The sequence below is a fragment of the Hydra vulgaris genome, chromosome 08 (genome assembly GCF_038396675.1).
Source record: "Hydra vulgaris chromosome 08, alternate assembly HydraT2T_AEP".
Classification (NCBI taxonomy): domain Eukaryota; kingdom Metazoa; phylum Cnidaria; class Hydrozoa; order Anthoathecata; family Hydridae; genus Hydra; species Hydra vulgaris.
The window spans coordinates 9,292,516-9,356,196 of NC_088927.1; the positions used below are offsets into that span (position 1 = coordinate 9,292,516).

Genomic DNA, 63,681 nt, shown 5'->3' on the forward strand with positions numbered 1-63,681 from the left:
ATATATATATAATATATATATATATATATATATATATATATATGTGTGTGTGTGTGTGTGTGTATATATATATAGATATTGATTAGAAAAATTAAAAATTCTTATGCTAAAATAAAAAAAAATTAAAACATCAAATAAAAAAGTTCTAAGATTTATTTGCTCACAAAATGCGAATATATTTTTGCAGCTAAAAAAGTAATCACATTAAAAAAATTCAATAATGCTTATAGTCATATGTTTGTAACATTAATGTAAATGTGCTTGTAATATCAATTAATCAAATTTTGTATTTAATATGCAGTTTTTCATGAATACTTAGATAGCTTACACAAAAACTGAAAGCTCTTGTAAAAAGCTGTTTTGAAGTGCATCTTGCATGGTTCGCGATGTTTGTTTTAGGAGAGTTTTTTCTGCTCTCGCACTCATTTACTCCTGTCGAGACCTGTATATATACAGAAGTCATTGTTTGCACGCAGAAAATGTTTGGATTTAAATTCAATTTTTAAGTTGATTTTTTTTTAATTTAATGTTTTATTTCTAAGTAGTTTTACATTTTTTTAACTATAATTTTTGTTTATTTATAGTTGTTTATTTTTTATTTTTGGAAGTTTTATAGAATAAGTGCATCGATCTGTACATAAATCAACTGATTTAGATGTAGTTGCAGTGGAGTATACATATACCCACTGACTTAAATAGGGATAGGTGCATTAAAGAAAAATATTTTATTTAAAAAGAAATATTTTTGGTGATATATGGCACCCACATGTCGTTGGGTGTTTTGGTATAGGAACTTTTTTTTGAAATGAATGAAATAATTGTGATTTTCTTAATCAGTTTAGTGATTCCTACTACAGTCCTAAAAATTTTTTTGTCATAACTCTAGTGTACAACCCTAAGACTGACTTAAATAGAAATAGAGGCAGTGACATATATCGAATGAGGCTTTAGGTTTGGGGCAGGCATTCTTTAGTATTCTGGCTAATATACTAAAGAATTAACAACTTAACCAAAATAAATAGGAAACTTAATGTGGTTAGTTTTTTAAACACAGTTCTATGATTGAAATTGTCAAAAGCTTTGCTCAAGGCCAAGCTCAAAGTCAAGAAAACAAGCAAAAACATAGCTTCCATTTGATCTGTAGTAGTCAACAACTTGCTCATGACTCGAGAACAAGACCTTCTATAGAACCACATACTAACTCAAAATCCTCGTCAGTATGTCCTGCATGGACATCAACCGACATAAAAATGGATGCTATTATAAATGCATGTTGCACCCATAGTTAAAGAGCGCTTAATAGTAAGTGACCGGGGCCCCAGCTCCTGTCCCATCTAAAAATGAGACTTTTTGCAAACCCGGCCCCAGCCAAATTATAAGATTTAGTAGAAGTTGATAGCTAAGGCTAGAAAAAAATCTATAGCACTTAACGTATTATAATTTTATGCTTACATCTACTATTTATTAAATACTGGCATACATCTATATTTTTTTAAATTTTAATTTATTTCCAACAAGATTGCAAGCAACCACTATTAAGTTATGAATTACTTTAAAATAGAGAATAAGTTAAAATACTAGGAAACCTATAACTGAAGAATTAAAAAGTTGTAAGTTTTATAAAAAAGGAAAACATGAAGATGAAGAGTTATAAAGCTTTTTTGATGTTTAAGGAAAAAAACTGGATTAATAAAAGTTTTTTTAGCCACTGCAAGCCTTGGGCTGTTACAGAAGAGAGCTCTGATTTAAAATCAGCTGCCTGTTCTAAGTAACCAAAAAGTGAAGATTATTTGTCAAGACAAAAGTATAAAGTTGAGTCGTCAGCAAATAGAGCCACTTTAGATTTCATGAAGGTCGTTATTGTAGATAAGAAACAATACAGGAGCAAAGATAGAACCTTATGGTACCCTTAAAGTTACTTGAAATAAGAAAAAAGGATTTGAGGTTATTGAAAGAAATAATTCAATAATGTCAAATCCTTTATATAAAGAAACAGAGTGAAGACTAATTATAGGATAGTTGGAGAGTATTGAAAAATTGGAACCACTTATTTAGCACTTTTTAAAAGTATAGCAAAAATTGAAGAGAGTTCTGGAGAACAATTTTGAAGACTATGATAGAAATCTTGTCTGGAGCACAAACTGTAGAAGTGTTTAATTGAGAATGAACTTAAGCATTGAAAGCCAGAGTGGTTTTGACGTTTAACAATGGGTTAATCTATTTAACTGTCTGGAAGAGTATGGCCATTATATTCAAGTGTCAAATTAAAGTAAGATTTCTTTGCAAATAACTCTGCCTTATTTTGGAGAAAAGTAAAAAGATCAGAGCCATGAATTAGAAATTAAATGTTAGACTTACTTTAGTTAAAAGCCAAAGTCTCTAGAACCTAATAACTGAGATAAAATACAAGATTTAGTAAAATGAGAATAACAGAGCTTAAGATCAGACACAACTTTTTTACATTGGCTTCTTGCAATAATAAAAGGACATTTTTTCTTAAGAGAGATTTCTTGTAAAAAAGAAGAAGAAAATGATTAATGTTTAATAAAGCAACTGCTTAAGATGAAAAATGTGGAGTAGAATGGGAACTATAATAGAATGTGGAGAATATATATAGAAATATATAGAAATATGGAGTAGAATGACTTGACTTGATGTTGAATGAATGAGGCTTGACTTAAAATTGAAGAGAAATAATAAAAGCTTTCAAAATTTTATTCTTAGAGTGCACTTTATGCACACTAAGATGCACTTTATGCATACATATTATGGATATGAGCCTAAAATGTTGCATCGAAAAACGTTTGTTAGAAAAGAATTAAGTAATTTTGGTGTCAGCATATAGAGAGGTAGCAGCGTATAACACTCTGTTGCTTGTCAGGCTATAAGATAGTTGATGTAGCAACACTCCCTTGTAGCAGAAGGCAATAAGATAGGCAATGTAGCAACATTCCGCGCATATTTAAAAAAAATGTTTTTAAAAAACAAAAACACTATTAATTAAAAAACGCTTTCTAGTCATTATTATTGTGGTTTTTTAAAAAACAATAAAACTTAATGTACTTCCCCTTTAATTTAATTGTTTTAACTTTACAACGACAATCAAATGTAGCTAATTGTCAAAATTGTTGTTAAATGAGACTTTTTTTACATTAAAAGTCTCTTTCGACTACGAGATAAGGATATATATATATTTATATATACACGTATATTGTATATATATGTATATAATATAATATATATTAATATATGCATATATATTAATATATGCATATATATATACACACACGTATAATCTGCTAGAATACTTTGACATTATAGATCAAATATTTGCTGTTTGCTGAGACACTATGGCATCCAATACTGGAATGCACACTGGAGCTGTTTTTATCCTTAGTTCCATTCTTAATATTCCATTTATATGGTTTCTCTGTAAAAGAAATATGCTTGAAATACAAATCTCAGACTTTATGAAGGCTTTGATTGGAGAGAAGACAAAGGGCCCAGGGAAGGGCTGTTTTTCAAACTCCAGAAAAATTGATGTTTAGTCAAGAAAGAGGTGGACAAGATGATAGACCTAGTTAGGTTTGATTGGAGTCAACTTCAGGCTAGGGTTCCTATTCTCCGCTTTTTTCCGTAGGAGAATGCTGTAAAAACTTCAATTTCAATTCGTTTAGCTCCGCGCTCTCCTATGCAAAAAAGAGGAGAATGGGAACCCTACTTCAGGCTAAGTCGCCTCTTTATGAAATTGTTAAGAAATTTGGAGTTTTGAAAAGAGGCCTTTGCCTCAACAACTTTTGTGAGGAGTAATTGCAGAAAACTATGTGAGCTTTTTATTTTCTATTTCGAAGGAGAAGTACCAGGATTTTGTTTTCATCAACCTGGACCCTGCCATGAAGCTAGGTACAGTATATTGAAAAAATAAATGCGTAAGTATAATAAAAAACATTTAGATAATAAAATATAACAAATAAATATTAATGTCTAAGATATAAAGTCTAACACTTTAGGTTTATGGCTGATGCTTAATACATTCTTACCCTAAGAATAATTGATAAGATCACCAGGATTATGACATAATTATGATAGAGATAGCAACTTTCTTCACATCTGTCTGGTATGCAACTTGGTTTCTAAAGTCGTATTTGGTTGCAAATTTACTCTCAAATGATCTTGCTGCTTTCAAGAATGCTTTTTGCATTAAAGTTAAATATCCCAATCTTAGTTTGGCATTGGTTGCTAGAATGCAAAGACGTAACTAGTACTTCACTATCTAATATATATGGTTATGACTGAGTGAGCAGTTGGTGCTGCTATCTCTGGCTGGTGAAGATGTAAAGCAGGAAGAACCTGAGCTACCAAACTTATCTGAGTCCACTAAGTTTTGGAAACTGGTAGTTGTCCAGAAAATTGTTTCCTGTTGAAAACTGCAGAAGTCCCTGATAGTGAAGTAGAGCTGTGGAGGAAAGAAAAGGCCTTGAAGTCATTAGATTTATTCAAAAAATTTGTTAAAAATTTAACTTGCCTCAATGATTGTGCAGAGAAAAACATACGCCTTATTCAGGACTTTGTAGGTGGATACAAATCTGACAATATTCAAATTTAATGCCAGGGACAATAGAAAAAAGCTTAAAAAAGATCTTTCCGAGTCCGAGTTAAAATATATATAATTTATTACTCCTGTGTTACATATTTTAAAAAAATAAATAAAATATATTACATATATTTTATATTTACATATATATATATATATATATATATATATATATATATATATATATATATATATATATATATATATATATATATATTTAAACAACTTTAAAAAGTACACAATAGAGTGCTCAATGTTCTTAAAAGAACAGAGCAATTATATTAGTAGTAGAAAATCACTTAACAAAAAATTATATATATATATATATATATATATATATATATATATATATATATATATATATATATATATATATATATGTATATATATATATATATATATATATATATATATATATATATATATATAAATATGTATATATATATATATATATATATATTATATATATATATATATATATATATATGTATATATATATATATATATATATATATATATATATATATATATATATATATACATATATCATAGAGAGATAGTTGTAGATATATATCTTTTAATTTACTTTTATGGGTTTACAACTATTTTATAACCATTAATAATGGTTATAAAATAGTTGTAAAATTAAAAAACTAAATTAAAACTGCCGTAACAAAAATAAAAACAATTTTGAAAATCAAATTAATGTTTTTAATTCAGTTTGAAAAACTTTGCCGAAACCAGTGCTTTTGAGTTTTTAATTTAAAGTCTATATCGATTAATATAAAAGTCTATATCGATTTATAATAATTATATACATAACTTATAGCAAATAATTAACCATTTGCAAGCAGGACAACAAACGAAGCCCTGCTATGATAAATGTCAATTCGTTTTGTTTTTAATTAAAAGTTTTGGAAAAAATTTAAAAGTCAAGTTGACTTTTAAAGTCAAGTTGACTTTTAAAAGCGTTTACTGACGCGGCCGATACGATGGAATTTGGAAGGATGTTCCAGTCAGGTACGACGCGATTACAGAGGAAGAATTCTCTTTGCTACTGCTTGACGTTGAAGACGATGACGTTGGCCACGGAGGCCGTTGGCTGGTTCTCGCACATTTAGTGCTGGAGCTAGTGAGTTTTGTTTACAAAGTTTAACTCTGTTAATGCTGTGGTATAGTTTAAAAAACTGTATTAGGTTACCCTTATGTCTTCTATCCTTAAGATAGAAGACATAGGGGTAACCTAGTACAGATTGAATGTTTATTGAGGCTAGTCTTAAAGACTTGAGATAAGGTACAAGCTTAGTGGCTCTTTCTTGCACTGATTCGAGAACATTTATGTCTCCACAATAATAGGGTTTTCAGGCGGCAGAGCAAAACTCGAGATGTGGTTGTACATCAGTTGTACAAAGTACACGAAAGATGTTAATGTCCCATTAGTGGAATGTTCTTTTAACATGCCTATTGCCATGTTGACTTTGGCTACAGCGTGTGCAACTTGGTCTTGCCACTTAAGTTGGTCGTTGACAATGATAACAAGGTTACGCTCGGAGGTGGTCTCACCGATGTGAGACCACCTCCTGTGGTATTTACCGATGTGGCAATTACCGATGCGGTTAGTTATAGTAAACATTACGTGCGAGCCAGACAACTTGTCAATAAATGCAGTATTGAGGTGGTTATTAACTCTCTAGTCAAAGAACACGGCTTCACACTTGTCGTCTTTAAAACTCGTGCTCCATGTGTAGGCTCATTTAACTAGGCAATTGATATCCTCTTGGCGAAGTTAGTAAAATGTTAATTTAATTTAAAAAACTAATAAAATCAAGTATTTTATTTCAAGGAGCATTTCTTTAGAACAGAGTAGCTTTGAAAACTTTAATTTTTCCGTTGAATGGAATTACCTTTTATTCAAAAAAAACTAAAAGAAATAATTTTATCTATCGAAGACACATTTTCATATTTTTAACATCTTTATGTCAAATGAATTCTTTGCGTATATGTTATATAACATGTATTAGTATAGGGTAACATTTCTCATATTAGCTCCTTATATAATAATTTGGCAAAAAAATGTTTTTCTTCTACATGTTTCTGCTCATCTTAACAATCTTCTTCAACCTTTAGATCAGTTTTTTGACATGTAAAAAGTAAATGGCAAAGTTTGCTTTGAAAGTATGCAAAAACACATAATGAACCAGTCTCAAACAAATATTGTACAGGACTACTACGCACTTTTTTTTAAAGTTTATTTAAGGTGGAACAAGTCAAAAGTGGTTTTAAAGGATCTGGCATTTTTCCGCTAAACAAGAATGCGATTAACACACGCTTGTTTAATTAGCATTTTCAGTTACCGGTAAAGAAATCTATATTCACCACTTATCAACTCTCGAGATCATCTTCAATGCCTAACCTTCAAAGTATTTCTGTTAATGATAGTTCCCTTTTAACATCAATATCATCTGTTTCATTGTAACCCATTTATATATCGTCTTTGAATGGCTCCTCTACAAAGATTTTTTTTTAAACAATTGCAGTCCAAACGAGTATGTCCAGTTTACATCTACTTTTGGCCGATTTTATATAAATATACATATATACATATATATATATATACAAATATATATATATATATATATATATATATATATATATATATATATATATATATATATATATATATATATATATATACACAGTGGCGACAACATAAATAGCACACTTTCATGACCAGTTGGTTTTACTTTTTGATGCCAACTTTTTTGTATTTATAGCAATTGCTGTTTTTTTTATAGCATCAACAATGTTCACCTTTTGGAACGGAAATACTCATTTGACATTTATAGCTGTCAAAATTGCTTGTTTTGAGCATTTAAGCGGTTGTGTTTACCTTTTGACGGTCATTTTAAATAGCACACATTTACTTTTTATTTAAAAAAAACTTAAATTCTTTTATCATATCAAAAGATAATCATTCTACTCAGTATTTAAAGAATATTCTTGTAATTCATTTGGCAAAAAAAAAATTCATTATTTATCAGCTATGGGGCGAGATAAACATGGAACAGATGTCTTTCGAGGACAAGTACAGGCATTTCGAGATCTAGGATTGAACAATTCTGAAATAGCTCGAAGATTGGGTTGTTCTCGTAAGTAAATTATCAATGCTATTAATTTATTTAACCATACTGGTTCATTAAGCAACAAAAAACGCAAGCCTCGCGAACGAAAGACAACCCCCAGAGAAGACGCAGCCATTGCCCGTATTGCTAAGCTGAATCTTTTGGTGCGCCAACAAAAGTTGGCGCACCAAAAATTAAAGAACAATTGCTTAAAATTTAAAACTTGATCTGTCTGTCAGCACTGTTAAAAGTTGCGTACGTGAAAATAAGCTATTTGGAAGGGTTGCCCGAAAAAAACCATTGGTCTCAAAAACGTAATCTCGTCAGCCGTTTGAAGTTTGCAAAACAGCACGTACACAAAGATTTTTGGCAAAATGTGCTTTGGACTGACGAGTCTAAGTTTAATCGCTTTGGATCCGACGGAAAACAATATGTTTGTCGTCCCCAAAACCATGAACTCAGCCCTCGCTATACTCTTAAGACCGTAAAACATGGTGGTGGCAATGCGATAGTTTTTCATGGTGTGGTATGGGCCCGTTGCATAGAATTCAAGGGACAATTGATTAACACATGTACAAAGAAATACTTGAAAACGTCATGTTGCATTATGCCGAGGAAAATCTCCCTTTGGTTTGGAAATTCCAGCAAGACATTGACCCAAAGCACACCGCCAAAAGTGTTAAAATGTAGTTTAACGCTAAGAAGATTAATGTATTAGAGTGGTCCGCACAGTCACCACACCTAAATCCGATAGAAAATTTGTGGGAGGAAGTTGACAGAAACATAAACCGGTCAACTGCAACAAATTTAGACCGACTTTGGATCGAAATAAAGGCTACTTGGGACACCATTACGCCTGAACGATGCCAAAAATTGATCTCGTCAATGGGCAGTCGTTGTCAAGCAGTTATTGACTCAAAAGGATACCACACTAAATATTAATTTACCTCTAATAAAGTTTTCTAAACTATTTATACAAAGAACCTCCATAATTTTGGTAGCAAAAGGACGAAATGATAGTTTTGTACAGGGTGTGCTATTTAAATTGCCCCCTTATTCTGTACTTCTAAATCATTTATACGATTGTACTTTTTTTTTTAACGAAGTTACTCTCTTTTCTTACTCAGTAGTGTTATCTTCTAAAAATAATATTTTATTTGGCTGAAAAAGTTTAGATCTCAAAAACTCAGATCTCTTGAAAATATATCATTACATGATGAACATCAATCTGTGCTATATATATATATATATATATATATATATATATATATATATATATATATATATATATATATATATATATATATATATATATATATATATATATATATATATATATTCAAACTACACTTTAGGGGTCGTCCATAAAGTGCGTTCGCCTAAAATTTGGCCCCACCCCTACCACCTGTTGCCATGCGTACTTTTAAGTCCCCGCCACCTTTAAAAAGTACGTACGTTTTTGATATGCCCTTACCCTAACTATTTGTTTTAAAATAAAAAAGTTTGTTGAAAAAAAAAGTGTGTGTGGGGGGGGGGGGATTTTACCTTAGATACTTTATTTGACCCTAAAACTCTTGGTTTCGGCACAGGATCCCAATTTAAATGAAAATTTTTTCTTCATCTATTAAAAAATATAGTACTCGCTACTCCCACTACATTGATGATAGTGATATTGAATCTTTTTAAAAAAGTAAAAGAATCAAAAACATATGGTGAAGATATAGAACCATATAAGCCTCTTGTAGGAATTATATGATTTATATAGCATTACACTGTAGCAGTTTTACTCTTCCGATTTAAATCCAATAGGAAGTAAAGAATTGTAATTGTATTCCTATAGGTATCATATTGGTTTTATAGGAATCCTATTGCAACATGGTAAATATATTAATATATATATATATATATATATATATATATATATATATATATATATATATATATATATATATATATATATATATATATATATATATATATATATATATATATATATATATATATATATATATATATATATACAGTATCGGACAAAACGAGTGCAACCAAATAATGCTAATTTAGTTTCTTTATATAAAAGTGCTGCATCTTTTCAATTTAGAGAAATAACTATGTAACTGTTTAGAGACTAAGTTCTTCAAGTTTTATTCATCACAAAGTTCATTATTTGTACACGAAAATTAATAAATTAATCAAAAGTATTAAAAAAAGCTGATTTCCTTCTGGACAAAACAAGTGCAACTCGACAAAATGTTGACCAAGCTGTATTTCGCTATCAATATTTCGTGGCGAATCCTTTAATGTCGATCACAGCCTTGCATCTTCAAGACATAGATTCGATCAGGTGATCAATGAAACTTTGTGGAATCGCTGCCCAGGCCTTTTGGATTTTTTCAAACAGTTGATCCTTATTATGAATACCTTCACGATTAATTCTGCGGTTGACGATCTCCCACAGGTTCTCTATAGGGTTGAGATCCGGAGATTAAGGCGGCCAATACATCATCGTAGGTGGTTGTCTTGAAATCACTGCTTGACTACTTTTGCAGTGTGTTTCGGACCGTTGTCTTGCTGAAAAACCCATTTTATTGGCATATTCCATTCAGCATAAGATAACATAACATCTTTCAGGGTATTTTTATACATGAAACGGTCCATTATTCCACCGTTTCGATGTATTGGACCTAGACCGTTAGCAGAAAAACACCCCCAGACCATTACATTGTCTCCACCATGCTTCACGGTCTTATGGCAGTAACGTAAATCGAGGCGTTTTCCGGCCGGTCGACGTACACGGCAAATGCCATCGCTCCCAATGATGTTGAACTTCGATTCATCATTTTCGCCATTTCTGCACATTCCAGTCAACATGAGATGTAGCAAACAGGAGTCTTTTCTTCTGATTTTTTAGTGAAATCAGCGGTTTCTTTGCAGGGCGTCGAGAAAACAATCCAGCTTCAACAGCACGTTGTCTGATTGTTCGGTCCGATAACGGCAGCTCTAATTGCTTTTGTATCTCGATTGATGATATCCAGGGATCCTTCTTGACGGATCTGACGATCATAGAATCCTCTCTAGAAGTGGTGGAACGCGGTCTTCCACCTTTGTTATCTGCTGTCAACTTCCCCGTAGAACGATATTTGGAATATAGTCTTGATACGGTCCATTTTTTCACGCGATATTTATCATAAATACTTTTTTGTGACATTCCACTTACGTAATCGCCAATAATTTTCTTTCTTAGTTCCAATCCAAGACTATCGGGAGCCCTTTTTGCACTTGAAGTCATAAAAATAATAAAAATAAATAGTTACAGTCAAAATAAATCAGTTGTATTTCACTTCTTGTATTGATGTTCTTCGATAAAACACTTTGATAAAACTCACTTTGATAAACTGTCTTGATATACTGACTGATTGACTTCCATATACTGACTGAATTACATGTCGATTTACATGTCTCTTATATAGTAAAATGAACCTGTGTGAACCTGTTCTGGAAGATTCTAGATGCTTCTTTTTGATGCTTCTGTAAGCTTCTGGATGCGTCTGGATGCTTCTGAATGTTCCTGGATATTTCTGGATGCTACTGGATGCTTCCAGATGCTTCTTCTGGAAGCTTCTGCATGCTTCTGGAAACTTCTGGAAACTTCTGGATACTTCCTTTAATTAGTAAAAAACTTCCGTGACGTTGACACGGACCAGACTTAAGAAAATGAAACAAACCAAAAAAGTTCCACTTGTTTTGTCCGCTGCAAAATGGCACGTGTTAACGAAATTCTGCCTGTGTGCTGTCACCTGTTAGCTGATTGCTCATGTCATGGCATGCTATGACTCCAGACTCCTGAACTGTTTGCTGTGGTAGTATAGTTCGTTTCGTTTTTAAGACATGTAAAACACTTTTAAGCATTGTTCGATGTTGGTTGCAAATGTTTTGTTCAATACTGTATATATATACATATATATATATATATATATATATATATATATATATATATATATATATATATATATATATATATATATATATATATATATATATATATACATAGAAATGCATTAGGAATCAAAAAAGTACGTCTTAAGTCCAATATAGATTAATAGAACCTATTAGACACATATATATGAATCCTATAGGACCTATGGGATTGCAATAGCATTCTTATATAACCTATATGAATAATATTAATCCTACAGCAATCCTATTGGACCTATAAGATTACAATAGGATTCCTATTGCAGGCCCATAAGTTCTATAGGTTTCCTATAAAACCTATATGATGCCTATTGATCCAATCGAAATCCTACTGGATCTATAGAACTGCTAAAGGATCATATAAGACTTTTTGACTAGGGTATTTGCCAAAATTCTGTTGCTTGTTAGAATGGTAAGGAAAATACTGCTTTGTACAATATGAAAAAAAAGTACTGACAGTGTTGTGGCACTGTACAGGTATTGAAGATCCTAAAATGCGTCACCAGTTTTGTCCCCGCACTGATAATATTTTGTGTAGTTATTGGAAAAATATCATGCAGTACAAGCCGTAAGTTAGTTTACCAATTGCAGTAAAAACTGCAATCTATCCTATTTTTTTTTTTTTTTTTTTTTTTTTTGTTCTTTTATCTTTACAATATTGTGATTCTATCTATATAACTGATACAAATTTATAATTTTTATAAAATATATGATGGTAGGAGAAAAAATAAAATCTCACAACTTTATAGAATACAAAGAATATAACTGCAGGGTATCATTATTATTAAAAGAACGCGGGAAACTTGCAGAAGACCAGATGGTCTTGTCATCAAGAAACCGCTTGTACTAGTAATATTTTTTGTATTTTTGTTTTTACATGTTTCTAGTTTCACAAAATATAATGGTAGTTCATTTTATATTGGATTCACATATAATAAAATGTAAGATAAAAAATAATTGATAAATGCTAGATTTTGCACACATAAATATATGATTAGGCATAAATAAAATTATTTTTGATTTATATATTTTTTATATTAATATTTGTTATTGAAGTTTTTTGGGATTTTCGCTTCAACGTTAATTTTGGCTCTAGTTTCAGTATTAGTTTAGTGTAAGTTCATATAATTGTTTATATTTAAAACGAATTTTTTTAGTAAGATTTTCAAACTATTTTGGTTATCTAATTTTGTAATTATGGCATTTCTGGATATCAGTTTATTATAGAGATAGGGACCGCGATATGAAATTGTGAAACGCGATAGTTTTGTTTTTCTAAACGGTATATTAAAGTTTCCTACTTCTCGAGTGTCATATCTATTTCTATTGCTTTTAAAGAAATCATTTGAGAAATGTGATGGGACAAGCCCGAGTTTATATTTCAGCATAAACAATAAGTTTTGATAAATGTTTATTCTATAGACGTTTAGTGCATTAAGGAGTTTTAACAAAGGTTCAGCATGAGTGAATTTGTCTTTTTTATAGACAATTCTAACGGCATGTTTTCGACGTCGATAAAGTGATTTCAAATTGGATTTATTGGTACTTGCCCATGCTATATTACCATATGTATAATAGGTCTGTATAAATGAGAAATAAAGACGTTTTAGATTTTCTTGGGATAACATTGGTCTAGCTTTGTATAGCACGCCAATGTTTTTGGTTATTTTTGTATTTAAATAGTCAATGTGTGCTTTCCATGAAATATTTTCGTCAATTAGTAAACCTAGAAATTTTGTTATTGAGGTTCTTTCAATATTTTTGTTTTCTATTTTTAGCAATGGTAATATATTAGGTATTTTTTTTCTTTTTTGGTTGGGATGGAATAAAATGTAATTGGTTTTTTCTGTGTTTAAAGATAATTTATTAGATTTTAGCCAGATATTAAGTTTTTCAAGTTCGATATTCGTTGTTTCAAAGAGTTCTTCAATAGACTGAGATGAATAAAATAAATTAGTATCATCTGCAAACATTATTACATCAAGTTTGTTTAAGACTTTCGGAAGATCGTTAATGTATATTAAGAACAATAAGGGAGCTAGAATGGGACCTTGGGGAACGCCACATTTAATCTTAAGCAATTTTGAACAGATATTTTCATCAGTATTAACACATTGCTGTCTGTTTAGCAAAAAAATTTTAAACCAGAGTAATGCAACATTTTTTACGCCATATTTTTTCCAATTTTTTTAGCAGGATAGCATGATCAACTGTATCGAATGCTTTCGTTAAATCTATAAAGATTCCTAAAACAAATTCTTTATTAACAAATGAGTAGTTGATGCTATTTACAAGATCTACGATTGCATGTTCGGTTGCATGTTGCTTTTGAAAGCCGAATTGTTTTGTATTTAAGATATTGTTGTTTGTTATATATTGGTATAATTTATTATAAATTATTCGTTCGAGGAGTTTTGAGAATACAGAAAGAATTGAGATTGGTCTATAATTGTTTAGTAAGTATGGTTCTCCAGTTTTATATATTGGTACAATTTTTGCAATTTTCAATTTTTCTGGAACGGTTCCTGTTGTAATTGAAGATTTAAATATTTCGAAGAGGGGTTTCTTTATTATCGGAAAGATACTCATTACAATATTGCTACAAATTTCATCAATTCCTGGTGCTTTGTTGATTTTTAAAGAGTTTTTTGCATTTTCGAGTTCTTCATAGCTTAATCCGTTGAAAGTTAGTTCGCTATTTAGATCAGTAAAATAATTTTCAAAGGAGTTATTTGCGGTTTGAATTTTAGACGCCATGTTAGGGCCAATATTTGCGAAGAAATTGTTGAATTGTTCGGCAATAGAGTTCTTATCGTTGTGTTCTATTTCATATATAATAATTCTATCTGGTAAGCTGTTTGTTTTTATATACTTTTTTCCGATTATTTCTTTCATGATGTTCCATGTTTTTTTGGAATCTCTATTTGTTTTTTGAAGTAATTTAGAATAATAAACTTTTTTAGAATGTTTTCTAATTTTTTCGAAAAGATTTTTATATTGTTTATAAGTAGATAGGTTTTCTTCATTTCTGTTTTTCAAAAAGTCTTTGTTTAGTTTTTGAAGATTTTTTGATTCCGTTGGTGATCCATGGACAGCTCAAATGTTTTACTTTTATTTCTTTTTCTTTGATTGGAAAATTATTATTATAGTGTTTTAGAAAAATATCTGTGAAAGTATTATATGCAGAGTTTGTGTTCCCAAGGTTACATTCTTGATACACTTTAACCCAATTTAATGCCGATAGTGCGTCTTTAAAACATTTAATAGAATTTTTATTTATTTTTCTTTTATAAATTTTTTTTTTCGAGTTATTATTTATTTTTGTATCATGTTTTATTGTAAAGTAAACTGGAAAATGATCTGTTAATATCAATTTTTATTATTCCTGCTTTTAAGGAGGTATCTAGAAATGAGTTTGTTAGTATGTTATCTATAGCAGAAATAGTATTCGAGGTTACCCGTGTGGGTTTATTAATAATTGGTAAAATACAATGTTGAAACATGTTATCAAAAAATAATTTAGTGATCGGACACTCTTTGTATTTTAAACAATCTATGTTTAAGTCCCCAATACAGAACAACTTTTTTTGCTCTTTATTGATTTTAAGAAAAATTTCTTCTAGATAGTTAGAACATTTTTTAATATTACCTTCAGGTGGCCTATAACAGATAGAGACTATAATATTTTTAAATTTGGAGTTGATGATCTCTATTGTAAAGACCTCACTATCGGGGTTAGAAATGGAGTGATCTTTTCTCACTTTTATCACTTGATCATTCCGAACATAAGTTGCAATCCCTCCTCCTTTTTTGTATGCTTTCCTTTCAAAAGATAATAATTTATAATTTGGAATTTGAAAGTTAGAGTTATTTTGGATTGATTCATCAGAACACCAAGTTTCTGTTAGGCAAATCATACTGAATGAATAATTGCAATCAATTAGGAAATGTTTAAGTTTGTCAAAATTTTTATTTATGCTTCTTATATTTATGTGAATTATCGTAAAATTATTTTTATAAGCTTCAAGTTCAGTTTTGAAAGTTTCTGTTTCAAAATATCGAGAGTTAAAATTATACGTTTGAAAAATTTGCGTATCAGCGTCATTGAGAATATTATTCGCGGTTTCAAAGACATTAAAGCGCATCGTTTCAAAATCTATTGTTTTATTTTTTATTGCCATTATTTTAGAATGTAAAATTTAGAAGGCGTTTACTCAGTAAAACAAAAGTGTGTTGCGCTATTTTTTAAAATCTCGTGTAAATATTTTATCGTATTTTAAAATGGCGTATTTACCTTCGCTTCTTAGTTTTTTAACTTCTTCCCAGAGCTTTCTTCGATGATATATTGTTTCTTGAGCGAAGTCTTCATTTATGTATAGGCCAGTTCCTTTAAGATACTTTACAGCATTGAGAATTTTGTTTTTGTCTTGGAATTTTGTTTTTGTCTTTGGCTTTGGAGAATTTTGTTTTTGTCTTTGGCTTTGGTCTTTGGAGAATTTTGTTTTTGTCTTTGGCTTTGGTCTTTGGAGAATTTTGTTTTTGTCTTTGGCTTTTTAAGGATTTATGTAATGATGATTTTTTAAGTCACTGTTCAGATAGATCCACTCAAAACCCAAATGAAGCTCTGAATCAAATTGTGTGGAAAAGATGTCGAAAATACATCTTTTCCACCTAATTATGAAATTGGAGTTGCATCTACAATAATAAATTTTAATGGTATATCTTGACGAGTGCAACTTTTTGTTGCATTGGTCAAATCTTGATAAGATTAGAATGTCTTTTAGAGCAAAAGCAATATTTGATTCAATCTAAAAAGGCTTTAGAATCTAAGGATTCAAAAAATGAACTAAAAATCAACAAAAGCGGGTATGGATAGAAAAAAGTTGACTTGAGCCTGTCTGAAAAGGTTATTTGGACAAAGAAAAAGAACTAGACGCAGAGGAGTCATACCAGATTGGAAATATTGAGATTTTTTTTCTTGGTTTCGTTCAACGAAAATATAAATTTCTAAAGATCTAGTTGAGCTTTCATCTTGAAATTTTCAACACTTGTTACAGTTTCCAAACTTATACAGTACTAGTGCCTAAAAAAGAATAAAGCTATATACTCCAAGCCTTAATGAGAGATAAATCGCTAAGCACTCAACTATTTATGAAAAATATAAAAATTAAAAGACCATTTTGAAATAGTTGATCAGTTTTGAAAACATTTGCTTTAGGCACTAGTTAAGCATATATTACTGTAGAAAAATTTATACTGATATCAGTTTTAGATCATCAACTAATCATATTCTGTTTTTTGTTTGATTGTTTGCTGACTCATCGAAAAATAATTATTTTGTTTGTTTGAAAGATTTTTTTTAGATGATGGCTGTTTATTTCGGTATGAAATAAATATTAGAGAAAATAGTTTTTTTTTATTAGGCTTTCCACCGTAAAAAAGAAATAATAAAAATTTTAAAAACTTTAAAGTTGGATAAATTTTGAAATGTAAGTAAAATACTTTTTCCATTTGGTGACGCATGAAACAGCACGCTGTCCCTCCGGGATATGTTCACTCCTTCATGTTTACAATAGGTGTAATTTACCTACTGTGACGTTGGGGTTCATCGCGTTTTCTGACTCGGATTTATAAGGGTTGAGTAAATTGAGATATATCTTCCATGCATATTTTCAATATAGCGTACATGCAACGACTGACTAAAACAGGAAAAAGCGCGGTGAGTGTACATATATATCGACTGAGGGTTAGGCAGGTGATCATACAAATGACTATTTCTGACCTAAGGGACGTCGGAATAGGTGTTTGACAAGAGAGACTAAATATCGTTTTAAATTAAAACTATAAATTTAAAACGAATGCAGAAGCATGAAAAGTCTAATCACAGTGAACGTAAAACAAATATTTAGAGATTAAATCTCTTATCAGTTAAAAAAAATTCTGTATGACTCGTACTTATCACAAAACAAAAAACAATATTTAAAGTCACTTCTAAAAAAACGAGAAAATATAAAATATTGACAAAACTAAATTTAAAAATATTTGAATTTATAATTTGTCATGTAAAGTTTTTTCTACCAAATCATTTAGGCAAATAAATATTTGTACATATTAACATAAACTAACGATTTTACATATATTATAAAAAAGGTTAAAAAGCATGACTATTTTTAGTTAAATAAAATCAATAAGAAATTTATTAGTAGCAATAACGAAATTCTGGAAGAAAAAAATATAATCGAATTAAATCAGTTAATGATATTCTGCAATTTAAATAATTTAATTATTATAAAACATATCAAAGCCTTTTTAAAGCTCGTTTTTTTTCCATTTTTTTCTTGTCTAATTTTTCTGCAACTCTTTTTTTATTATTACTATCAGTTGATTTGCTAAGATCGTTTTCTTTAATATCTTTTACTGGCTTCGCATAAATTTCTGTAATCATTTTTGCTTGTTTGGAATATTCAGTATATTGTTCAAGTAATAACTTGCCAGCTTCTTCGTTAAGAGCAGATTCAGGATTAGGATATATGAGCAAACACTTCACTGTCTAAAAAACATTTTGATACTACTATAAGCGAACATCTACTGTTATTCTTTGAATAAATTTATCAAACAAATTATTTCGTATTAATTTTATTTTATGATGGCTCTTGGGGTTTATTTGTAGGTAAAAAATATTGAAAAAAATAAATAAACGCTTTCATATATATATAATATGTATAATATATATAATATGTATAATATGTATAATATATATAATATGTATAATATATATAATATATATTATATATATATATATATATATATATATATATATATATATATATATATATATATATATATATATATATATATCAGGGATGTGGAGTCCCAAAAAGGACTCCGGATTTGAAAATCCCAAAAAGATCACTTCACCCTAGTTTTTGGCATCCAAGAGCTCTAAAAATATAAAAAGGTTTATGGACTATTAATAGGAAAAAAATTAGGACTTTCAGGTTAGAAGAACAATCATTTTTTGAACCCGGAGTCCGTAGGTATAATGGCAGCAAGGACTCCAGGACTCCAGGCTTAGAAACAATAAGTTTCAAGTCATTAAATCTCATGAATTTTTTTCTTATAGCAAATCATAAGTCAACAAACATGTTTAGAGCTTTTGACACTACAGACTTGAAAAAAGTAGAGATATAAAGCCTTTATATATATATATATATATATATATATATATATATATATATATATATATATATATATATATATATATATATATATATATATACATACATACATATATATATATATACATACATATATATATACATACATACATACATATATATATATATATATATATATATATATATATATATATATATACATACATATATATATATATATATATATATATATATATATATATATATATATATATATATATACATACATATATATATATATATATATATATATATATATATATATATATATATATATATATATATATATATATATATATATATATATATATATATATATATATATATATATATATATATTTAAACAACTTTAAAATGTATTTTACAAAGTAGAGTGCTCAATGTTCTTAAAAGAACAGAGCAATAATAAATTAATAGAAAATCTTTTTAAAAAATTTTGGTATTTAACAGTGTGTTTCATCAATAAAGACTCATAAGAAATGCATTTCTGATGAGTCTTTATTGATGAAAGACAGTGTTAAATGAAAAAAAATTTTGTTAAGTGATTTTTCTACTAATTTATATATATATATATATATATATATATATATATATATATATATATATATATATATATATATATATATATATATATATATATATATATATATATATATATATGACCACAGGGGAAAAAGGGCACATTTCACATTTTCCAATTATTTGAGTTATGTGCCCTACTATATAAACATAAGCCTGAGGTTAGCAAAATAGTAAAAACCAACCCAAAAAGGCCTATGTAATGCTACAGAAACACCCAAAGAAAAGGGGAAACTTTTAGACTTTTAAAGACAAAACTTCATTTATCTCAAAAGTGAAAAAGTGTGCCTTTTTTCCCTTGTAGTCTTAAAATATATATATACACACACACACATGTATATATATACATACAAATGTATATACATATACACACACACACACATACACATATATATATACAGTGGCCGACCATCACATTAGGACCACACATTTTTTACAATTTATTTCAAATAGATTGCTTAAACCCACAATGATAAAATAAATATGATATTATTTTTTGTTACGTGTCAAGTTATTTCTATTCTTAGTAATATTTAATAAAAATTTTTTAATTGGCAATTTTGGCTGTCAGCAAACACCTGTCATAGTCATATTAGTGCATATTGGACAATTTAAGGTTATTTTAGTTGTAAGTTTGATTGAAGTTTTAATGTGATTTATTTGAATTTAAAGCATCTGCGCTTGATTTAATTAACCATTTTTTTAACTTAATAATAATCATTAGGCCATTATCTTTAAATAAAGGACTGTTTTTTTTTTCCTGTTTATATAAATACACCAAAGTCTAGACATTTTTTAAAGTTCTTTATTTAAATTTTCAACTATGGGGGAAAAAAAGGTGATATGACACCGACAAATATTAGTCAAATCAGATGTCTTTTACAAAATACAAAATATTCTCAGCAAAAAATTGCACAAATTGTAAAAGTTTCTCACCAAACCGTAATGCGAGTGAGGAAAAAAATTGATACAGGGGAAGAGTTTCATCCAAGGAGACCCCCTTCTAAATGCAAGACAGAACCAAGAGCGGACCATATAATCTAAAATATCTGCCTGGAAAACAGAAAAAAGCCACAAAACGTATTAACTAAGCCTATCCATGCTGGCATTGCTGTGTCAGACCGAACCATTCAGCAGAAGGCTGAAAGAAGAGGGCTAGATGTGTGATTGTCCAGCTAAGAAGCTAAAACTAACTTCACTCATGAAAAAAAAATTGTTCATCAAGTTTCGTGTTTTGGAGTTATAGTTGAGAGAAGGCTATAACTACAATTAAGTAGCCTCGTCGCCTGTAGTTTTCTTGGCCTTGGGGAAGTTTTGTAATGTATCAGCATATGTGAAAAGTTTTTTTTTATTAGTATTTCCGTGAGACATGACATCAGATGATATAACTTATCATATAGGAAAGGAACTAAAGGACTTGGTGCCTAAAATTGCCTAAGAAATGGCCCTACTACATTGCCAACAGATTTAAAAAAACTAATTTTAGCTTTGATTAGAGGATCTGTTAAAGCTTTAATAGTCCATGTATATAACGAAGCCACTAGTTACCTCTTTTAGTACCATGTCATCAGTGAGCACCTAATGACCTAATGCTGCATTTATTTATCTCTCTCTCTTTCTCTCTCTCTATATATATCTGTGTGAAACGTTTTAAAGATCTGTTTGAGGGGGACAAACAATTATTGTTTATTTTCTGACAAAATGAACAATTTTGGTAGCCCTCCATTACCAGGCCTCAAGAATGGTACAAAGGGCGGCTTTGTCTGGCACCTTTTTTGACTTTTGCACATAAATATATAAATTTTTTCATTTTTAAAAAAATCATCATGATTTGATGATTTTTTAAAAAATCATCAAATCATGAAAAAAGTTGCATAATTAAAAGAATGTTTTTACAATAGGCAAACCAAAATAACAGACCTAAAGAAAACAATAATAAAAACTATAAAACATTATTTAAAAATTTTTTTAATGACATTCTTGTAATGAGTGTTCATCAACTAAAAAAGGTTTATCAAACCATATTTTTGGGTATATAATATTATAGTGATCCAGCAGCACAGTTTAACTAGCCTCCTCAGAGTATTAAAACTATGTTATAATTATTACAAAAATCTTTGTTAGGGTTATTTTAACAAAACCTTTAAAAGGTTTAATTTCCAAAATATACCATACCAAAATACACTTATTTACTATCAAAGTAGATAAAGTTTAAATTGTACTGAACAAAATAAAATTAAACTTATTGTATTAAAATTAAGCAGAAACATGATATAAAATACAACAAATACTTTTAACTTAATAGAGACAAAGAAATGGTTATGATACTAATTATACACATGGCAGTGATTTATGATTCTAAAAAAGTTACTATACTGTTAAAAAATGATTCTAAAAAAGTTTAATTTTTAAAGTTTTAACTCTATCACAATAAAAAGTTTGACATTTAACATTAGTTTTAAATATTTTATGGAGTGGTGCTGAATGAACAACTGCTAGAAAAAAAAAAATTAAAATGCTACTAGAACACTAATATTAGGTACTTCTGTTGGAAAACAGATGTTCTCAAAGATAACTTCTCACATCGAGGTTTTAAAATATTTATTAGACCACACACCGTAGCAGAAATAATTTTTTTGAAAGAAAAAAAAGTCTATCAGAAACGGTTTGCATTTTCAAAACCACAATACTTGGTACAATTATGTGATTTCGAGATAGGTAACTTCCAGAATTGACTATTCTCAGAGCTTGTTACTTTCCTGATTAACTTGGTGTCACCTGCAAAGAGCTTAGTGTTCTAAATTATTAGATTTGTTAATCAAGATTTCCCTTTTACAAATCCACGTTTATGTTTATTTAATAAACCATTTTTTGACATATGCTTATATAGTGTCGAATATAATACTTTTGAGACTATTGAGGTTAATAAAATTGGTCTGTAGTCGCTAGCAATTAACCTGTTCCCTTTTTTGAATATTGGGGTTATGTCTGCTAATTTCCGTTTAATTGGTACTCTTCTAGTTTTGAGCGCATTTTCATATTTGAGTTTTGAATATAAATTGCAGCTTTGTAATTTATATTTATTTAACTGAAGAAGTTTTTCTTTAATTAATTTCACAGTTATTATATTATCAACTATTGCCTCACAAGGGTAAAAAAAGTAATTTTTTCGAATCAGTAAATTATTGGTATTCTCCCTGGTAAAGACTGATTTAAAGTGATCATTCATAATGTTTACTATTTGGTTAGGTTCTTTAATTAGTTCATTATTAGATGTTAAAGCTATTTTAAGAAATTTAATTAGATAAGTTAATTTTTCCAATAAATTTCGATCTATTTCAATGTTTAAAAAAAAAAGTTTTTTTTTTCTTTCCACATTTAGGACAGCGGGTCCCAATTTTTCAGGTGTCTTTTGTTCCATAGCATTATTATTTGATATCAGTATCAATATTAAAAAATGTAAAGTTTGCATCACCTCTGGAAGTTACTTATCTTGCACATCCATGACCTGCTCATTTGACCCTCCCTCCAACTTTTTTGAAAGACCTTGACAGAACTTTTAAAAACTTAGATTATACTTGAACAAAGTATCATGGCTTTGAAAATGCAAACCATTTCTGGTTTCATTTTTTCCCCTTCAAATAAATCATTTCCACTACAGTGTGCACAATGACTCTTTAATTGTTATCTGTCACCCTGACAGGTAAAAATTAAAGACTTTTATTTTATAAAGAATTACTTGTACTGAAAATGAAATAAAAACACTTTTATTAAAACTTAAAAAAGAAGCAGTTTTGTTAAATAAATAAAAAGACAAATACAGTTTTATTAAAAACTACTTACAATAAGTATATGTTTCAAGCCAAGATCAGCATTCCAATCTTTTTTCAATGTATTGACACAAATTTCACCATTTTTTGCAACATTAGGATGGAAGATCTTTGTTAAAAAATAACCTAAATAATAATTTTTATTTTTTTAAATCCCAGATCTTAGTGCCTCCTATATAACTAATGACACAATACTAAAAAAATAATAGAACTACCATTAATTTAGTATTTAAAAAGAATTTAGTATATATATATATCAACTTGAGATTAGAAAAAGCAACAGAAAATATATAGATTTTTTACCATAATAGATCTCCCTGCCTAGATATTGCTAAACCTTACTTAACATGTGTTCTGAACCATAACATCACCAGCAATTAGTAAGCGATAGGGGACACGGCCCCAGCAAATTTATAGGATTTAACAGGGGTTATATATATATATATATATATAATATATATATATATATATATATATATATAAAATACTCAATCGATATGCAAGGTCGCAATTTCCTAATAACATTTTTACGCTCTTGAGGTAAAAAAGTGTGCTTTAATTTTTCAGAAAAAGAATAAAAAATGAAGAATAATGAAAGAAAAGATTGCTATTCCATGCCAAACCCTCAGTCAATGTAGCAACACTCCATTGCGGGTCAGGCTATTTGATAGTCGATGTATGTACTGCTGCCCCTGCTATTTCCTGTTTTTTTATGACATGATCTGAATGCATTTAATGCTGCATTTATATATATATATATACATATATATATTTAAATACATACATATATATACATACATACATATATATAAATACATACATATATATACATACATACCCCCAAAAAACATTGTGTGTATATATATATATATATATATATATATATATAATATATATATATATATATATATATATATATATATATATATATATATACATACTACTTCACTTCTAACAAAGTTGCAAGCAATCAATATTAAGTTATGGGTTACTAGAAAACAAAGGATAGGTTAAAGAACAAGGAAACATTTAACTGAAGACTTGTAAAATTGAAAAATTGTATGAGTAAAGAAAACATGAAGATGGGTGAGAGTTTGAGGTTCTGTTAATGTGCAGGAAAAGAACTGGATAAATAAAAAAATCTATAGCATAAAGGGATGAATTTTGGTTGATCAAACTAGAGATGATGCTCTGTTTTAGTAGCAACCATGATAGTATTTGTAGAATAAAATAAAGAGATGCATTTCATCATATCAGAAGGATTGTTGTAGTAGATAAGAAACAATACAAAAGCAAAGATTGAACATTGCCGTACCCTTTAAGTTACTGAAAGAAGAAAAGTGGAGCCTTTCAAAAATAACTTAAATAGTACAGTTAAAAAGAAATGATTTAATAATCTTAAAATTTTTATAATAAAAAAAAAAACTAATATAGAGGAGACTAACCGTGGGATAGTTGGAGAGGTCAGTGTGTTTTTAAGGTTTTTTAAAAATTGGAACCACTTATTTAGCACTTCTAGTAACAATTGAAGTTTCACGAAAATTGATACTTAAAGAAGAGAGTTCTGGAGAACACTTTGAAGACTATGATGGAAGTGACTGCACCAAAAGCCCTAGACAAGTTTAATTGAGAAATGACTTTAGCAGCAGAAGCTAGAATGATTTGGATGTCTAACAATGGGTTAATTTGTTTAACTGGAATGGCAGCAAGAGTGTGGTCATTAGATTAATGAGTCAAATAAGAGAAAAAGTTATTTTTAAATAACTCAATAGAAGTAATAAGATCAGACCCATGAATTAAAGATGAAAATTTGACTTACTTTAGTTAATGACAGTTAAAGATTTTCCGTAAGTTTCAAGAGTCAAACATCTGAGAGAAAAATTTTAGTGAACTTTTTAGTAAAAAAAAGTTATAGTGAACTGAGAATAACAAAGCTTAGATTTGAATCAGACAGGAACATTTTACATTGACTTTGTTTTTACAGTAAGAATCTAGGACTTGAAGCAATATACATACTATTATGATTATCTTAGAAAAATAATATCAAAAATATTTCTATCACATTTAAGGCTATAATATGCATATTTACCCGGTCAAATTTCAACCTTGGTTACTTACAACAGCAATGTTTCATGAGCATCTAGGTGTGCAGTATATTATTTATCATGGTGTCAGCTAGCTTGATAGCACTGCATATAATGCAGAATTACCAATTGGTTTTCAAAATTCACAAAGGTTCAAAAAATCAAAGTTTGGAAAAAAAAAAGAAAACCTTATATAAGGCTCAAATTTAAAGTGTACATAGAAAATGTAGTTTGCACATTAGTCATTAGCTAAAAGGTCATTCGTTCAGAAGTTAAAAAAAACATTTGGTGTCAGTTGCTCACTATTTTAGATTTTTCACTGTGCTTATTATATATTACAGTTGACTCTTGATATCTCGAACTGTCAAGGGACCGGGAAAAAAGTTCGAGATACCAAGAGTTCGAGATATATTGAGAAGATTTTGACTAAAACGATTGCGCAAAGGACCGGAAATAAAGTTCGAGATACACAAAAGTTCGAGATATTGAATAGTCCAGATATCGAGAGTCAACTGTATATAATTAATGTTTATTATTTAAAAACTCTTTATTTGTATTTTTACTGTTGTTTATATTAAGTTTGGAAAATTACAAAAACCTTTTCATAATAAATAGTTTAAAAATGACATCGGTGGAGGTAAAGTCATTTCGAACATTCTTTAAAATGGTTAAATAATGCTTTTTATTAAGTTATTTAAATTAAAGAAACTAAATTGCCAGTGAACTGAAAATAACTTTTAAACTAAATTTGCCAGTAAAGTAAACTGAAAATAACAACATAAAAAAATTGAAAATGAAACTTGCAATGAGATGTATTGTTTATGTTTTACATGCATAAAACATAAAAAAAATATCATATTTACATAAATTTTAATAGGTTTTTCTTCTTAAAATTACAAACACAAAAGTTACTAGATATTGAAATTTGAAAATTCAATTTATTTGCTGGCCTTGCATAATGAACGTGTCTCTTAAATACCGTTGTTGCTTATTCAAAATAATTTCAAAATAGCTTAATGCAATGAAGCTCTTATAACTAACATATTTGACGAAAATTGGAGAGCCAAGCAAGTTGCTTATCTGAAAGCTATTGAGCTATCAGTTTAGATAAGACTTTTTACTTATTGCTGATGATGTTTTAAAGCACAATACTAATGTATTGTGTTTTGAATATATTTAATGCAATATTATCATATTTACAGAGATCATCTAGTTCATACTTAAATAATCCAGAAAATATTTTGAAAAAATTTTTTTTATTTTATTGCAATGATTGATTTTTTAAGCTTGAAACAAGGGTCATAAAAACCAGGGATGCAGAGTCCCAAAATGGACTCAGGATTTGAAAGTCACAAAAAGATTACTTTATCCTAGTTTTTGTTATCCAGGAGCTCTAAAAATATTAATAAGTTAATGAACTACTAATAGGAAAAAAAATTAAGACTTTTAGGTTAAAGGAAAAATCATTTTTTGAGCCTGGAGTCCTTAAGTATAATGGCGGCAAGGACTCTGGGCTTAAAAATAATAAGTTTCAAGTCATTAAATCTCATAAATTTTTTTCTTATAGCAGATCATAAGTCAACAAACATGTTTAGAGCTTCTGGACACTACAGACTTGGAAAAATTAGAGATAAAAAGCCGGAGTCCTTTTAAGACTCCACATCCCTGATAAAAACATAATTTAATTCTGATAACAAATATGATTTAATTTAAAACTAATTTAATAAAAATATATAATTTTATTCTGATAAAAAATATATTCAAGTTTATTAAAATTAAAGTTACTGCTTAACTGTCAAATCTATCTAAAAAAATTACTAAATATTCAATTTTAAAATTTTATTTGTTCTTAAAAAAAAAGAGCTTATTTTTAGCCTAATTGTTTTTTTGGTTTTCCTTCTTAAACATTTTTTAACTCAAAATTAAATTTTAAATAAACAGCTGCATCAAAAGTTTGTTTAAAACAAAAGTTAAACTTTTTTTTTAATATTAAATCACAGCGATTATTTTTTAATAATAAAATAATAAACTGATAAACTTTTAATAAATAAAGTAAATAAATTAACGTAACTTTTTTTTAAATAAAAAACTGTTTGTCGCAATTAGAAATTTAAGAAATAATTATTCAATCAAAGCCCCATTTAGAAATTTAAGAAATAATCATTTTAAAAACTCAAAAATTTAACACTTTAATTCATTTATGCTAATGATGAGAAAAGAAAAAAACTTGTTAATACCAAACACTTTTAAAAATGCAATATTAAACTTATTTATTTAACATTAAAGAGATCCCCAAGTAGTGAATGGAAACTTTCGGCTTCGGCCGAAATTTCGGCCGAAACCGAAACCGAAATTTCTGCTTCAACAATTTTTTTACTTTTACTGTTTCGGCCGAAATTTCGGTTTAAACCGCAACCGAAATGAACCGAAACTTTTAAAAGATTTTTTTTAAGTTTTAATATATAGTGGGATCATGACGGTTTCCTAATTGTAATCGTTTGTTAGTAAATCAATTTTTAATTATAACAATTGTAAAAATTTTAATTGAAATCACGTTACATAATAGTTTTAAGTTACTCTTCTCAAATCATTCTTAAAATGAATTAACATTTAAGTAAAGCAACCCAAACCAATAGCTTCATCAAAATTTTTTCAGTGCTAAATTTTACAATTGAAAACAATCGATAAAAAACTGGTTTATGGTATCATTTTACCGTGACAGTTAGTGATTTCAAATACGGAGCTTGCAATTTGAAAATATCTTGTGGATCGCACAATCCAAAACTTCAATCACTTAGCGGACATTCATCACATTTAAGAAGTGGTTTACTCTAAAAAATATCCTAACTGAAAAAGCAATACAACTACCGGCAGTCCTATAAATCTCAAAAATTGATTTAAACTTTAAAGAAGGTCTAAAGTTTCTTGTGCTACCGTGGCGCAGTGGTCAGAGCGCTTTCCTTATAGGCAGGAGATCCAGGCTCGAAACGAGCTTCGGATATATTTTTGCGTCACGGTAATGAAGGAGGCGTGAACTTCCTGGGTAAATGCGCTTCCGCGATGCTCTGTGACAAAACCTATAGGTCTTCTTTGGGCACCTAAATAACAAAAAAAAAAAAAAAGGTTTATAGATTTATATTAGAAAATAACACTAAAAGCAAAGTTTGGTTTAGCAAAAGTAGCAAAGAGATTCCTTAGACCTCCACCAACATCTGCCGAAGTTAAAAGGTTGTTTTTAACTGCTGGAGAAATTCTTTCAAATGAAAGAAACAGACTTTTGCCAGAAAACATGAAATAAAATGTATTTCGCAGAGAAAATACTTCAATTATTACCTTTAATTATTGAAATGTCTCGACATATTATAGTTTTTATCAAACTATGTTACATGGTGATTGCTTTGATATATGTAAAATAGTTTTTTTGTTTGCTTTAATTCGGTGATCATAAAAGGTTCAGGGATTTTAAACATTCGTTTTCAAATATCGGCCGAAATTTCGGTTTCGGCTTTACTGAACCGAAATTTCGGTACTTTCGGATTCGGCTTAAATTTCGGTTTCGGTCGATCACTATCCCCAAGTGCCGAGACAAGTTGTGCTCATATTATAGATAAACATTAAAAAATAAGTTAAAAGTTAATTAAACCTTCCAAAATAAATTATTGAATGAGATATTAACAAAAAACTTTTTAATTTTCAACACCAATTTGCATCTGGCAAACGAAAGTTCCAGCTCTTAGACTATTTTTATTTTTTAAAACAGGTCTGATTAATGCGCTTATGTTTGACGTCAATACAAAAAGTTTCTTCAAAAAACTTAAATCAAGTTTAAATTGTAGGAGTTTCCCCTTAGGCGGTTAAACGAAAATATTAGATTCAAGTTTTTAATATCAATTTTATATAAATCTGAAAAATATATATTAGATCATTTTAAAAACGATTTCTTGAATTAGAAATACATATTTTTATAGACATAAGTTGAAAATATATAAGATCATTTTTAAAACGGTTTCCTCAATTTATTAAAATAAAAAAAAAGATTTTTAAATTTTTTAAAATTTAACCATTTTGGATTGTATTGTATTTTGTGTTGTATATAAAACTTAACGATACGTTGAACAAAAACATGCTACAGCGAATGTTTTTTATAACCACCGCAATCTGAACACGATGGGAAAAACTCAATCTGATTGTGTAAAACTGAACTGAGTTTAAAAAACTTTACGGCGAGCAAAAACATTTATCATTGAAACTAGATGTTTTTATAATGGAAAAAGCTATGCAGATTTGAGAGCCTAAAATTAGGCTCTCAACCCGAAGTATAATGGCTAAACAACAAATCCTTTTATTAATATCTCATTCAATATTTTGTTTTGGAAAGTTTAATTAACATTTAACTTACTTTTTAATGTTTATCTATGATATGAACACAACTTGTCTTAGCACAAGAAAAGAAAATTAAGGTTCCTTAATAGTAATAATAAACAAGCCATTAAATAACATTTAATTCCTTTCACGGTAAATACTATTGCAGCAATTTAAAAAAGTTGATGTCTCTGAAAAATAAAAAAAATAAAGAGAAATTTATGATGTCAAATATCGCGTTAAGCATTTTTCATTTAAAACAAGACCTGTGAGGAAATTCCATATTTTCCTAAATAAATAAAAAATAGTTATATTATGTTAAGGGTTTGAATTTAATTTTGAGTAACATAAATTTAATTTGAAGAGAACAAATTTAAGTACTTAAGTTTTCATATTTAATATTTAAAAGTATTAAAACCTTAAACTGTTTCTAATGGTAGGAATCTCTCTATCTGGTAGACCATTGATGGGGGTATTTCAGGTAACATGTTTACCTTAGATTGGTAGAATAAATATACATTTTTCTTTTAACCTTGCCCATTTAATTAATATTTTATTTATCTTGAAAAATAAAAATAGACTTGTCCCACAGTTCGAAAACTTTAAATATAGTCTTTTTGGGTCAAATGATATAATATAGTGTTTTTTTATAAAGTATAGTGTTTTTATACATTAAAAATGACAATTAAAGATTTTTTTTTGCAAAAGAATGCCAATAATACTTATGGAAAGATGTTGGCAGGGGGGGGGGGGGGGTACTGCTGCCCAAGTTATTATCTTAGAATAGCGAATGTATGTATATATGTATGTATGTGTCTATATATATGTATATATACAGGGCTTGAAATAGCTGCTGGACATCAGACATTGCCCCACACTTTGTTCCCTCAGTATTATCTTGTTCTATCTAAAAATGTAATAAAATGTTTTATCTAATAAGATAAATGCAAAAAATATATATATAAATAAATACAATGTCCTGATATAATATATTGTGTTATATTACGTAGAACATTGTATTTATTTATATATACATTTTTTTGTATTTATTTTACATATTAAATAGAACATTTTATTTATTACATTTGTAGGGAAAGCGGAATAGTATCGAAAATTAACTGATCGAAAAAATGATTAATATCGAAAAATAACTGATCGAAACCCATTTTAATGATTAAGATCGAAAATGTGATTTTCAGATTAATATCGAAAAGTTTTTATATCGAAATTCACAAATGTGGAACAATATCGAAAACAATGAAAACGGAATAAGATCCAAAACTTATTTTAATGACTAATATCGAAAAAGTGATTTTCAGATTAATATCGAAAAGTTTTTGTATCGAAATTCACAAATGCGGAACAATATCGAAAACAATAAAAACGGAATAATATCGAAAACTCATTTTAATGATTAACGTCGAAAATGTGATTTTCTGATCACACTTTTTTTTTTTTTTGTATGAAAAACTATTACTAGGAAAAAATCTTAAGAAACTTTTAATACTAAGTCACTTTTCAATAAGAAACCTATTTATGAGTTCGATAAATATTTCCTAACTTTTCACCTAAATATCGCATTAACTATACACGAAGTTAGTTATCTACAACGGAGAACAGCAGTTTAAATGAACAGTTTAATTTGCACGCACAATAAACAGTTTAATTTGTACGTGCAATGAAATTCAATTCAATTTTAAAGTTGAAATTTAAAAAAATTTTAAGAAACTCAATATTCCAAAATGTCGTTAGAGAACTTTTAAAAAATTATAGTGAAACTGAAGGAGAAAGAAAAAACTCAAAAGTTTTTTGGTCTGGTGATTTTGGATACACTAAAGATAAATTTTATAAAGATAAACTGCATCTTAAGTGCCGTTTTTTTACAAGAATGAAATGCAAAGGCAGAGCTTTTATTCATAAAGATAAACTTCAGGTTACAACTGTTCACAGTTGCAGCTCAAGAGAAACAGATTTTAAAGTGCTGCTTGCTAAAAGTACCATGAAGAAAAAAGCAGAAGCAACATCTGAAGACCTGCGCTCAATTTTTCAAAACACTGTGAGTGAGTTTCCTGCAGTTGTTTCTCAATCTGTTAGTTTTCTTCAAATTATCCCAAGTCTTCAGAAAAGGAGAAGGCTAAATGAGCCCTCGAACCCAAAATCACCAAAAGAAGCTGCTGAAGTTCTGAATGACAAAGAATGTCATCGCTATGGAGACATTTTCTTGGGATCAGTTGCAGAACAGGACAACGTAGCATTGCTGTTTGGGCATATGTTAGTCATTAACAAGGCGAAATCAGCCAAAGTGTGTTTTGTTGATGGAACATTTAGGTATTTATATGGAAGCATTTTACTTTTTCAAAGAAAAAATTATCTAGGGGCTGTCCATTAATTGCGTCAACAAACTTTTGGCAATTTTTACCTTCCCTCCTCCCCCTTATAAACAATTTGTCAAATTTCCAGAGACACCCACCACCCAGACCCCTCTTTTTTTGAGTAATGAAATTAAATAAAGTAAAGTAAAATAGTTGACGTCAACTTTATTTGACCTCCTCCCCTCACCTTTGTCAACAATTGTCAAAAAAGTTCAGAACCCCCTCTATTTGTTGATGTAATTAATTGACAGCCCCAAGACGAAAAAATTGATATACTAAAAACGTTAGGTAGAACACTTTTATTTACAGTTGTAAGTTATAATTACATTTATTGTACTTCCAGCATGACACCACGCATGGAGGAAAGCAATTGGTATCAGCTCTTGATATTTTCTGTTGAGTATTCAGCAGTGCTTGAAGATCCAATTCCAGATGAGGATCAGATAAATTTTGATCCTGATAACCCTCACTTTTGGGGCACATCTGTTCCAGCTGTATGTGCTTTAATGACATCCAAATCCGAGGCTCTATATAAGCTTGTTTTTTCCAAAATAAAAGAATTTTTAGATTTCTCTCCAGCCACCATTATGTCGGATTTTGAACGAGGACTACAGAATGCTCTAAGAACAACTTGGAGTGAAAGCTTGGTTTTTATTTAGTTTCCTAATTATTTTTTTTGCTGGCTCTACTAAGTTTGACGTCATGGGTCATAGCCCCAAATGTGAAAAATTTTTCTTCTTAGTTTTAACCTAAAAACAAATTAAAAGCAAAAATTTGTCCTAACACGCTTGTGCACACAAAGTACACAGTGACCCTTACTATTATTTGTAACCTTACATGTTTTATTTTTTTTTTCAGCGAAAGTACAATGCTTAGAGCGCAATATGTTAATCCAATTCTTTTCTATTTTTATAAAATATTCTCTCCTAGTATTATTACTGAATATTTTTGTGTTATTAGCACTATTATTCCGAAACACTTGTTGAAGCTCGATTATCTAATGCCTCTAGTTCTAGGCGAATGGCTCCGGGATTGAATCCCCGTGGTGTTTATCTTTCATTTTTGAAATGAGTATGTGGTCACTGCCCATTCTCTTTTCTTTTCAGTTCTTAACTCTCATCTATGTATCACATGCTCAGGACAAAGTAAGTTTTTATTACGCAAAATAAATTCAAAACAAACTGAGCAGTTGTTCAGAATGACAAATCAGTATTGATAATAATATTAAAAGTAAAGTCTAAAATTGAAAAAGATTTACAAACATAACACTTATTGTTTATCTGTTAACATTTACTAACCGTTTGTGAACTTTTTCCTTTTAACCTGTGATGTGTAAGATGACTTCTCTACTACTTATAGGTAAATTTTTAAAGAGGATAACTCGAGTCAAAAATTTGTTGAATTTATATATTAAATTGTTAATTAATTTAAAACCGTCATTCTTTAAATAAAAATTTGGTAACTCAAAAAAAAATTTGGTAACGAAACATCTTTTAAGTAACCAAAAGTTAATGCCACTTATCTATTGATACTGACCTAAATTATCGACACAGTTATAATCGTAACTCAAAAGACCTTTAAATAAGAAGTACTATTTCACAACTGCAAAGGGCACACAGATTATCCTCAATGCACAATATAGCTGTTTAAAATTTAGGTTTTTATCATTTTATTTAAATTTTCCTGGATTCAACACTTTATTTGCAAGTTTTGAGATTTTATATAAATCTGCTGTTAAAATACTTGCCTGGCAAACTGTAACATCATCTTTGAACATAGTATACTCAAATGGGAGGAGGCTGAATAAGTGCGAATTTCATAACTGCGAATCTGCATAAGTGTGAAGCAGTTGCAAAAACTGGCATAAGTGCGAACTGGCACAAGCGCGAACTGGAATAAGTGCGCCGAAAGAATTTGCAAACATTGGCATAAGTGCGAACTGGCATAAGTGCGAACTTGCGAATTCGCCACTTATGCCAATTTGCACTTATGCCAATGTTTGCAAATTCTTTTGGCGCACTTATGCCAGTTCGCGCTTGTGCCAGTTCGCACTTATGCCTGTTTTTGCAATTGTTTTGCACTTATGCCAGTTCGCACTTATGCCAATGTTTGCAAATTCTTTTGGCGCACTTATGCCAGTTCGCGCTTGTGCTAGTTCGCACTTATGCCAGTTTTTGCAAGTGATTCGCACTTATGCCAGTTCGCGCTTGTGCCAGTTCGCACTTATGCCAGTTCGCACTTATGCAGATTCGCAGTTATGAAATTCGCACTTATTCAGTCGCCCCTCAAATGGGGGAAGTCTGGACAGTTTATCGCTTATTGTTTAAAGTTTAAAGTAAATCAACAAACCCATAAAATATACTTTTTTAAAGTTGTTTTTATCCTCTGATAGCAATCTATTAAATCTTTTAAAATTACTTGCATGATTGAAAAATCATGCTGGTAATTTTAAAAGATAGTCACAGTTTTAATGGTTTCATTTCTCAATAAATTACTATAAATTTTTACAATTGAGGCAGTTTTTATTATCGACGGAATGTTCCTATTATTAAATGAATGTTCTTAACAATTTTCTATCATATACCCTTTTTGAAAAGTTCAGAATCAAGTTTTTTTAGTTCAAAGCTCAGAGTATTCTGTATATTTCTGTAAATAAATTTCATTAAATATTAAACAGATATTTTGCAACATTTTGGGCCAATTTGGAGTAATGATTTGGCATATTATATTGTGTCAATATTACCAGAATGTGATTTCGATAAAGAAAGCAAGGGAAAGTTTTTCCAAATAATTTTTAATGGTGTTATAATGTATGCTTTAAATGAATGGAAGTACACACTAAAATAATGCATACATATTAGTATTTTGTGATTTCTACTTTATTCTTTTTCAAGTTCTTCAAAAACCAAACCAAAAAGATTCTGCATGATTTTGTAATTGAGTAGGAAAGTTTTTTTTTGCACGATCCCCGACGATATGTATGTTCAAACATACATATCGTCGGGGATAGTGCAAAACCGCGTAACTAGCATTGGATAATACCGTGTATCTACTGTACATTTTTTTTACTGGAAAAGTTTAAAATTCAAATTTTTTTATATTTCAACAGATTTTGGTTTCATTTTAGTATAAAGAGTATTACTCAATCTATTCCTTTTTTCACATTTTCAATATCATTCCGGAAAGTCCCTTTTCGATATTGTTCCTTTTTTCACAATTTCGATCTAATTCCGTTTTATAAATTTTCGATACTATTCCTTTTTTCACAATTTCGATATTATTCGGTAAGTCCCTTTTCGATGTTATGCTCTTTTGAGCTATTTCGAGATTATTTTGCTTTTCAGATTTTCGATACTATTTCTTTTTTAACAATTTCGATGTATTCTCTTTTTCGATATTATTCCGAAAAGTCCCTTTTCGATATTATTCCTTTTTTCACCATTTCGAGACTATTCTGTTTTTCGGATTTTCGATACAATTCCTTTATTTACAATTTCGATGTTATTCTCAATTTCGATGTAATTCCAGAAAGTCGCTTTTCGAGATTAATCAGTTTGACTGTTTTCGATACTGTTACTGCTAGCCCATTTGTAGATAGAACAAGATAATACTGAGGGGACGACTTCTCTTGAAAAAAAAACGACCTCCATCAGTCATTTTGTCCGGTCCATATTTTGCATTTAATTATATAATTATTTTAATTGTTCAAAAATTGTTAATAAATTCAAAAAAGCCCTTTTAAATTTATTTTATAAAAACTTTAATGTAGTAGTTTTTTTAATGCTTATAGAAACCAGTAAGTTTCATTACACTATTAAACTAGAGTTATGTTACATAATGTTTGTTTTTCCACTAAGGTTTTTCTCTATTTAAAGTATTTATAAAAGTAATCATGGAAAAAGTTTAAAAAGATTTATCAAAAAATACATATATATATTTATACAAATATAATTACATATAATATTCTTTGAAAATTTGAATAAAATAGGTTTATTGTAAACAACCATTAGAATTAATTTGTTACTTAATTTATTGAAGCAATAAGTAAACATAAAATTTATGTATTTAATATATTTATAATAATTTACATAGTATATCGCATTGTTTAGTATATTTATAAAAACGTAATACAAATATACTTTCCTTATTCAAATTTTAGTTTTATGAGCTTTTTCTTTTTTTTTTTAAATTTCTTTCTTTAGATAAGTTATTTTTTTTAATTTACTTTTTACTTTTATCAAATTTTTGAAACACCTTTAGTTGTCAAAATTGTCGTAATCGAGTTTTTTTATTGGACATGCCCACCAAACATGAGTATTTATCGAACAAATTGTCCAAAACAAAAAAGTTTGTGTATTCGAGCCATGCTTATACACACTCACACACACACACACACATATATATATATATATATATATATATATATATATATATATATATATATATATATTATATATATTATATATATTATATATATTATATATATTATATATATTATATATATAAATATATAAAACTAAAGTGACATCTTTTATAGTATGTGTAGTAGTATTATAAGCTTTAACACATCATATATGGTATCATACTTTTATTTCTTCTTTTACGTGATATTTTGGCTTATATAGTGAGAGCCATTATGAAACTAAAAAAACCATTAAAAAACCATTAAAAAAATTATAATGAATGTAACCAAATGATGTCATTACAACGCCAGATATTCAACATTTTTAAATTTTACAAATATGGTTTGCAATGGTGTGTCATCACCACACTGCCATTGTCACAATTTAAATTGTTTTCTTTAGATTTTAAACATTGTACACATTGTATTTCAATCACCTCACAAATTTTTCTTGTGAAGTTGTTTGAAATAACAAATAGCGTTTAAGGGCTCTCTCAGTTTATTTTACCATTACAATGTTGTAAATGTTCTACTATTTCAGATGTTTCCCAGTTGGCTTTTATAACATTACTTTTATGTTCTTGAATTCGTGTGAAAATCTTTTTTCTTGTTTCACCAATATAACATGTACCACATGTACAATTAAGTTGGTACACTGCTGGATGACTATTCGGAGGCAGTTTAGACTTGTTACGGCAAAGTATATCAATGAAGGGATTATCAAAATGGAGGACTGTTTTAACGCCAACTTTACAAAATTCTCTTCTAAGAACAAGGCTTAATTTTTGGACCCATGATAAATGGGTCCAAAAGATTTTTGGTATCAATTTTTTGAGAACAAGATGGATTTGTGGAGTATTTATAATTTTTAGCAATATCTGAATACTGTTTATAGAAATGTCCATTTTCAGCAAAAAAAACTTAATAAGAAAGTTAATTTCACCTTGAATGTTATGTTCTGAATAAATTTTGTATGCTTGAGCTAAAAAAAATCTTTAAAAATACCTGCTGCGATATTAGGTGAAATAGATGATTTTGGTTTTATAAGTATGTTTGAAACTGCATTTTTATGGTGTATGGAAAACTCATATTAGTGAAAGGAGTGATTGGTTGAAATCAAAATCAAAAAAAAAATTAATTGGTGTTAAGCATTTTGGCATTCGCATGTATATTGGATAGATTTATCTTGTCAATTTAAGTGTTAAAAAAGAATTTGCATCATCAATATTAGTAAATCGAGCATGGCTATCACCAACATAACATTTGTAAGTCTTTTGGTGCAATATTGACGTTTAAAGTCTGTTGAATAGCATTAGATTCAATATGTTGTAGATATGCTTCTGACAATACGACCATTATGAATAGACCAATTGGATCAGAGATAAATTAGTTTATGAATGTCTACTAAAGATAACTTAGTTTGTTGTTTTAGATCATCTCTATCTTTGTTTAGGATATCAATGATTGTAACAGTTGCTTTATCAAGTGGCACTGATGGGTATAAATTAATAACATCAAATGACACTTGAACTTTGTCATTAATAAACCATTCTTTTGCTGTTAATACAAATGAAGATGAATTTTTAACATGGTATTCATTTCTATTTAAAGTTGGTTGTATGCAAAAATATACACCATTGGAAACCATTTTTTGTAAAATTAAAAAATGTTGAATATCTGACATTGCAATGACATTATTTGGTTATGTTCATTTATGTTCAGTTTTTTAATAGGGTTTTTTTAACAGTTTTTTTAGTTTGATAATGGCTCTCACTATATGAACCGAAATATCACGTAAAAAAAGAATTTTATTTGTTTTTTCTTAACTTATTACATTTGTAAATAACGCTTAGTGATGCATCAATGGCAAAGGTCAATTGAGGCTAATGATTGGGTTTAATGTATGTATATAAAGGTAATTATAAAAGGTCTCGGAAAAAATCTGGAATATATTTTTCCTTATATTCCTCTTAATTTTGTTTTTAGCTGAATTGTTTTTAATTTTTTTTTAAACTTTTCTTAATTTTTATAATGAGTGAACAAGCTTAAAAAACAATTATATTACAAAAACATATACCCACCTTGTATGTATGGAAAACATTTTTGATATCTGGAAAAATGAAAAGTTGAGAAAAATATCCAAAAATCCGGAAATATCTGGAAAAAGATAATCCTTGCATATATAAGGTGCACCAGTTTGGTTTTGCTTATTAGCTAATGCTGATTAATCAATGGCATTGGCCAATGGTTAAGCTAGTTAATTGGTTGCTGGTTACCAATAGCATAGACTAGTAGGTCAAGTCACTGCTGATGTGTAGGTACACGTTATATATGTAATTTACATCCTTAATATTATTATAATACCCTTATATAAATACATTAAACCTATTAATAGCCACAATTGGCCTTTGCCATCAGTAAATCACTATTAGCACTAATATCAAATGTACTTGTCATTTAAACTTTTTTACATAACCATCTTTCAAACTTTATAGGTGGTTTTTATAAAGTTATTATCATTTATCTTACCAGTTAAACATTATCTTTAGATTTGTTTAAGTATTAAAAATTAATAAAAAAGTTGCCTAGACCGTAATGCCCTTATACCTTAAAGCACAAAGTTGCTGTTAACTTTTTCATATTTTTGGTATGCACAAAAAGAAGTGTGTGTGTGTGCGTGCGCGCGCGCGTGGTGCATACATTTATTAAAAACACAACCACTTTAATAACATTTTTTATAGAAAAAAAAACACACCTTTGGGCGGAGACTGGGGAAAGTCTTTTCCAAGTACTAATTTCATTTTAAACAACCCTCCTTCATATGGTGTATCACCTATTAACATTAACAATACAAGCAAAATCAATTAAATTAAATTTATGTTTTAAAAACTAAAAATATTCAATCATCTTTAAACTAAAATAACATTTGAATAAAATATTATAACAAATATATTACTATAATAATTTGTTATAACCATATATTTGCTGTAACAACATAAAAATTTTTTAGTTTAAAAAACTGATTTGAATGTGATCAATGATTTTAAATGTACAACATATTCTAGCAAAGTGATCCAATATATATAAATGAATAATAAATAATATTCGTATAAATGATTTATAATATGTGAAATTTATTATTATTTATAATAATAATAAAATGTGTAATCGCTTTTTTACAACTAATAATGATTATTTGTTTTTAAAGAGTTAGTACCAAAAAAAAAGTATATATTTTAATTTATAATTTGTAACCATGAGCGAGATCTCGTCTTGTTCTCGTTTCTCGTGAGGAATGGGACTTCTCGTGAGAAACGAGAAATAGAAAATTCTCCCGAGAAGTAGAACGAGACTTAAATATTATATTATTTTCCAAATTAAAAATTATTATAATTTACAAAATGCTTAATAATTTGTTTTTTTAATTCATTAATATTTTGACTCCGTGATTTTAATAAATCTGCATGGCTTCTGGATTGCATGGCTTCTGTCCTACATCTAAAGAGTGCAATTATCAGCTTATGTGCAAATGAAGATATTTTTTCTTCAAAGACCATCAGTGCATCACAGTGGAAATCAATCGAGGGAGCAGTAGAAATTTTGGCATTACTTAAAGAAGCTACAGAAACGTGGTCGGCTGAGTCTATTCCAACAATTAACACCGTCACTGATTCTCTTTATTTAATCCATGACAAAGTTGATCAATTTATTGAGACGGATGGAAAAAATGGCTACGGTGTCTTGTATGCAAAAAACTTGAAAAGCTGCATTGAGAAAAGATTTCCTCTTTGTCACACTGGAAACTTATTGAGTGCTGCAGTAAACTACTTAAATCCTGCTTTAAAGGGACTTCACTTGAAGCTCTTCAAAAAATTTCAAACAACAAAAGAATGGTTAGCCTCACAGGTTAAGGATAATGTTGAGTGCCAACCTGTTGCGTGAGTCCTTTCAGCAGATTTGTCCCCTAATTCAAAACTGAAGCGCAAGTTTTACGTCAGACTTGAAACACAAGAGCCAACATCTGAACTGAATCCTATTTTGAGCGAAATGTGCCAGTATGAATATCTCCCTGATGCCAAAAAAGACTTTCCGATTCTTGATTGGTGAAAATTGCATTCAAATACATTGCCAGAACTCTCTTCATTAGCTAGACAAATTTTAGCTATTCCAGCAAGTTCAACTAAACCAGAGAGAGTTTTTAGCTCAGGTGGAAATGTCATCCGATCATCCAGACACAACTTACACCCAGAAAAAGTAGAACAACTCATCTTAATCAGAGAAAACATTGTCTTGTTGGAAAAGTTTGGCAAAAAAATTCTGAATTAATATTTGAAAAAGTTGTTTACATTTGAAAAATGTCATTTGTGTCTATTTGTCAAAACCATGTTTACATTTTTTTTTTACTTGGATTTTAATAAATTTGTTTTCTAAAATTATTAAATTTCTCATCTCGTCTCATTCTCACGAGAAGTACTAACTTCTCGTCTCGGTTTGAAAAAACCTAGTCTCGCTCATGGTTAATAATTTGCCGATAATGTAATATTTAAAATTTACAATAATTTGCCCACCTCAATTTTTTAGAGGTCAGCAAAAAAAAAATTGATACAAAGGTCTTACCATAAAACATAGAAACGAGGTCAAATTAAAAAAATATTATAAAAAATTTTTGCTGACCTTAAACACTTTTAGGTCGGCAGTTATGTCAGCATTGTCGAATGCTGACCCTAATTTGGAGGGCTGCTGATATAATTCATTAACCAATACACCATTATTTAATGTTCTCTATATAAATAAGCTTTGCCACTTATACTCCTCCCATCTTGTTTCATACAGTGCTCGAAGTGGGGCGGGGTGACATCCAGCCACCTTTTTATAAATCTCTATATATAACAATAATTAGGCGAGATGGTATTTTTAATTTACCAAATAACATCCTGTTACTTTTTTTTTTCTACTTTGAACAATGTATACATATAGACATCATTTATGCATATTCATGCGGTAGTGGTGTAGCGGTAGAGCGCTTGCCTCATAAGTAAGAAGTTCCGAGTTTGAACCCTACCACGTTTCTGATAGTAAAAGCTTTAGTTCCAAGTAGTAACACAAGCTTTATATTAACATAACTGTTTAAAGTGGTTTACATATTATAACATTTTTGTTTTTCTTTTACTTTTTTAAGTATCAATTTAAGTAAAAACAACTAAAAGTAATATCTTATTAGTATTAATGCATTACTTGCACATTACATTATACTTGCAACTTAGGCTATAAATTAAAACTTATGTTGTAAATTATAACTTATGCTATTTCAAACCCTACCAAACAAAAATATTTTGAGATATTTAAATATGAAATATATCATGTTAAAAAAATAGCAATTACAAAATAATGTACAAAATACAGTTTTGTACTAATGCAACTCTCCTTACTGCATATCGGGAGGCAGTAAGAGAAAGGAGGTGGGGGAGGGGGTGGTGGTGATAGAATTTATTTAAAAAAATTAATATTTCACAAATGGTTATTTTTGGAATTGATTCAAGCCCTGAAAAAAATCTTTTTTTGTTAAATATCGTTTATTTATAAAAATCTTTAGCATTATTTGGCTATATAGTACTATAGCATATTATATAGCTGCATAATATATAGCACAAACACAATGAAATAATTAAAATTTGATAAATATATTATTTTATTCAATCTAAATTGATTGGCAACCTTAAAAGAATTATTGCAAGCTCTAATCTGTAACAAAAAATTTTTTAAAATAACTTACATGGTCCTTCAATTGTTGCATGAATATCAGTAAGATCACCTTCATTTATAAAAATTTTAATTCCTTCAGGAGGATTTGACTGAAGAGAATGAAGCTGTTTTGCAACATCTCGCAGTATTTGTGGTGAAATATTCTCTGAATTTGAAACCTTTTAAAAGATATGCACCATTTTTAATAATTTACAAATCAAAATTGCTATAAAAAAAATGACTGTATTTCCTAAATATTTAAATTCAATAATAATAATGAAAATGATTTTTTAATATTTAAAACCAATTTATTAATAAAAAACAGTACATGTTTTGACTAAAACGAGTCATCTTCAGTTAAAATTAAATATTTAAAATTTGTTAAAATACATATGAAGGTGTTAAAAAAAAAAAACACAAAATATAATTATTTTGTACAAACTAATAAAAATATAATTACCAAAATTACAATAAAATCAATTAAAAAGTTTATCGTGTCATACTAAAGAAATAAGAAGTAACAAAAGAATAAAAAGATACTATGTGTATTAAGTAGCAGCTTAACAGAAAGTGTTATTTGAACCTTAACAGATTAACCATGTACAAATGACACTTTATGTTTAGCTGCTATTTTTTATACATATTGCGTATCTTTTTAACTTATTCTTTTGTTATTTCCTATTTCTTAAGTATGCCACAATAAACTTGATAAATAAATTGATTTTATTGTATTTTTGTAATTATATTATTAGTTAGTACAAGAATAAATATATTTTGTATAGTTTTTTTAAACACCTACTCAGGTATTTTAACAAATTTCAAATATTTAGTTTTAACATTTTAAATATCTAATTTTAAGATGACTAGTGTTAGTTGAAAATTGCTTTTATTAATAAAATGGTTTTAAAAATTAAAAAATTTGTCTTGTTTATGAAAATATATATATATATATATATATATATATATATATATATATATATATATATATATATATATATATATATATATATATATATATATATATATATATATAGATATATATATATATATATATATATATATATATATATATATATATATATATATATAGATATATATATATATATATTTATATATATATATATATGTATATTTATATATATATATATAGGTTTAAAATTCCCAAAAGTTCAAAAAGACCATAGTAAAAAAAATAAATAAATAAAAAAAACTTTTTAAAAATAAGAAACTTTTTTTAACTTAGTATGTAAAATACGACTTAATCAAAGCAAAAATAATAGATACAAGATATTCATTAACTTTAATAAAAATTGAGTTTTAAAATTTTTATTTACTGTTAAAATTTCTAAACTATGCTAAACAAATTTTTAAAGAAATTTTATGTATAAAAACTCTAAAATAGTGTGTGTATATATATATACAAAACCTACCCAGGAAGCACATGCGTGTTTGTTCATGTTTAAAGTAATTTTTTTAGACTAACTGACCACGGCAATTCGCATATTTTAATTTATAAAGCGCTTCAATTTTAAATTTCAAAAAAAAAAATTTTTTAATTTTCATAAAAGTTTTATACAACTTTTGTATTCTTTTTTTTTTGTTGTTGAAAAAAAACTTTTCTAACGAATTGACAAAAAAAACTTTTATAACAATTTAACAACAATTAAAAGTTTTGATATGCAATTTATTCATGATTTTTATCAGTCCATATAATTAAGAAACTAATTTGCTATGTACACTAGAACTATAAGAATTTTTGTTATTTTTTTTTTCTTACGTTTGTTCTTTTATTACGTATATTATTTGTGTTAATGTCTAAATTATTTGACGAAAAAATTCTTAATACTTATATAATAGGAAAATACAATAATAACTGATCTCATCAGTTATTTTTGTTATATTAGTTCAAGTGATTTTTAACACGGTTTAAAATTTAATTATAACACGATACTTAAAAATACATCTTTCTTTAAGCCATTCAATTAAATGATCAGCAATTATCTCTGCAAGTTTGTTCAAATTTGAACTTCAGGAACAAAATGGAATAGATAATTTCCAACAGGTTCACTGCAAAGTACAATATTCTTCTTTTATTAAACCTGGGAGTTTTCTGCCTTCAACATCAAAAAAAATTTTAGTATCAACTTTTCTACCATAAAAAAAATTCAACTCAAACCATTATTGTTTGTATTGTGAGGTCGACTCTTTTCCATTATTTTGTTTGAGTTTGCTTAACTTTGTTGTGGTCAATAATTAAGCAGTGTGTCCTTGCTTAACTATTGAAAAACAAGAAAAACAAGATGATCTACAGTAGAGTATCTATAATATTTTCCACTAATCTCCTTTAAATATAGGCCATACTTAAAAATATCTCTGGAAGTTGGAAGTTCTGATGGAAGATACTCTGTACTTTTTCCAATGAAGTTACTAAGCTGACAAGCATAGTGGAGTGTGTATTAAAAAATGGAGAGTGTGTATTAAAAACATAGTTGTTGTTTACACATTGTTTAAACTAATTTTTGAAATGCATCATTTTGGGCACTAAGTTAAATTTTAGTAGATGCTACATGGTTTGGTAAATAAATGCAATCTTTTTTGGAGATTACGGCAAACTTTAGTTCAAGAATAAAAGCCCAAAAAAATAATAGTTTAAGGGTGAAAAAAAGTAGCACAAATATATATATATTTTTTTTTCAAAAAAAAATATATTTTTTTAAGTTTTGCATACTAATTTACACACAAAAAAATACTAGCCATCATCAAATTTCAAAAAAAAGTGAAAATTGACACACTCTACTAGATATCCACAACAGCATTTAAAATTTTTTAAGTTTTTGCAACGGTTTGTTTATTTTTTTTGTTTGTATCAACAACTGATTGCCTTCAGGCATGAAACTTTAAATCTTGCTAATCTGTTGTTTTTATTCATCTAAATAAAAAATATATATATATACAGGGCTCAAATAAGGCATATCGTGATAGCTCTTCACACCTTCGCAATGAGTTTTTTTTTAAAAGAAACATTTTCACAATTTTTTTTTTTTTTTTGTTATTTTGTTTATTTATTAATTTTTTAATTTTGCATTTTTTATTCATCTTAAAAGAAATGTTTCTGTTTTTTATTAGGGGTCATAAAGTTAAAAATCAGGCTAAAATTATCTTTTGAATAGGAAAAATTCAGGCTAAAATTATCTTTTGAATAGAAGTATGATCACTAGCTTTCTTGCGCGGAGATTTTCATTCAACATAAAGCGCTTTTGAATTTAAATTACTTTAAATCTCTGCATAAAAGCCAATCATAATTTTAGTTATATTTAATTTGATTTACTTAATGGATAAAAATACATCACAGTAAATTAACCTATAAACTAAATCAAAACAACTAGTTAGGTTACTAAACTAATAAATTTACTTAATATACCCAAAGACCCGCAAAGACTTGTTAGCCATACAAATTTTTCTATTTATATCTTATTTTTTTATTTATACTTGTTAAAATTTTTTTATTTATACTTGTTAAAATTATTTTTTAGGTAAAAGCTTGATATGCTGTTAACACATATCAAGCTTTTACCTAAAAATAATTTTAACAAGTAATCTTGAATAGAATATGAAAAATGCAATAAAATATTTTTATTTTATTTAAGGCGATATCAATATTAAACATTTTCTATAAATACACAAGTGTCTCTAGGATTTTTTTTCAAAAAAAAAATCCATTTGAACAAATGAATTTTAGCCTTCTAAAATTCTCTTATTCAAATAATTTTGCAATTGAAATTTAAAAATAAAAAAAAATTTAAAAGAATTTTAACGCTCAATAATTATAAATTTAATTGCAGCGACGACCGTAAAACTTAGTAGCATAGAGAAGAGCATTCCTTACAAGTTAAACGTAAATCTAGCTACAGTTAAATATTTAGAACATGATGCACGAGGAAGAAGATTTCATTTAAATCGTAAATATTTTGAATAGTTAATTATTTTTTGTTTCTTGAAGAAAGTTTTAAAAGTAGAAACTTTCTATTGCAATCATTAGACCAATGATTATTGGTCTAATGCATTGAACTTAAAACCATTGCAATGAAAAAATTATTTATACTTAAATTTTTAATAGTATGCTAGATCAATAAGTTAGAAAAAAGTTTTATCTAATGTTTTTTTGTTTTGATCTTACTTGTTTGGTTTATAGATACATGTTTTTGTGAAAATATGAAGTTTAAAGTTTTATGACAATAGTACTTTAATTAATTAATTTAAACAATTCTATTAATTTACTTTGTTTTATTTTAAACCCATTTTATGTTATTAACGTTATAAATGGTATAAAACAACAACTGTTTAAACAGTGTAGTATTAATTATATTACTTGCTCATTAAATTATAACTTGCTCATTACAACTACAACTTAAACTTTAAATTATAACTTAAGCTGTAAACTATAACGCCATTTTAAACTCCATTAAACCTGAAAATTATGAGATGATATATAAATAGGCAGTTGCATAAAAAATTTAAACTAAATATTTTGATTTCAAAGAATGTTAAGATAAAAGAGATGTCAAATGCTGCACATTGATACCAAATTTATGTTTCTAGCCCAATTAGAAGCAAAGTTATACTAATTTAAGTGATTAAAATTAAAGATGGACATCTTAACAAAGAATATAGTCTATATTCTTGTGGAATACACAAAACTAGGAATATAGTCTATACATTAACATAATAAACATTTATTATATAACATGTTATATATTTTACTTATTATTGAAACTGAATGAATATCCACTTTTTAAAATGTTTTTCTTCTATATTATATAGAAAAAACAAAACATTTTAAAAAGTTGGTCTTTATTCACAGTTTTAAAATTATGTAAAACCTATACCAAGTTATATAATAAAAAATGTTTATTATATTAATCTTTATTTACATATATCACTCTTTTGTTCATGTTTTTTTTTTAGTTGCATTTTTTTTTTATATTTTGCCTGAAATAAAATACGTCTTAGGAAGTAATATCAAAAAATTAGAAACTATTGAGAATAAGAGATCGACCGACATGTAAGCTAGAGGTGGAATATTGGCAAAGTAAAATTGATCAAAAAAAAATTTTTCGCGATTAGATTTTTTTGCCTTAATTCGAGCCCTGATATATATATATATATATATATATATATATATATATATATATATATATATATATATATATATATATACATATAATGTATATTTCTAGGAATGAGTTTTTTGTAAATTTGTACATATTTTGGAATGTCTATTTTGTTTCAATTTTTTAATATTAAGTAAATAATTCAAATTTTTAATATTAAGTAAATAAATTTAATATTACATTTTGATTATCCTTAAACATAAATAATTTCTTTTCTCTACATTTGTATAAATGAGATAAAATACGTTAATTTTTTATTTATTTATTATTTCTTAAAACAGTGGCTTTGTGAATAATAATTTTTTTACTTTTAAAAAGTTAAACAAAAATAAAAATACTACAAACAAAAAATATTATTTAATGCAAAAAAAACAAAAAGACTCAAGTTAATTACTTTACCAGCGCTTTTTTTTTGTGAAGAACAAAGATTTAAGTTTCCAAGTACCATTTATTAAAAATATATCTTTGCGCTTTCACTTGCCTTATGAAAAACAAAAGCATACGCTTTATAAATATTTTTGATGCAGTGTTATAAGTTATAACATATTTACAAGGAATTTAATTTTTGTAAAAAATAGAAAAGAAGGGCAAAAAACCAAGAAAAAAAAAATTAATTTTTTTAAATTTAAATAACTTTTTTAATCAAAATTCTTTCTTAAATAAAGTTTTCTGTTTTTACTTTATTGATATCACACAGTCTGTTAATTATATTAAGGCTGATGTAACTATTATAAAATGTTTTTTTTCAAAAATAAAACTTATAAATAAAATAAAACATTGCAAGAATTATATTGCTTCAAGAGTAAATACTTGTAATAATTAATTAAAAAACTTCTATGGATATAACTCTATAATTAATTTTTCAATACAATATATCGAGGAATCAAAGATATTTATACTTATATATAAATATATTATACATGGGATAGACGATATAAAGATAATAAAGATCTAAACTCCCCAAAATACTACTTTGAAAAATTAATAATAGAGTTACATCCATAAGAAGTTTTTTAATTATAAAAAAATAAAATCTTTATATAAAGAGACTTTTAAGTTTGTTTAATTAATTTTTTTTTTTTTAATTTTCAATAAAATCAAACATTATAACAAAACAAAAACAAACAAAAAATATCAAAAGTAACGCTAATATATAAATTAAAATTTAACATGTACTATTAGGGCTGTTCATTATGCTAATTTGTTTCCAGAACATAGCTAATTGAAGTTTTTCCTACTCAACTATATCATATTGTGGTTCAAAAATATTTTTTAATAAATTTTATTATTTGCCCTGAAGGTCCCTTAAAGCCCCTACACATTTGGCAAGTCCCTAATATTATTAAAAAAATATATATTCAAAAATATGTCAACCTGGTACTCAAAAGAAGCAAAATTTTAAAAATTAGGATCATATTTTATAAAAAACAGCTTAAAATACTTATTTTTAAAAGCATTGTAAATACTAACTTTTTTTTCATTTTTATGTTTAAAAACCATAGTTTTTATTCAATAAAAACCTAAATTGTTATTTTTATAAAAATAATTTTTTATTTCTAAAAGATTTTGCTTCTTTTGAATACCAGGTCAACATATTTTTATATAATTTTTTTAAATAATATTAGGGACCTGTCAAATGTTTGGGGGCTTTGAGGGACTTCAGGGTAAATAATAAAATTTAGTGAAAAATATTTTTGAACAAACAATATAATAGTCGAATGGGAAAAACTTCAATCAGCTTTGTTCTGAAAACAAATTAGCATACTGAACAGCCTTAATGTACACATTTTCAGTTAATAATTTTTTGTTTTGTTTTTAATTTTTTTTTTTAAATCGGTTATTACTTTTTTAAACATATACTAAAAACTTTCCAAAATTTTTAGTACTTGTTAACAATGTTTACTAAAAAATAATTTTTTGTTCTTAGACTAATTTATTTTTTAAGATTTTAAATACTAGACAATTAATTTTTTTTTTACCAAAATTTAAACATATAACAAGTTTATAGAAATGTGTTCTTTATAAAAGTGTTATATAACTGTTTCAAGTATAAATAGTCTGTGAAGATCTTTAAAAATATGTTTAACGGTCTTTCAAATGCTCTTACATTCACTTTTTTTTTCGTTTACTTTCCTTTTTTAGGTAATAATTATTTTTTTCTTCAGCTGAATTTTATGTCATGATTGCGTTTTAACAATTTTTCTTTTTAAATTATAATTAAATTTAAAAACAATTCAAATAAATAATTTTCTTTATTTTTGAAATAACATAAAATTTAACAAAAACATTTATACCGTAGACATCTTCTACTGAACGCTTGCAAAACTTTAGTGAATAGTGCGAAATTCAGTAAAACTGTTGAAAAAGCGCATTTCGAATTTTATATCTGGAGAATGGAGCGAGTTTAACCACCAATTAAAATTTAATATGGTCCATTAGTTTTGAGCAAAAATATTTGATATCACTAGTAAGGTTCCAAAATACCAATCCCGAAAAATTTAGACTTCTTTGTAAGCAAATATAATATAATATAGTAATACAATATATATACACTCATAAAACAAGTTTTAAGCTGAACAACGGTAGATGTAACAGATGTAAACTCGACAACAGTAGCTTTAACAATTCTAGCTACTTTTAGTTAGCAATAACAACAATATAGTAATAACAATGGTTAAAATTATTGTAAATAAACTTAAAATTTAAATGATATTGAAAATACTGTGTTTTTGAAATTACTCACATCACTAACATTGATTGTTGCTTGAGAAAACGTATCTTGTAATTGCGGTTAGGAATAACCTCTTGAAAGACTATTAACATAAAAATAGATAGCAGCTGTGGCGTAGGGGCTAGAATGCTGGCTTAAGTCAACGCCCATAACCACGTTAAAGTCGAAAAAGTGTACACCATATTCTGGGCCGATCAAACTAAATTTGCTTTTAGCTAGGAAAATAATTCCGTTCTAATCACCAGTGGTCTAATTTTCTTAGGTTTGCCCTAAAAATGTTAATTAAGTTTGATTTTTGAGTTGGTAATTATTTTCTTGCTTACCGTGTAGCACATAAGTTTGCATCTTTGAGAAGCTTGTTGATTGTTTGTCTGCTAATATGCATTCTAAACGTATCGTACAAGCCTACTTACCTTGCGAATATAAAAAATGCATACGAATTTTTTTTTTTAAATAAAAAAAAAACAACTAACTTGAAATTTAATTTTCTATGACAAAATTATCAACAACAAAAAAATTATTTTCTATTTTTTAAGGCATCCTTGGAGCACCCTAACAACCACAAAAAAATGTAAATCTGAAACTTTGACAACTATAGATAATATACATTTTAACTCTGGCAATTAATTGAACATCAAACATTTTTCTTTGCAACGGAAAAATTACATCTTTCTTAAGAATGTTCTGATCTAGTAATATCAAGATTATCATCATTACTGTCTAACTATGTTTCTTGCAAAATATAACTATGGTTTGTTGACAAGAGAAATTTTAACAACTCCACAAGGCCATTACAAGTATGACAGAGACTTTTGGAAATAGGGCAAAGGAGGTTGTTTTTTTTTTTTTTGGAAGAAGGGCATTAAGACAACTTTTTTTATTTAACGTCTAGATTTTTCTAATGAAATAAATGACTTTTGCGAAGTTCAAATTTTTTTTTTCCAAATGGCATACAACATATTTTTATACCAGGTATAACACCTTATAAGGAAAAATAACTATATAAAGATTTCATATAGTGTCAATACTGGTATGAAGATAAAAAGAATAATTGAAACAAAAAAGAAAAAGGAGCTAATATAACCTGGTCTTATTGCCCCCTTTTTCTTTTTTTATATTTAATCTATTTATTTTGACCAAGACTTATCGCAAATGTTAAATTTCCATTTGATAACTTGAATTTAATCTCTTTATGCAATTAAAGTGCCTTTGGCATTGTAAAAAATGTCAAATATGCAATAACACACCCATTTATTCCTTTTATCTATACTTAAATAATTACTACTACCTTCAATTAATGATCACTACTATCTCCAATTAATGGAAATTTTTTATTATATTATAGTTTCTTTATTAGAAATAAACTAATATAAGAAAATCTAAAATAAATATCCTTTTAAGAGAATAAACCACATTTTTGTAAAAGGTGAACAATTTTTTATACAGAACTTACAGCTATATAGAAGCAAATAGGGTTTCTCATTTCCCGTAAAAATTAAATTCCCGGGATTTCGAGGCAAAAACGTTTCATTTCTGGGATCACGGGAAATCCCGGGATTAGGTAACAAGCAAGAATATATCTAATTACCCCACCTAATTGGATATATTCTTGCTTGAAAATGTGTAAACTCAAAAAAATACATATAAAATGCGTTTTTGATATTATTATTTTTGATAAGAAAAAGATAAAGAAATTAAATACAAAATAATTTTCTCAAAACAAAACAAATTTAAACTTCATTTACATTAATTTTATAAAAGTATAAAATAACTTTTTTAAAAAACATAAATTGTCAATAGCGCCATCACTGAACGAAGACCGAATTTTCGTAATAAAAAGACCTGCCGCCGAAAAAGCTTTTTCCGACGTGATTGATGTCGGTGGAATTGTTAATAGAGCATTATATAAATTGTCTAAATTATTTGTACGCTTTTCCGTTGCATAAAAAATACACATTTCTTTTGTAATGTTTTTAACGACATATAATACTTCTTCTGGACTCTCAAACTTTCGCAAAACCTCTAGTATACAGTAATACATCCTCTTCATCAAGTAGGGTTGCTTTGCGTCAGCCAAGTCTTTCAATTCCGAGTTTTTATTGGTTGTAACGCCGTTACTACAGTTTGCACAACTAAACGTCTCTCCTCCGAATATTGTTTGCACAGCTAAACGTCTCTCCTCCGAATATTTTCCGAATATTGTTGTGTTTAAAATCCATGAATGCTTTTAATATACATGTTTTTAATGCAATAAATTGCTCCGACATTGCAGGAAGATTGTTCCACCTTATCTTTACATCCAATATTAACTTAAGTTCTTTATTGTTTTCATATTTTACGTATTTTTGTAAATTTCATTTCAGAGTGGTGGTTTACAAAAAATTTGTACAATTCTCCGGACCTTTTGACTTGTTTATGAGTCTAAAAATGTTATCTAATAATTCATTAGTGAGCTCATTGTCTCTTAAATTGACTGTAAATCCACTGAAGTTGTAAAATCGATTTCTTCAGCCTTGTCATCTTAAATCTTATTTTCTGTCGGATGTCGGCTGTCGGATATTTTCTGTCGGATGTCGGATACATTACATTCACTGCCCGATGAATTTAAAATCATTAATTTTTTGTATAAAATATATCAAAAACTGCTAAATGAAGCCTTTGTCATAACAAAGTTAGTGCTTTATTCCGCCTAATCTTCCAAATTTTTTCATTACTGATGTACCGTCATTTACACCGGAAATTATATGCTTCTTTGCAGATAAATTAAATTCGGATAATCTATTTTCAACCGCAGTTTTTTCAGTTGGAAGCAACCCAATATTCGAATCATGCCTAAGTTTCAAAGCGTAACTATTGAATGTATATTTAAGTTTAAATAACGAAAATTTTTTAAAGATGTGTATTCGTCCATCGAAATAAAGAATCTTGAGCCACCTTGAATTTGCATTACCATTTCCTTAACCGCTCCTTGCTTTGATTCATGGCATTGACTTTTTACCAAATTCATTACGTGTGAAAGGTTTTTCGGCAGTATCGTGCCTTTATCTGACACAGTTTTTCTTCTAAATCCAGATTTTGCAGTAGCATTGATAGAAAAGCCATCTACAGCCATTTTTAAAACAATTTCTTCTACAGATTCCTTTTTTATAATGGACGTAATTTTACGTTGAACATTTCTAACTTAAAAATGTGTCATTAAGGCTTTTTTTTTTAATTACTTTAATTTCATCTTCTTTGTGAAGATTTTTTAAATGGCGAATAAGATCACTTGTTTAAAATCCTTTACACATTATTGTAGTTTAACACATATTACAAGTGGAAGATTCTGTATTTTTATCTTTTGTAAAATTTTGCCATGCCTTAGATCCACAGGGCAAGATGCAGTATTTTTATTATATTGTTTATAAAAATTAAAATAGAATAAAATATACTAAATTATAAAATTATGTTATCTACAATTTAATTCAATAAATATGTGCTGATAGTAGATATTACATAAAATATTTTGAATTAATTACTAAACATATATTTTAAAATTTACTTACTTGGTTTTTCACTTCCTTGTTTTTGTTTATACTAAACTGATTAAAAGTTAAAGTTAAATGCAAAATAACCATAAACAAGTTACAAAATGCAGCTGTTCATTGTAAATTTGTTCATTGTAATTTCTTGTAATTGTGGTTTTTTATTAGATTGGTCACCGATATTTTGCAGTTTTGGTTAGTGTAAAATACTATTATTGAATTTGATTTATAGATTGATTTGATTTATTTATTTAAATTCCATATGTTGTAACTTAATATATAAGAATAAATTTTTATAACATATTTTTTATAACAAATAAAAGTTAATTTAAATTTTATTTTAATTTAATTTTTATATGTTGTAAGTTACAAAATATAAAACTTAAATTAATAAGTCAAATCAATTTGTAAATCAAATTCTATCTGGAACACAAAACTGCGATCTATCTGGAACACAAAACTGCGAAATATTGGTGATTTAAATGCCATCTACTCAATTTTCCAGATTTTTACCGAAATTTGTTACAAGAGGGAAAAAGAAGTAAATAGTATTCAAATATTAAAACCTGTTGTAACCTTAAGTTTTCATTCTAAAACATCAGAAAATTATGCCGACATCCAGGCTTGGACTGGGTTGCCGGGATAGCGCGAGATTCCCGTTGCACCGGTTGCCATAAAAAAAGATAACATATTTTTAATTAGGCTACATTTATTTTCCGTTGATTATTATAATCAACGGTAAATTACGCTAAAAACATAATAAAAAAGGGCTTTTTTAGTATATATTGGAGTTTTTATTTGAAACGATTTTGGAGTTATGTTACTTGATAGTGCGGCCGTGGCGCAGTGGTTAGAGCGCTTGCTTTATAAGCAGGAGATCCAGGTTCGAAACGAGTTCTGGACAAATTTTCGCGTCACGGTAAGGAAGGAGGCGTGAACTTCCTGGTTAAATGCACTTCCGCGGTGCTCTGTGACAAGACCGTTAGGACTTCTTGGGGCACCTAAAATAGAAATTGAAAAAAATATATATATATACTTTTGAAAAAAAACGGTTTGATTTTTTGCGTTAGCATTTCAAATCTTGAGACTTTTTGGTATCATAGTAAATCTTTATATATAAAAAAAAAATGAGCCAGGCCAACCCTCCCAGTAAACAGAGATTGGTTCAGAATTAGTCGAAATCGGTCAAAAAATAGATAAAACGTTCAGCGACATATTATTGACTAAAGATTGAAGCTTGATTTGAAATATATATTTCAAACTTTTTTATATATACGTTTACTAAACGTCGATCTAACGTTTAGAATATCGACTTAAATTAGTCAATATTGTAAACCTTTAATCGACCTTAATTAAACGTAACATTTAAAGATTTAAAATCTACGCTTTAAATCTTTTAATTTATACGTTTATTAAACGTCAATCAAACGTTTACAATATTGACTAATATAAGTTGTTATTCTAAACGTTTGATCGACGTTTAATAAACGTTTATTATATTGTAATATAGTACCGGTTTTTACACCCATTTAAAACAAACATGACATACATTTAAAACAACCATGACATTTATTCAAAACACCGTACCAATCAATTAAAACAATTTAATTTTCAATTAAAACATTTAACGCATGCGCAATCTCAACATTCTCATGCGCAATTCTCAACAGGTTTTATTTATATATTTATTTATTTAAATTTATTTTTTATTAATATTGTATTAATTTATTTTAATTTCATGGAATTTATTTTAAATTTGTTTAAATGGATGTTTGTTTTAAATGGATGTAAAAACCGGTAATATAGCCATTGGTCAGAAGACTCACATAACAGCGTAAGTCACGCGGTTTAAATAGGCATAATTAAAACGAAATAAAAAAAATTAATAAAAAATTACTTTTTATTGGCTAAATAATTAATTTAGATGCGTTTACAATATTCACTTCCTTACAACAACTGAAAGCAAAACGACTGATTAATAAATAATAAACAAGTGTCGGGAGCTAAAAAGTTAAAAATCTCTTACCGCGACAATCTACCTTCCTAAATGCCAACAACTTAATGGGCTCAGATGTTTTAGAAATTATTGATTGCAACATTGACACAGTTAAAAAAAATGAGTTGCTGATCTCTCGTTATGAAAGTCCTGCTGCAAGAACCTTTTTCGCAAGTTTTATAAACAGTTTAAATTCATTTTGTAAGCGCTAGTATGGCAGTGTAACAGTAGGTATTTATCTTTGCATTTATCATTAGGTTTAATTAATAAGTTTTTTTTTTTTAATTTTAGATGCATTTTAGCTTAATTTAGTTACATTTGCTAAAGAAAATTGGTAGAACAGACCTGGTAAAAGCCACTGCATATAATATGGCGCGACGTTACAAAATTTTCAATGTTTATTTTTGTCAAAAATTAGCATGGATGGTACAGGAAATTTCGGAAACTTCCATTCAGAAATTTCACTATATGTGAAGTTGTTCTAAGTAATTCCAATTTTGATTTATGAATGTACATTTAAATTATTTTAATTAAATTTAAAATTAATGCCAACTATTTTACCCTAGTTTTTTGTGGTTACAAATCAGGTTACGAAATCAGACGATCAGGATAAAAAGTAGAGGATGATGTTGCACAAACAGGCGCATGATAAACAAGTGGTAGACGGTATTCAAGGAAGATTTTTGATAAGGCATAAACCGGTGATCCAAAATATTTGTTTATGAGTTTATTAATTTTATAAGTAATCTTTGACTTAATCTTAATGTAAACTTTTATTTTCTGCTGGGATTATATTTAAAAAATATTTGATAGAAATTTTCTAATACAATATTTCCACTGCCAAAAGCTTGATCATTTAATTTTTTTTAATTATCGAAACATAAACAAGTATAGTGCACAAACATTTATTATCTAAATCCCCACTATAAGAAAATGTTTTATTTAAATTTATATCTTTATAAATAGTTTTATAAAATAAAAGTATAGTATAAAAGTTTATAATAACATATTATAACAGTTATAAAAAATATATAAAATAAGACTAGGTCTTTTATAACTATATCTTATTTATAAATTTCCTTACTTTTACAACTATATCCTATTTATAAATTTCACGACCTATATAGCTCTTATTACTTATATAATGTTGAAAAGTTATAACGTAATTTTAACTTATATTAGTTTTAAAACTTAAATAAATTAAATTTACGTTAACTAAATCAAAGAAACTATTAGGCAAGTTTAATATACGTTTACTTAGACTAAATCTAAACGCTTTATATACTTTAATTAGACTAGATTTAAACGTAAATTAAACAAAATCTTTACGCTTTATATACGTATATTAATCCTGTAACAGACGTCTAAAATTCGTTTGAATATAGACGTTTTATGGACGTCTGTTCTAAACGTTGATTTGGATTTCATTCTAAACGGATAATTGACCAAATCTGAACGTTTTGTTGAAACGTTGTTTTGACGTTTAGTAGACGTTTGTGTGTTTACTGGGCTGCCGACACTTATGGAGACTGGTAGAAGTTACAACAAACAAATAAAAAGGAGACAATTAACAATAAAAATATTTAAGTTTGATTTTCTACATAAGCTCAGAGCAACCGCCGCACTTCCACTCCATGACTTTAACATCGTTTAATTCAGTTATCACAGTACATTTAACATAATACCAAATGTCACAAGCATTGCATCACATTAACTGATCACCTTTATTTCCATGGACACCACAATTAGTGTCATCGTTGTCATCGTAATCACTATTATATGTAGAAACTATTTTTTTATATGTCGTTTATTTTATGTATCTCTTTCTTTGACTTCTTTTCTTGTTTTTTTTTTTTTTTGAAGCTTTTACTCTTGTTTGTTTTAAACATGCTTTTGATGTTAAACTTTCACCATAGCGAAACCTAATAACCTGAAAAGATCTTCTACGATAAAAGGTTTTTCCACATTTGGACTGTAACTGTTTTACAAGGTCTTTTGAGGTTAATAGTGGTGAATATAAGCCTCTTTACTGGTTGAAAAATCTAAAGGTTAAAAAAGATGAGTAAGATAAGCAGGAATGCGTAAAAGAATAAAAATATTTTTTTTACCAAACCAATAAGTGGGGAGCTAATATGAGAAATGTGGCCATCAAATATAAGTACACGTCATCAAATATAAATACACGTGTGGGGTGATGTCGAATATAAGTACACGTGTACGGTTTGCAAGATGCTTTGCATACATTGGAAACATGTTTTAAAACCATACCAAAAAATGAGGAAACTCCATTCAGCGCTTATTACTAGTAGTATAAACAGCTTTATCAAGGCCACCTTTAAATATAGTACATATACAAATTTTTTCCTTTGTAGATTACGTATGGTGGCAGTATCTGTCTGCTAGCAGAGCATGCACAACTTACATAAATTTGCTCCCGCCCGGAGCCATTAATGCTCTGCGACACTCTACCACCTCCTAGTTTTGCTAATACAATATGTTCCTTTGGGCCAGTAATGAACCATGTTTCATCAAAGTTGGTTATTTGACTTAGAAGGTTGATAGTTCTTGCATTTCTCAATGTTTTTTCAACTAAATCAATCCATATTATGATGGTTTCAAATTTTTTAGCATGCTTTCTTGAATTGTTCAAATATGAAGTTTTTCTTGGCGCTATTTTAGGATTTTGCAGCAAAGAAGCATGCAACCAGTCTTTTCTTGGTCGACTATCTGTAAAAAAAGTATCAATATTGTTTGCTTAGACAAAATCTTGTAGTAGATCTTTAATCCACCTTCTTTTATTGCTGCAAGGTCAAAACTGTTTTTCGTCTTGGATGAGCATCAATACGTAGCTCACCTTTCATTCGTTTTGAAAGAGCTCTCCTGCCAAATCTAAAATGTTTTCCTGTCTATTTGAACAGGATTTCATTCCTCCTCGTTTTCACTTTTTGTATGTTTGAACTAAGGTATAGCGGTAGCGCTACCGAACTCTCGAACCCTCATTAAATACCGTGTTTTGACCACCGACACTACCGTAAGTTCAAGCAATATTATTTTGTTTACAATACAGTACTTTCAAGAAAAAAAAATTTAACTACCTTCATTACAGAGGTATATTTCGGTATTTCATTCTATTACCGTTATATTAAAAAGTTTAATAAGCATAAATTTCCCATTTTATTAAAGATAATTATTAAAATTTTTATTAAACGTTATACAGTAAAATCTCTCTAATTTGAATTTTATGGGGAAAAATAAAAGTTCGAATTAGACAGGTTTTCGAATTACACAAAGTTGATTTTTGTTAAACGCATTTCACGATGACTTTGGATTTATTCGAATTATGAAGGTTTTCGAATTAAGGAGATTCGAATTAGAGAGATTGTACTGTATTAAAAGGAAGTTTTTAATAAATAACAATAATTAATATGATGATTGTTATAACAAGATAGTTTTACAGTCTCAGTATTGTTTTTAAGTTTATTAAGTGAAGTAATAATCAGCAAAACAAGATTTATAAAGAGTTAAAAAAATGCCTCGAGCAAGTCCTTTTTGGGAACTCTTCATAAAAGACGGTCATAGCAAAGACATTGCTCAATGTAACTTGTGCCCAGCTCAAATAAGCACAAAACAAAATTGCACAACAGGGCTAAATGTCATCGTAAAGGCTGTCACAAATCAACTTTTAATAAAATTGAAAATTTAAACAGAAAAAAAGTTGCAGAAACTACCAGTGAGAATTTGGTGAAGGAATCGAGCGCCATCAGAGCATGACTCACAGGTTGTTTCCATTCAAGGTGTTAAGAAAATGAAGATGGATATATCAACATATTGCAAAGTGATAACGAAGTATAATGCCAATGACAAGAGACAACTTTTGGCTGATTTAGAAATGACAAAATATCTTTGTATGGGTAATCTACCATTTTCACATGTTGCAACAGATGCTTTCAAAGGATTCATATCATTTCTGCAACCTGAAATAAAAATAAAGTCTCCCACAACTTTTTTTCAAAACAAACTTTTTTGAGTTTTCATATTCAAGAATCAGTGACGAGCATATTAAAAAACAATTTATCAAATGTTGTTTCCGTTGGCTTAACCTAAGATCTATGGTCAAGTCGAAGCAATGATTCATATGCAGCCTTAACATTGCACTACATTAATTCAAACTTTGAATAAAAATCTTTCTGCTTGGCTGCAATTCATTTCCAGAGAGACATACTGGGGACAACATAGCTTCTAAAACTGATGCTATTTTATCAGAAATACCTTTTGCGAAATGACAGCCGTAACCAACAGTGGCTCCAACATGCTTTTAGGTAAAATCTGTTTTTAAATATTTTTTTTGCAGTGCGTTTATTTACTTTACTTAAAAGCATCCAAAATTTTGTTTAAAGTTTAACGCAATTTAAGTTTAAATCTTCGATTACTTAGATATTTTACTGAAAAGCGTGTAAAATACTTTTCTTAAAATAAACTTATTCATTTTATTTTAAATAGAATATTTTTAAACATTATGCACGAATAATAAAAAAAATAATTTATTAACTACAGTGTTTTTTTTTTATTATCAATCTGGAAAGTTAGTCGGGCTGTTTTGCGAATAAATAATGTTTTCTACTGTTTATATATATATATATATATATATATATATATATATATATATATATATATATATATATATATATATACATACATATATATATATATATATATATATATATATATATATATATATATATATATATATATATATATATATATATATATATATATATTATATATATATATATATATATATATATATATATATGTATATATATATATATATTATATATATATATATATATATATATATATATATATATATATATATATATATATATATATATTATATATGTTTATATATATTATATTAGTTTCCCTATTACTTCATCCTAAAAAATTTCCGGTGGTGACTCCCCTTCGCCTACGAGTTTTCTGCATTTTTATCTTAATTTTTTAAGATTTAGATGGGGTTTTACTGCCACAAAGAAAGTAATAAACTGCTGCTTTACTGAGCATTCAAAAAGTTTTTATAAACCCACAAGTGAAAATGTATATAAAATGTCAACTCATTTTAAGTCTACTATGCTTAAACCTAAAACAATCAGTAAATGTTATTTAAACCAAACGATGCCTGCGTGCAAACTCTGATTAAACTCTCCGCAGTTTTTCCTCAAGGTGATAGTCGTACATAACTATGCCCATTGATCTCAATGAAAAATTTATATTATTTTTCGATTTGAGAATATTAAAAAAAATTAATAATAAAAAAACGTAATGTCATAAAAAAACGTCAAATGTTGAATTATGGGAACTAAAATTATTTTATAATGTCAAACCCATTTTTATTTTATTTTAGGAATGAAAAAATCAACTTCAATTAGCAGCAAGATACCGTGTGCAGCACATCTACTCCATTTAGTGGTTATCGAAAGCTTTAAAGCGGGTAAGGAAATTAAAGATGTATTCAAGGCATGTAGATTATTGGCAACAAGAACACATAAGTCAGTTGCAAGTCAACAGAGAATTATCAATGCTTGCCAAAATGTACAACCAAAAAAAACAATTTTAATAAAATCATTACTCCGTGCAAAACCAGATGGAACAGTGTTTAATGTGCATGGAATCAATTTTGCACCGTAAACAATGCTTTGACAATATTTCTGCAAGTAATTTAAAAACTGATGACATTTTGAGGGCAGACATCCCGACTCTAGAACAATTTAAAGTCGTTGAGAAAATTGTTCCAATTTTAAAAGTGATCAGTGATTTCTCAGAGTGTATTTCTGCAGAGAAACAACCCACAGGACATCTCATAACTCCTGGCCTATATGATATTCAAGAAAAAATTAAGAACTTTATATTGGCCAATGATAAACAACAGCTGATTTTGTTTCTAAAATTCTTGCAAATCTTAACAAAAGGTTCCCTGACTGTGGTTCTAATATTACCAACAATTCATTGTCGCATTTTTAAGACCCAAAATTTAAAAATCATTTATTGTCAAGAATTGGAAAAGAGTGTCAAACAATTTAACAATTGAAACTAAGTGCAACAGGTGACAATTTATCGCTGAATTCAAAACAAACTCTAGCACAATCTCCAGACCAAGAACTTACCCCAGCAGAAAAGCTCCTTTTTGAGATGATGAATCATGACAGTCCACAGTCTGGGTTCTTGGACACATCAATATCAAACCCTTTTGATGCAGAATTAGATGCATACAAAAGATTGGGGTTTCCACAAAAGAGCTATGACATTCAGAGGTGGTGGAGGGTTCATTCACCACAGTTACCATTACTCTTGTTTACATTAAAGAAAATATCTCAAGAGTAACAATTAAAAAATGGAAAATTGAAGAAGATATTCCAGAGTCTGAAATCGATTTCAAGGTCTGGAATTCAGACCTTGAAATCGATTAATTTTAATTAAGTTAAACATATTTTTATATTGTTTCCATTGATGTATTCAATTTGAAATAAAATAAATAACAAAACAGCTGTGAAACTTTTTTCATACTCCCGAATAATACCGACTATTGCTTACTACCGAATCTCAACAAGAGTTAAAACGTATACTACCGTTAGTATTACCGATAAACTATAGTAGACATGCTCAACACAGATGCTCTCGTCGCTCCCGACTTTTATTACTGCAGCATTCCCTTAGTTTGAACCATTTAAGAAAAAAACATCAATAAGATTTATTCTCAAAAATACATTAAAAGTTATATCTAAACAAAACAAAAATAAAGTTGTTTTTCAATTAAGTTATAATTTTCTATTTTGATAGAATAAAGTTTATGACTGATTTAAATTCATTTGAGAGTTTTGCCATTTTTTACTAGCCAGGGAGGGCATTAGAGCAACTTTTAATTAAATAAAAGTTTTATATTCTAATTAAACGAATAAGTAAAAAAGTTTGATACAAGCATCTCAAATAAGTCTTTTGCTAGTAATGCAGAATGTTTTTCGTGTAAGCTGTTTTTAAAGGTATATGTTTAAAATGTGTAAACCTTTATTAGACGGCTCAACGACTTTTCTATTTTTAATTAAAAAAGATGCGACATTTAAATTAATTTTAATGTCAAAATATTACTTTAGTAGAATTGTGAAAATTCAAGAAAGTACTTACCAAACTTAAACACTACTTTACTTTCAAGAAAAATAAAAACAAACAGTGTGATATATACTTTTTAATTAAAAACTTAGAAGCACTGGTTTCGGCTAAGTTTTTCTAAAACTTCGAACAAAACTAAAAACTACCGTAAAAAACCTCGATATTAAAAATTAAATTGATAATTGTTATAAAGTAATTCTGAACACTTGAAATGTTTTAAACTACTCCCTGATTCAGTAAATAAACTTCTACCATGTAAAAACAAATAATTTTCTTTTTACATAACTACATTAAGTAATTTAGTTTAGGCTATTATATAATTGATCTTATTGCCCCTTTGATCTTATTACCCCGCTTTACCCTTTACCCTTCCCGCTTTATCTTTTGTGAGATTATAAAAAGAAAAGTTTGTTTAGTCACGTCTCAAAACTCTAAAAGTTTTTGACATTAAAATCAGAGAAAATGCAAACTCAAAGAGTTTTTGTTGTAAAATCAGTAAAATCAGAAAGTTTAGAAATTTTAATCATTTGACTTGATTCTAATATATGCAAAGCTATAATGTTCACTGGCCCTGAATGCTACAATTATTGTAGACATTTTTTAAAAAGGTGCACAAAATTATTTAAAAGGATATATTTCTTTGGCATACCATTTCTCTAAAAATTTTTGAAAAAATTCCGATTTACCTTGTTATCATCACCAACTATAGATACAATATACCCACCGACTGGTTTTATGACAGAAGAAAGAAAGCTAATTTGTTAAAAAATAAATTTTGAATCGGTTTTCCGCTCAGGAAACAACTAACAAAAGAAT

General features: G+C 27.9%; 2 protein-coding genes across 2 annotated transcripts; one reads left to right on the forward strand and one right to left on the reverse strand.

Moving 5' to 3' along the window:
• Positions 1–17,595: 17,595 nt before the first annotated feature.
• On the reverse strand, positions 17,596–49,833 carry LOC100209693 (ubiquitin-conjugating enzyme E2 S). Its single transcript, XM_065803037.1, has 5 exons — positions 49,745–49,833; positions 42,311–42,458; positions 39,293–39,370; positions 23,331–23,443; positions 17,596–18,241 (listed from the first exon to the last, which is right to left on the reverse strand). Exons 1-5 carry the CDS (start codon positions 49,751–49,753, stop codon positions 17,990–17,992), a joined length of 600 nt encoding a protein of 199 aa, XP_065659109.1. The 5' UTR covers positions 49,754–49,833; the 3' UTR covers positions 17,596–17,989.
• On the forward strand, positions 31,542–33,206 carry LOC136084120 (uncharacterized). The gene is made up of 3 exons (XM_065804266.1): positions 31,542–32,091; positions 32,479–32,782; positions 33,096–33,206. The coding sequence occupies exons 1-3, from the start codon at positions 31,652–31,654 to the stop codon at positions 33,204–33,206; spliced, it is 855 nt and encodes a 284-aa protein (XP_065660338.1). The 5' UTR covers positions 31,542–31,651.
• Positions 49,834–63,681: the final 13,848 nt, after the last annotated feature.

Coding starts and splice junctions, on each gene's coding strand:
- LOC100209693 (XM_065803037.1), bottom strand. Junction 39,371..42,310: donor TGCAACAATTGAAGGACCAT/GTAAGTTATTTT, acceptor TAATGTTAATAG/GTGATACACCATATGAAGGA. Junction 18,242..23,330: donor GCTTGAAACATATACTTATT/GTAAGTAGTTTT, acceptor AATGTTTTTTAG/ACAGTGAAGTGTTTGCTCAT.
- LOC136084120 (XM_065804266.1), top strand. CDS start 31,652: ATGAAATGCAAAGGCAGAGCTTTTATTCATAAAGATAAACTTCAGGTT. Junction 32,092..32,478: donor TTTGTTGATGGAACATTTAG/GTATTTATATGG, acceptor TTGTACTTCCAG/CATGACACCACGCATGGAGG. Junction 32,783..33,095: donor CAACTTGGAGTGAAAGCTTG/GTTTTTATTTAG, acceptor TTGTGTTATTAG/CACTATTATTCCGAAACACT.